Source organism: Dermacentor variabilis, chromosome 6 (genome assembly GCF_050947875.1).
Source record: "Dermacentor variabilis isolate Ectoservices chromosome 6, ASM5094787v1, whole genome shotgun sequence".
In the NCBI taxonomy this organism is placed as follows: Eukaryota; Metazoa; Arthropoda; class Arachnida; order Ixodida; family Ixodidae; genus Dermacentor; species Dermacentor variabilis.
The window spans coordinates 2564145-2636233 of record NC_134573.1 but is presented as its reverse complement, the minus strand read 5'-3'; the positions used below and the strand labels follow the sequence as shown (position 1 = coordinate 2636233).

The 72089-nt window shown below is 45.0% G+C and overlaps 2 protein-coding genes and 2 pseudogenes across 2 annotated transcripts; 2 read left to right on the top strand and 2 right to left on the bottom strand.

Moving 5' to 3' along the window:
• The first annotated feature begins 54646 nt into the window (after positions 1-54646).
• Positions 54647-56708, top strand: LOC142584538 (uncharacterized; annotated as a pseudogene).
• Positions 56709-57099: 391 nt separating this feature from the next.
• Positions 57100-59267, bottom strand: LOC142584537 (uncharacterized). Its single transcript, XM_075694644.1, has 3 exons — positions 59234-59267; positions 58562-58798; positions 57100-58398 (listed from the first exon to the last, which is right to left on the bottom strand). Exons 1-3 carry the CDS (start codon positions 59265-59267, stop codon positions 57752-57754), a joined length of 918 nt encoding a protein of 305 aa, XP_075550759.1. The 3' UTR covers positions 57100-57751.
• A 105-nt stretch (positions 59268-59372) lies between these two features.
• Positions 59373-60836, top strand: LOC142584536 (uncharacterized; annotated as a pseudogene).
• A 200-nt stretch (positions 60837-61036) lies between these two features.
• On the bottom strand, positions 61037-66093 carry LOC142584079 (uncharacterized). Its single transcript, XM_075694263.1, has 4 exons — positions 65835-66093; positions 64266-64470; positions 61715-61779; positions 61037-61526 (listed from the first exon to the last, which is right to left on the bottom strand). The coding sequence occupies exons 1-2, from the start codon at positions 66027-66029 to the stop codon at positions 64327-64329; spliced, it is 339 nt and encodes a 112-aa protein (XP_075550378.1). The 5' UTR covers positions 66030-66093; the 3' UTR covers positions 61037-61526; positions 61715-61779; positions 64266-64326.
• Between the last annotated feature and the right edge of the window lie 5996 nt (positions 66094-72089).

The following is a 72089-nucleotide window of genomic DNA, read 5'->3' as shown; positions in this document are numbered from 1 at the left end:
TTCCGCGCGAAAGGAACGGCTTGCAAGTACTCACATAAACTGCTACTAAATAATTTTGAACTTGAACTTTCAGAGACTGTCAAAACATTAGGTATTATCTTTCATCAACATATGCTGTGGGATTCTCACGTTGAAAAATTATGTATTCAACTAAGAAAAGCCTTAGGTATTCTAAGGAGGTGTCAGTCGTTTCTGCCGGTTCCCCAGAAACTTCATATTTTTAATGCGCTTTTTAGTTCCCACCTACGCTACTGCCAGTTGGTATGGGCATCTGGAACTCAAACATTAAAGAAAAAGATATATACACTTCAGAAGTGTGCTTTGCGGGCTGTTGCCAATTTAGGCTATAGAGATCATACATCCCATTTATTTATGAAATTTAAGGTTTTAAAATTCAGTGTTGCTTATGAACATCAATTGTTGTTGTCGTTAAGATCAGAAATTCGTAGAAATAGCCTAAACCTAAGATGTTTAGCGCAATTACAGCCGAACATTTCATTGCGTCCCATCAGAAATTCTGAACACTGGCACATTCCCCGAACACGAACGAACTACGGTCTCCAAATGTTAAAATTCACCATTCCACACGTACTTAATACATTCAAGCTTACAGAAGATCACTTGCGTGTCCTTTCAGGCAGGGAGCTATTCAACATGTTTACATAATCTGCTACAAGCCTAGAAAAATTCTGTCTAACTAAAGCCCTGCTTTCTGTTCACAGTATGTTTTAATGTTATGTTACCTTGCAATAATTTACATGTCGTTGGTTTTTGTTTTTTTCGTGCGTGAATGATTGATGTACTTGTAGGCACCCAAGGGCGCATATATTTATGTATACTTGAGAATTATTGTACACGTTTATACTTATTTTTATTTTTCTATCATACGTTAAGACTGTATGAAGTTTGCTGTGCTGTCGTTCTGCTGCTTTGTACGGATGGGAGGTGGGGCTAGTCAAGCTGCATCAGCGCAGCTTTTTTCCCACTTTCCACGCCACAACTGTTCTGTGTAAAACACACTGTACTGTTAGTGGTGAAAATAAACTTCAACTTCAACTTCAACTCCACAAGGGGCTGTGCTCTCACCCATGCTATTTAATTTAGCAATGTCCAAGGTTGCAAGAAATCTGGAGAAAATTGAGGGTATAAATTATGTGGTATATGCCGACGACATAACCATATGGAGTGCCAAGGGTAATTTAGGACAGGCAGAGACCAGATTACAGGAAAGCTTATATGTTGTGGAGAACACACTGAAAGACATGGGGTTGAAATGATCGGCAGCCAAATCAGAACTCTTCGTCATTAAACATCGCAGAAAAGGTCGCAAACCAAGAGGTTACATTCCGGAAGATGAGCCAAGAGTGTGCTTATACACTCATGAAGGATCCGCAGTCAGGCTAGTTGAAACAATCAAGGTTCTTGGGTATCACATAGACGGAAACAATGCTAACTATAGAACAATACAACATATCTCGAATAAAACAGATGAAGTCATTAGGTTACTAAGGAGAATTACCAATAGACACAGAGGCTTAGGAGAGGACAGCGCTTTGAGGCTAATACACGCCTTTGCTCTCTGTCACTTCACTTATGTGGCTGGATTATTCAAATGGAAGCAGGCAGAACTTAACAAACTTAATGTGATGATCAGGAAGCTCGTTAAAGTAGCCCTAGGGATACGCAGTAACGCTGCAACTGACAAACTCATGAGTCTAGGGGTGCACAACACAATGGAAGAAATCGCGGAGGGCCAACAGCTAGCGCAACACGAAAGATTGACAAAATCACGAGCTGGCAGGAACATATTACAGGCAATAGGTGCAGAACTGAATACATCAAGGAGCCCAATAGAGGCTGAAGTAGAATTAAGGACTGACGTTCGGAACAAGATCAGAACCAACCCTCTCCCCAGAAACATGCATCCAGAATATAATGTCGAAAGGAGAAAGGCTCTTGCAGGAAATAGAACAGCAGAACCAATTGGCAGCTGTAGTTGATGCAGCCTGGGTGAAAGGTAAAGAAGCATATACGGCCATTGTCTCAAATTATCAAGGGAAGGTGCAAGATGCTATCACTATTTTTACCAAGGACCCCATGGTGGCGGAACAAGTGGCAATTGCTCTAGCCATCAGGAATAATAAGTGGGCCTGCATTTACAGTGATTCGAAATCCGCTATAAGGTGTTTTGATAAAGGCTACGTAGCTGGTGTTGCAGCGAAACTTTTTGACAACATTGGGATTATGAGAACTGAAATTCGATGGTTTCCTGCGCATATGGGAAAAGTGGACGAGACTCGGATAAACCTCAATGAGGTTGCTCATGACTTGGCACGAGGACTTGCTAATCGTGACAGTCACAACCGAGCCGTTCACCATCAAGCCAGGGAATCTAGAGATCATTTAACAACATACAATGACATTACCAAACACTACTATTTAGGACGCAGACAATTCCCATTGCCACATTCAAAACTGAACAGGGCTCAGGCAGTCTCACTGCGCTTATTGCAAACAGGTATATATCCCACACCGTACACCATTAATAAAATATATCCAGAGAGGGAGATTAGGATGGACTGCAACGATTGTAATGGCATCATTGGAATCAGGCATATGCTGGCGGGGTGCCCCGCAACTCTCCCCAACCTCGTTGAAGAATGGACACAGTGGGAGAAAAGGATTCAAAGCCCATTATTTCAGGACCAACTAAGGGCCGTCCAGAGGGCCCATGATGTCGCTGAAAGGCTTGGCCTGACAGTGCCAACGTGGGAGCGGCCCGCCTTGACTTAAGAAGTCGAGCCTCCGGACCTCATTCGAATAAATGTTTTCACACACACACACCGGCGCGATCATAAACCTTCATTATGCAAAAAGGTGAGGCATGCAGACAGGACAGAAGAGAAGTGGACAACACGAACGCCGACTATCAACTGAAGGGAGCACTGAGGCGAAAAGAAGACAGAAGACAGAAAACTCATCTGCGCAAGCTCTGAAATGGTATCACCACGTGTCAGTCGGGTACTTGTGCCGGTCTACGCGAGAGATAGCTGTTAAGGCACTTAATCTCTTCCTTATGTAAAGTAATCGAAGGCTCACTCACGCACGCCCTTCCACCATTATAGATATGATATGCCTCTACCATAAGACGCGTATCTTCATCCTTGTGCCTGTACAATATCGCGCATTCATCTAACTCTGGCGTGCAGTTATAATGTTGGCAATGTAGGAAAAGATTAGAAGGCGATCCGCCGCTTAACGACCTTTTATGTTCCATTAGCCTCTGATTGATACAGCACCCCGTTTTCCCTACGTAGAACTGGCCACAGCTAAAGGGAACTCTATAAATCACACCCATACGACAGTCAGTAAAACTGTTGTTCTTATTGTGCTTCACAAGACAAATATTTGTTCTTTTTTGCCTTTCACCTGCTCATTTTTCCTCTGCACGGCACCGCATATCTTACCCAGCTTATTGGGAGCAGTGAAAGGAACATTAACATCATACCTACTTGCAACTTTTTTAAGCATGTGTGATACTGAATGATTGTACGGAATAGCCACTACTGTTCTTTTCTATCACTGCTTTCTGTAATCCCGTCCGTCCCCCTCGAAACCGACTTCCTTAGGCGTTCAGCCACAGTGGCCACTGCTACGCTACGATAATCTGCTTCTAATGGTAAGCTGAGACATGCTGAATGGTGCTCTAAGTTTTTGTGCACCATTCTTCAGAGATCATTTTTTCAGCGCGAGCTTCCCAGCAATTGGAAATTTGCAAGAAATGGTTCCTTTACCTAAAACATCAAATACTACCCTCATTTCTTCCTACAGACCGATTTCCCTGCTGTGCTCATGCGCAAAAGTTTTGAAACACATCATATTCAAGCACCTGTCACTTTTTCTCGAGAAACATAATCTAATCCATGACCAACAGCACGGCTTTTGTAGGGGGCTCTCAACTACCACACAACTGCTGGAAACTGTGGATGATATTGCAGCTATCCTAGATAAACAAGGTCAAATTGACATGGTATTCCTAGACTTTGAAAAAGCGTTTGATCGCTTGTCTCATCCCAACCTTCTGGCAAAACTCAAACCTATACTGCAAATCATACCTTAATTTAATAAATGAGGCCTACCTCTCGTATCAAAATCAAACTATCACTATCGACGACGCGTGCTCCAATTCATGACCGGTGAAGTCAGGAATCCCTCAAGGCTCAGTGCTTGGGCCACTGTTTCCTTTTAATATTCATAGACTTACTATTACGTTACTTATTTATTTATTTATTTATCATACCCTCAAGGTACGGTTGTACATTGCAGAGGGGAGTGGAAAAGTAAATACAGAGGGAAATCCCAAAATAAGGAAGGAAGGCAAACAACATGGCAAAAAAAACATCGTATACAAAATAATAAGAATGGAAAATAAAAACTTGTAAGCGTGGCAAAAATACATGGCGTAACAAAAATAAAAAGGAAAGAACATAGCATATAACAATACAAGCCATAACTTAACATTATGGCATAAAAGCAGTTATTATACAGAACAAGCAAACGCAACATTAATTTATAACATGAAACTTTGAAGTGTGCTTTTAAAGTTATTGGTGTCAGTTATGCTTGTAAGTAATGCGGGTAAGTTATTCCAATCTTTGCTCGTTTGGGGAAGAAATGAATATGAAAAGCCGACGGTGTTTCAGTGCGGAATGGTTATCTTTTGGCGGTGGTCAATGCGAGATTAAATGTATGGTGGCGGTTGAACGAAGAACAGAACGTAAATATGTGTTGTGGTAGTGGATTTTATGGAAAAGACATATGCGAGATAGTTTTCTACGGGTTGATAGCAGTGGGAGGTGTAAGAGAGCTTCCATGTTAGTGACACTCGCAGTTCTTTGGTAGTTGGTGAGAATGAAACGGGCTGATCGATTCTATATTCCCTCTAGAGACTGTATGAGGGTGTCATGACCAGGGTCCCATACTGATGATGCGTACTCCAGTTGTGGACGAATGTAAGTTGTGTACAATAAGAGTTTTAGTGATGGTGGTGCTAGAGAAAATTTTCGACGAAAGTATCCCAGTGTACGAGTGGCCTTAGATGTTATGTGATCAATATGAGTTTTCCAGGATAGATTGCTGGCAATGTGAACCCCCAAGTACCGATATGACGTTACACATTCTAGTGGGATGTTATTTAGCGTATAGGTGGGGCAGATCACGTTCGTACGAGAAATCCTCATAGTCTTACACTTTCTAATGTTTAATTCCATGCGCCACGTACGACACCACTCATTTATGTTATTGAGATCGTCCTGAATTAGTAGAATATTTGAAGAATTAGTTATCTTACGATACAAGACGCAGTCATCCGCAAATATACAAATGTTCGAGGAAACGTGAGTGGGCAAGTCATTAATATAAATTAGGAATAATAAAGGACCGAGCACAGACCCTTGCGGGACGCCGGAGTGAACTGGAGCTAAAGGTGAGTTAGCGTCATTAGTGGTTACAAATTGAACACGTGATGTCAGAAGCGCGCGAATCCAATCAATTACGGAGGGGTCTATGTTTAGAACATATAATTTATGAAGAAGCAATGCATGGTTCACTTTGTCAAACGGTTTGGAGAAGTCGAGAAATATACAGTCTGTTAAAAAACCAGAATCTAAATTGGCATGTAGGTCATTAGTGAAGAGGATGAGCTGAGTGTCACAGGAGAAGTTCTTACGGAAACCATGCTGCATAACTGTGAAGAAGTTGTTATTTTCAAGAAAATTAACTAGATGCGTGTATATTATATGCTCCATAACTTTGCATGGTACAGATGTAAGTGAAATAGGTCTATAGTTCTGTGGATCAAGGGTTGGTCCAGTTTTGTGAATGGGGATTACTTTGCCCATTTTCCAATCATACGGTAAGGTGCCAGAGTTGTAAGATTGTGAGCAAATGCATTCTAGTAGGATTGAACAGTATTCCGCTGTGTTTTGTAAGAATATAGTATTAATTTCATCTGCCCCACATGATGCTTTAGGTTTTAATTTCTGTAATATGGCTTTAATACCGGTTGAGTCCAAAACGATGGGATCCATGAAGTGGTAGTTAGTTGAATTTATCTCAGGCATCGGATCAGGGATCTGAGATGATGAGAATGACTGAGTGAAGGTATTGTTAAGCACAGTAGAACACAATAGGTCAGGTACTGGGTCCTCAGAAGTTGTCAGTAATGATATGCCAATTTCATGGTTATTTCCTCGTATGGTTTCCCAAAAGCGCTTTGGATTAGTCTTCAATAATTTTGGAAGTGTACAATTAATGAATGAAAATTTTGCTGACCTTAGGGCTTTAATATATGAAATTGCTGCGTGTTTATATGCTAGCCAATGTGTCTGTTTTGAGGAATGTTTCGCTGTACGGAATAAACGTTCTTTCCTGTTGGATAACCGATTCAGATATGTGCTGTACCATGGTGCTTTATTGTTAGTATAGACGGATCGAAGGGGCACGTGTTTGGTGATAAGCTCACTAATTTTATTTTTGAAGATAGACCAGTTAGTTTCTACGGAGCGTTGCAGATGAAGTGGTAGGAAAGTGTCGAGAAATATACATAGTTCTCTGTTGATGGCTTGATAGTTAGCTTTTTTATAATCTCGGAAGTTCTTCCGCTGTCGGTATGTTTTTTGTTGTGTTGTTGTAAGTGTAAAATGCAAGATGTCATGATCGCTCAGTCAGAGAATGTGTGTCACCACAGAAAAGTTATCGGGCGATGACGTTAGAATTAGGTCCAGGAGTGAAGATGTGTTTTGTGCTACACGTGTTGGAAGTCTGACGATCTGCGATAAGCCGAAGTCAGAACAAATGGAAATGAACCGATTGGCCTCGGCCGACGAAGGATTAGAAAAGGGATTGACATGTGACCAGACAATGTTAGAAAAATTAAAATCGCCTAATAGTATAATTTCAGTTCCGGGGAAACGCATGGTAATCTTATTTAAACAATCATATAAGTCATCGCAAACGGATGAGTCGCTTGATGGGGATCGGTAGCACACACCTAGTATTATTTTCTTAAAACTAATAGTTATACAGCCCCAAATTAGCTCTAATGGTCACACAAAAGCAATTAATACATTCTTTAACGGCGAGCAGAACACCACCACCAATTCTACCTGTTCGGTCACTTCGGTAAACAACGTATTGGTTGTCGCACTCAAACAGTTCGGGGTTTGTTATTTTGCTATTTAACCATGTTTCTGTGAGTACAATGATGTCAGCATTACAGTCGCTAATAACAGCACATAATTCATCTTTCTTAGGAAAAAAACTACGAATGTTAGTAAAAAGAACTGAACACCCGCAATCCTTTAAGGCACGTCCCCTCGGATGGCCCTAACTTGGCTGTAACTTACGGCCAGAACGAAGAGTTGTGCCAAGTGTATGCGTTCTGCGCATTTCATAAATACTTTCATTGGCTTCGTCATATGCGTAGCATTTTCCATCCAACATTAGTTTTTTATATCGTAGTGTGCAAAACGTGCTTTTCGATTTGCCATATTCTATTAATTTTTTCCTTATGTTATGAGTTGCTGGGCAGAAATCTTCGCTCATTGCCAGTATGCAAGGAAAGTAACGTAGAGCGATACGAAGGTGCGAGAGAAAGTATACACGTGCGTGTGCAGAGCTGCGATAGTATTTCATTCGCGCGCATGAATGTTGACTGCCGAAGTTTGTGGAGATTATTGATTTCAGTGCATTATGAGCCCGTTGACATAGCAAGTGCAGTATGACCTGGCATACAAGTAAACAGCGGGGCAGAAGCACAATAACTCGCTGACAAATATCTGCATTGCGTTACGTGCGATAAAAAATCAAAAATTTCATCAGCGAATTCTACTTCTACACTTTCCTGTGTTTGTGCGCGCGTTGTTAACTGCGCTTTACAATATGACCAATAAGTCACTTCCAACTCTGCATATCCTAATCGTATTTTGTGCATTGCATATGCGAATAAATATATTCCTAAGTGCCTGCATTACTCTGCTTTTAAAAATAAATACTGCATAGCCACTGCTACTGGTCATCCAATAATAAAGTATAATACAATATATCAATGTACATTACATACACAAGCGAGCTTGTTCCTTCCAAGTTTCCCTTACACTCGAAGATGTTTCAGTAATCGGCGATGCCATTTTACTGATGAAAAACACACAACTGCAAATTAACATAAGAAAAACGCCAGAAGCCATACACGGATCGCCAGCAAAACACAGTGCAGTAATAGCTAGGCCAATCCGCGTGCGTTTTGTATAAGGGCCCTCTAATTCTTTCGGGGCTTTAGCGGTGCACGGAGGCGAAAATGCATAAACATAACAAAGCGCGTCATGATTCAAGTTTACGTGGCGACGTCTCACGGTTCACGAGAACAGTCAACCGCGTTCACACACGCGCACTCACTACGCTCGATATTGGTGTGCCGCGAGATTAGATCGCGCTGGCAGCCCGAACACGATCGAGGAGACTCGCTGACATAAGTTCAAGTGCAAGTTTATTCTTCTTCTAATAGAGACTAGAAACGTCTTCGCGGGCTAAAAGCTGCCGTCAGCAGCTTGACTGGACCCAGGAGGCGTTATACATGGCAGCGCGATAACAGTTACCTTTATGGTACAAAAAGAAACTTAAGCAGAAATTTACTAAACATAAATAAACATAAAATTGAAAAGTCAGATACATGCTTATGACAGGATATGTAAGAAACAACAAGACATTTTTGTACAACTAAAACAGAAAGGCAAAAAAGAAAACATGGTCATTTATATGCATCGTTACACATGAATATATATGTTATAGGTTAACGAAATACATCTTCAACTCTTTACGAGAGAATTTATTAGCGTGAATTACAATTTTCGGCAAATTGTGTTTAATAGATTGCAACTTATACTCGGTGCGAAAGCGCGGTACAAGCCAAGGTTCAGGGTTTCTTATGTGCACAGGTATGTCATGGTGCTGCAAGGTCACTAGTGATGTAAGAAAATCTCTCCATTCTTTCCTTGCAAAATAAAATATTTGTAAAAGACGATATTCGTAGTATCGATCTACCCATATGATTTGGTATGTTTGTGACAATGTTTTTGTTGTTGATCGGGCTTCGATATTAGCAAATGTGTCGGAAAAGCGCCTTTTGTAATGTAACTATTTTATTTATGTTAGTTCGTGTTGTGGTTGCCCATTCTAAACTGCAATAATTAAATTGCTAGGTGAACAACGCATGATAAATTTGTAGCTTGGCTTTTGTCGGCATGTAAGCTCTACAGCGAGATAGTACACCGGCGACTGCTGAAAACTTGTTTCGAAGGTTGTTAAAATGAGCATCCCAATCAAATGACATGAAAATATTACTCCAATATTTTGTGTTCATTAACTAGTTCTATGTGTTTGCCTAAATAAGTGATTGAATGTTCCAACTGAAAAGGTTTGTTTCTGGCTCTGAAAAGAATAGCTTTCGTTTTAGTGGGGTCAATTCTGATCACATTTGAATGTGACCAGTCAGATAGTTTCATTAGCAATGCATTACACCTGATCATTAGTTCGTTTGCGTCTTTGCCACAGAAGAGTATAGTGCTATCATCCACATAGATAAAGAAATCAACTGTAGGATCTATATTTACTAAGTCATTAATATATAAGGTAAATAATAGTGGGCCCAAAACACTCCCTTGTGGCACGCCATATTTAAGTGTTAAGAAAGAAGAGAGGATGTTTTTAATACATACACACTGAGCTCTATTTCTGACATATGATTCCATTAAAGTGAGTGGATGTCCGCGTACTCCATATATTGATAGTTTATATTTAAGAATGTCATGACTGATGCAATCAAATGCCTTGCTAAAATCAATGAAGAGCCCGAGGGCGAATTCTCCGTTGTCTATGCTTTGCACAATACTTTCTTTCAAGGATAAAAGGGCGGCTTCAGTAGATCTACCTTTTCTAAAACCAAACTGAGTTTGTTACTACATCATGTCTGTCTAGAAATTTTGTTAGGCGCGTAGCAATAATTTTTTCTAGCACTTTGGAAAAAATGGGTAGGACAGGTATTGGTCTATAATTAGAAACATTATTTATTCGCCATGTTTGTATAGCACAGATACTCTAGCTCGTTTCATGCCGTCTGGGAAAGTCGCCGATTCTATAGCTAAATTGAATATATGGACCAACGTGCGGATAAATGGCAAGTGATGTAAGACATATTTTATTGGCTTAATTTGTAAATTGTCAATATCCAATGCATTGGTGTTATTAAGATTTTTTATTGTTGTAAACACATCATGTTCGTCAGTTGGCTCCATAAATATAGTTTCTGAAACACATTTATCTAGTGAACACATGACTTGGGAGTCATGGGTGTGTGTAACGCTTGCATTCACAGAATGAGTATTGAAATGGTCTGCCAGTGCTTTACCGATCAATTCGCAATTTGCGTAGCTTATCGACTTGGGTACACTACTCTTAGTTTGACGACCTAAAACGTTATTCATTATTTTCCAAACCGCATCCGGACGTTTCTTGTTGATTTCAAAAAACAGATGTTGATAGTAATCTATTTTTGCCTGCCTTAGTATATTATTCAGTTTATTTCTTTCGGTTTTGAATTCCTTAAGTTTAATTTCTGATCTGGAGTGCAAGAACGCATGATAAAGGCGGTTCTTTTTTATCATATTCGTGTGCTCACTCATAATCCACGGTTTTCGTATCGTTTTTGATTTCCTAACTTGCTTGAAGGGGAAATGCGCAGTGTAGATGCTCACAAATAGTTCAAGAAACTTGTTATACGCTTCGTTGACATTTTTTTCTCTTAACACGGAATCCCAGTTTTCCGTACCTACAGCTAGACTGAATAAATCCAGTGCTTCGTTAGAAATGTGTTGGTAGGTAAGTAATTCAATGTTTTCGTTTTCTTTGATACTGTTATCTAATGCGTACACTACAAAGACTGGACAGTGATCACTAATATCATTAGAAAGTGTACCCGCGCTGCAGACTGAGGTTTCTATATTTGTAATAAGAAGGTCGAGGGCAGATGAGGTAGATTGAGTAACCCTCGTTGGTGTAGTGATCAGATTGGTAAAGCCAAACGATAGTAGTAGATTGTTTAAATCCTCCACATCCTTATATTTATCTAAAATATTTATGTTGAAGTCGCCTCCACAGACAAAATGATCATCATTAAATGAACAGAACTGTAGAAGCTTACCAAAACAATCAATGAAATTCTCAATACTTCCGCTCGGAGGGCGGTATATTACTGATAAGACCCCTTTCTTGTCATTGACAGTTCACATCTCGCAGTCAAGACTTATGAATATAAACTCTGGCATCAGTTCATAATGGTAATTATTTTTAGTATAAAGGGCAACGCCACCCCCTCGCCTATTCTGACGGTTTAAGTAAAAAGAAGTATATTCATCCAGGCCGACGACATCGTAGTTATTTTGAAACCAAGTTTCAGAAATCATGATGACGTCTAACTGGAAAGAAAATTGGTTGAGAAGACAAGAGATACTGTCACTTTTGCGAATAGCGGAACGGGAATTAAAATGCAAAACAGAGATAAGCTTGGTATCTTGTAGATGAACGTTTCGTGGTATCGCAAATTCAAAATATTCCATTTTGAACAGAAAGTACAAGATTTAACACAACACTTAGCATATCTTCGAAAGGTCTTCGTGATGCTGTATTCTTACAATGGGTGTGTTGTCAGACTGCCTCGCTAATATCCTACCATTATACGACCAGACGGACTTCCATCCATGGTCACGTTTTCTACCGATAGCGATTCCAAGTAGTTGCTTTAGGTAGAGCATAGGTGCTCATTCACGTAAATTTTGTGAGTGTTATCATTTCCAATATCCTTGTTAGAAAGACGTGCCCTCTTTGCCTAGTTAAGCACAGCATCGCGCTTGGTCCTGGATTTAAACTGCACAATGATATTCGATTTTTCTGGGTCTCGGGTGGGTACACGGTGACATATTTCAATGTCAGTCTCGACAATTTCTTCTTTGATAACTTTCCCGATCATCTGAACGGTGCCCAGCACATTTTCATTATCTTTTTTTTACGACGCCTTGTATTTCGAGATTTTTGTTTCTCGAGTACTGCTCCGAGTGCACAAAGCGTTTTTCAAGTTCTCGGGCCCTGCGTTCGAGGGCGTTGCATCTTTCTTGAAGCACTATATTTTCATTTTCTAGTTTTCGTCTTGCAGTTTCTTCAGCATTCAGTCTTGTCTTCAGTTCTTCAACTGAGGCGTGACCAAACTCAATGCTCTGAATTCCATTTTTGTGCTCTATTTTCATTTCTCGAATCTGATTGCGCATGTCTCTTTCCAATGCCTCACGATACTGTTTTAGTTGATCCCTAAATTTCCGTTTCAGTTGAGTGAGTTCAGCTTTCATTTGCTCATTTAGTTTAGCAATTTTCTTAGCCATACCTTATCAACACAAAATATGCACTCCACAAAGCAAAGAACAAAGCAAAGAAAAGCAAGGAAAACAAAGCAAAGAAACCCGGCCGCGGCGACGGTAAACTGTATGCAATAGTATTAGTAATTCCGCAATGCCTCCATGAGTGCTGAGGTTTATGATAACCATTTACGATAACTCAAAGGGAAGCTCATTACTTTTCGAAGCGAGATCGGGATGCCTTAGAACACGCACCTATAAAGCGAGATATAAGAAGGAAGGAGAAGCATGTGCTTGCTGCGGTAAAGCTAGGGAAACTACGGAGCATGTTTTATTAGAATGTGAAGACGTCTACCCAGCGGTCGATTTAGGCACCACTGGCCTCCTTGAAGCCCTTGGGTTCAGAGGGAGCAGTGGTAAAGCAAACATGTCCGCAATAGACATTAGTAAGAGGTGACTGGAGGATTGGTGGAAGAAAAGTAGGGAAACGACAAAAGACGGAGACGTACAAAAGCACAGTTCCCAATACGGGATCAGAAAATTGGGGCGTGGTAGTTTATAGTGTTTTTTTTTTCAATGTTTAACCTAGGTAGGATATTAGGCAGAATAGTAGCAAGAGCTTCGTGGCGCAACCTACCGCCCCGTTCAAAAGGGGACGCTCATAATATCCATCCATCCTTCCATCCCTGCAGGGCGGCAGAAGAAAAGAAAAATGGGCAGAGATTGAGGAGCAGTTAAATAGAGAACAAATAGGGATGTATGCGGTTACAGAAACGCACCTTAGAGGCACCTTGGAAGAGCCGCTAGTGATTGAGAATTACGTATGGGAGGGGTGCAACAGAACTAACCGGAAAGAAAGGGAGGTGGAGTCGGAAAGCTCATCCATCCGGGAGCCATATGAAAAAGAGTGAATTCAAAATGTCAAGAGCATTTTTGGTTATCAGGTACGATGAGTGGGAAAGAAACTTGGCTGGACGTTACGTATTTGTGGATCTGAAATAATTGCACAGAGAAGAATAATGTTACTGGAATGCATAAGTACTGTTATTAAGGGATTCAGGAATGATGATGAAATTATGCTATTAGGTGACATGAATGCCCACATACAGGATTTAGATGGCTATACTGACAACAACAGGAAGTCAATGTTAGACCTTTGTGAGCAACATAACCTCGTTATCGAGAATACAGGGCCTCAGTGTGAAGGGCAGATCACGTGGGAAGTGGGAAACCGACAATCAACCATTGATTATTGTCTGATGACAGAATGAATTTATGATCAGTTGAGAGAAATGGTCATCGATGGGGAAGGGATTAGCAGCATAGGGAGTGACCATAAACGCATCATCTTGAAAATGGGATATGTAGTTGGGAAAGAGCGCAAGGAGAGCAAAATGGCCAGTCCAAATTTGAACGCTGAACAAATAGCAAATATAGTCACTAGAGTTGAAGAAGAACTTGGAAAGTGGCCAAGTAAGGAGTGGGAATATGGTGAGCTTCTAAATGTAATAACGACAGAAATACGGAAAGAGAAACAACATGTTCGGTGGAAAGGAAAAAGAGAAACCGAAAAATTAGTAGAACAGGTAGATACGAGAAGCGATCGCCGAACGACAGAAGGCATCCCGAGAGCACAGGCAGGTAAAGGAGGCGCAGTTGCCACAGGATGAAGTAACCAGTAAATGAGAAATATACCGGGAGAAAAAGTCTATGGTTCACATACTGGTGCAAGCAAAAATAAAAGGTGAAAGTGAACGTTGGTTGTCAGTAATACGTGAGAAAAAGAAGGCCGCACCTAGAATATTTTGGAACCACATAAAGTTATTAGGTAGGAATTCAACAATAATACAACGACATATGCTAGACGAAGATGGAAACAAACTGGAAGGGAAAGCGGCAATAAATTACATCCTAAATATAATAGCCAAATCTTTCCAAGGCAATGACGAGGTTGTATTTGAAGAAAAAGATAGCATGACGGAGAACCAGGTGGAAAAAGAGCTGGTGCTGACAAATTTCAACTGGAACAAAACCGAGTAAACAATTCGTAAGCGCAAAGCTACTGGGCTAGACAAGGTTCCCGTTAGGCTGATTAATGAACTAGGACCAAAAAGGAAGCTCTGGTGAAAGCAGTGGAAAAACACTTGAAAAGATAGACGAATACCCTACAGGCAGTTGGCGACAAAGTATAATGAATTTAATTTATAAAGATAAGGGGAAAAAAGATAATTGAATTTACTTCTATAGGCCGTTCACCATTACATCGGCAATATACAGGCTAGCAATGCAGGCAATCAAATTAAAGCTACAAGCATGGGTAGAGAATAATGTCATTTTGGAAGAACTTCAGCATGGCTTCAGAATAGGTAGGCGTTTGGATGATAACTTATTTGTTCTTACTCAATGTATATCAAGAGTAGAAAGCAGACCGATATATGTGGCCTTTTTTAGACATTACAGGAGCCTATGACAACGTAAACCGCAACATTTTGTGGGATATTCCGGAAGGGGAAGGCTTAGGTGACCATTGTCTACAGCTTTTGAGAGCGATTTACCTAGAAAATACCGTTTGCGTTGGATGTGAAGGGATGAGGAGAGCGGAGAAAGTTCATATCAACAAGGGACTGAGACAGGGGTGCCCTTTATCCTCACTGCTGTTTAGGACGTACATGTTGGCGATAGAGAGGGCGCTAGAAGGAAGTACTATCGGGTTTAATCTCTCATACCAACACGCGGGTAGAGTAGTAGAGCTGCAGCTTCCAGGTTTATTTTATGCGGATGACATTGTGTTGCTAGCTAACAAGCAAAGTGATTTGCAACGTCTGGCTAATATCTGTGGACAGGAAGGCAACAATTTAGGTTTGAATTTGAGTGTTAGAAAATCAGTTGTTATGGTGTTCAACGAAAACAGTGAACAGAGAGTGGCGATACAGGGCCAGGAGATACCTCGGGTAACAGAATATAAATACCTTGGTATATGGACAAACGAAGGCAATAGATATATGGAAACACAAGAAAAAACAATAACACGGTAGGAGAAGAGAAATGCAGCCATAATGAAGCACAGAGCGCTATGGGGATACTATGGGCACGAGGTGCTCCGAGGTATGTGAAAAGGTGTAATACTTCCAGGACTTCATGGTTATATTGCGCTCAGTTTTACAAACACGATATTAAGGAAGGACAGGACGTGGACGGACGAAGCGCAATTTGCGCTTCGTCCGTCCACGTCCTGTCCTTCCTTAATATCGTGTTTGTAAAACTGAGCGCAATATAACCATGAACGTTCACCAACTAGCCCCCTTCATTGCTTTACTAAATGTTATTTCCAGGACTTACTTTTGGAAATGCGGTTGTTTGCTCTAAATCAGGGATACAATCAGGACTCGATGGGAATTAAAGGTTAGTGGGTCGCCTCGCATTCGGCGCTCACGGCAAGACTACAAATGAAGCTCTGCTGGGTGATTTGGGCTGGACTAGTTTTGAAGTGAGGGAAGCTTGCAGTAAAATTGAGTATGAAGAACGGCTGGAACACGGAAGAAAGTAAATGGGCTGGGAGAGTATTCAGGTATCTGTACAGGAAAAACATTGATTCACAGTGTAGGAAAAGGACTAGGAAGCTTACCAGCAAGTACGCGGCCTGTAGTGTGGGCAAGACAGCAACAAAGACGGTCAAGCGGAAAGTCAGAGAGGCTGAAATAATCTCATGGTGGCGGCAATGGAAAAGAAACCTGCCATGAGTAACTACTTAAGAGGAAAAAACGAATTCAGGAAAGAAACCATTTATGATAACTCAAAGGGAAGCTCATTACTGTTCGCAGCGAGATCGGGATGCCTTATAACACGCACCTATAAAGCGATATATAAGAAGGAAGAAGAAGCATGTGCTTGCTGCGGTAAAGCTAGGGAAACTATGGAGCATGTTTTATTATAATGTGAAGACGTCTACCCAGCGGTCGATTTAGACACCACTGGCCTCCTTGAAGCCCTTGGGTTCAGCGGGAGCAGTGGAAAAGTAAACATGTCTGCAATAGGGATTAATAAGAGGCGATTGGAGGATTGGTGGAAAAAAAAGTAGGGAAACAACAAAAGACGGAGACGTACAAAAGCATAGTTCGCAATAGGGGATCAGAAAATTTGGATGTTATAGTTCATAGTGTTTTTTTATTATTGTTTAACCTAGGTAGGACTTTAGGCAGTATAATAGCAAGAGCTTGGTGTCGCAACCCACCGCCACCTTGTTCCAAAAGGGTGCTCATAACATCCATTCATTCATCCATGTGAAGAGTATCGTGACGTATGCCATTTGAACTACAGAAAGCTGAGCTAGTTGGTAAGGTTCAGATGATAGTCGGCATTCGTGTAGTCCACTTCTCTTCTTTGTGTCCTGTCTGCACGCCTCACCTTATTTGCATAATCTGCCATTCATAAGGCTAAATGAGCTGAAGAGTCATTGGGCTAACTAGTCCAGCACCACGTGCCAGCAAGTGCTCACGCATCATCTAGCAAAGAACCTCCGTGTCGCGCATATTTCCGCTCCGTCATTAAGCTCTGTGTGCCACAATAACGGGCTGTGCGTAGTTGAGCATGAAATGTTGTCAGGCCCAGTAGTACATGCTCGGTCCATTATTTGTTCGTGGTGCATCACGCATTCGTACTTAGTACTGGTGACGTGGCCTTAATGGGAGAGGTCACCCTCAACCGACGGCGCGCACTTCACGCGTTCGGCACGGCAGCTGTGCAATGGTCACTCAGCAAACTGAAACTTCCTCGCTTGTTATCAGCTGCTTTGCTGTGGCATTTATCTGTGCGTGCTCATAACTCAATGGTCTTGTGGCTCCGCCATTTTACTAGCTGCAGGACTAGCATGTAAGTGAAATTGCTTCATTGGCTATTAGCATTCTACGTACTATGTCGTGAGTTTCTTTGTACCTTTATGTGGCTCGCTTTACCGCTCCAGACGCGCAGTATATTTTTTTCCCGTGTGCGCTGGTTTACTCAGTGTGGTCGTGGATGGTAGTAATTTGTTCGTGAGTGGTCGCGTGCATCGGTTTTCTTCATCGAGAAGAATAGCAATGGTGCGCGCCGGTACTCTGGAACCATTTTTGATGCATAGGAATAGTGCCCAGTCGTTAACTATTGAAAATTATTGTTGACTGCTACAAAATCAGCTACAAAGCTGTTGGTCATTCCACCATTGTACGTAGAAAGGAGCTTAATAACGTAACGGTTTGAAGCGGTGATATGACTGGCCCATCAAGCATGTCCACGTGCATAGTCTCAATTGTGTGTGCTGTTTCCCGCAAGCTAAATCTACGGCTAAGTAGGCTGAGCTTACCATTGAGGTGAATATGCAAGTACAAGGTAAATAGATCATCGCAGCCTCGATAATGAAGTACAAAAAAGATGAAATAAAACTACATCTGCCGCACATACAGGACACACTTAACAATTTAATTATTAAATGGCGCAAACAACATAAGTGCACACAACAGGACGTCCCATCCGTGCGCTCCTTGAAGTCCAACTTCATTATCAAGGCCGCACAGATGTATTTATATTCTCCTGGCATCCTCGCCTCAATGATAAGCTCCAGATACTTGCGGTAGATTTACCTTGCCAGCAAGAGCACATTCAATTAAATTGAGACTAAACGTGGACATGCGCAAGGGGCCAGTCATATCAATGCTTAAAACCTTCACGTTATCAAGCTCCTTTCTGTGTGCACTGGTAGGAATGAGCAACAGCTTTGTAGCTGATTTTGTAGCAGTCAACAATTATTTCAAACAGTTATCGGCTAGACATTATTCGTGCGCGTCAAAGATGGCTCCAGGGCACCGGCGAGCACCATTGCTATTATTCTCGAGGAGAAAATCGACGTACACGATCACTCACGAACAAATTACAACCATCCACGGCCACACTGAATCAACCAGCGCAACCGGAAGAAAGTACTGCGCGTACGGAGCGGTAAAGCGAGCCATATTAAGGCACAAAAAACTCACGGCATAGTCATATAGAATGCTAATAGAAAATTAAGCAATTTCACTTTCGTCCTAAAGTCGTTCAGCTAGTAAAATGGCCGAGGTACAAGTCCGCTGCATTATGAATACACAAATAGAGATCATCATCATCATCATCAGCCTGGTTACGCCCACTGCAGGGCAAAGGCCTCTCCCATACTTCTCCAACTACCCCGGTCATGTACTAAGTGTGGCCATGTCGTCCCCGCAAACTTCTTAATCTCATCCGCCTACCTAACTTTCTGCCGCCCCCTGCTACGCTTCCCTTCCCTTGGAATTCAGTCCGTAACCCTTAATGACCATCGGTTATATTCCCTCCTCATGCATGTCCTGCCCATGCCCCACCCCCATTTCTTTTTCTTGATTTCCACTAAGATGTCATTAACTCGCGTTTGTTCCCTCACCCAATTTGACCTTTTCTTATCCCTTAACGTTACACCCATCATTCTTCTTTCCATAGCTCGTTGCGTCGTCCTCAATTTAAGTAGAACCATTTTCGCAAGCCTCCAGGTTTCTGCACCGTACGTGAATACTGGTATGGCACAGCTTTTATACACTTTTCTCTTGAGGGAAAATGGCAACCTGCTGTTCGTGATCTGAAAATGCCTGCCAAACGCACCCCTGCCCATTCTTATTCTTCTGATTATTTCAGTCTCATGATCCGGATCCGCGGTCACTACCTGCCCTAAGTAGATGTATTCCCTTTCCACTTCCAGTGCCTCGCTACCTATCGTAAACTGCTGTTCTCTTCCGAGACTATTAAACATTACTTTAGTTTTCTGCAGATTAATTTTTAGACCCACCCTTCTGCTTTGCCTCTCCAGGTCAGTGAGCATGCATTGCAATTGGTCCCCTGAGTTCCTAAGCAAGGCAATATCATCAGCGAATCGCAAGTTACTAAGGTATTCTCCGTTAACTCTTGTCGCCAATTCTTCCCAATCCAGGTCTCTGAATACCTCCTGTAAACACGCTGTGAATAGCATTGGAGAGATCGTATCTCCCTGCCTGACGCCTTTCTTTATTGGGATTTTGTTGCTTTCTTTATGGAGGACTACGGTGGCTGTGGAGCCGCTATAGATATCTATAGTCTATTGTTGAGTAGCCTTTACGGAATCCTGCCTGGTCCTTCGGTTGACAGAAGTCTAAGGTGTTCCTGATTCTATTTGCGATTACCTTAGTAAATACTTTGTAGGCAACGGACAGTAAGCTGATCGGTCTATAATTTTTCAAGTCTTTGGCGTCCCCTTTCTTATGGTTTCGGATTATGTTGGCGTTCCTCCCAGATTCCGGTACGCTCGAGGTCATGAGGCATTGCGTATATAGGGTGACCAGTTTTTCTAGAACAATCTGCTCACCATCCTTCAACAAATCTGCTGTTACCTGATCCTCCCCAGCTGCCTTCCCCCTTTGCATAGCTCCCAAGGCTTTCTTTGCTTCTTCCGGCGTTACTTGTGGGATTTCTTATTCCTCTAGACTATTCTCTCTTCCATTATCGTCGTGGGTGCCACTGGTACTGTATAAATCTCTATAGAACTCCTCAGGCACTAGATACAACACATACAAATGCTACACTGCAAAGCAGCTGATAACAAGCCAGGAAGTTTCAGTTTCCTGTGTGCACCAGGATACAGCTGCCGTGCCGAACGTGCGATGTGTGCGTGCTCGGTTATAGAACATCTCTCTCATTAAGGCTACGTCGCCAGTACGTGACGCACCACCAACGAATAATGGGCCAAGCACGCACAACCCGCTATTATGGCGCACATAGCGTAATGGACAAGAACGGCACCGTGAGCGGCGCTGCTGCGCCGGCGTTGAGAGCGCCGCCTTGATTGCCTCCTGCACTGCGCGTGTTTGGGCACGTTTCGTGCCACGCGCGGTGTGTGCCTACGTGTGTGCGCGTGGACATTTCATTCGAAGGGCGATGTACAGTCTGTTTCTCATTTAGGGGAAAACTCGTAGCGCCTTGCATTGCGATGCGGCGAGCGCTTGAGTCAGGCGGCGGCAGCAGCTCGCGCAGGTGCTCGAGGGGCGGGATCGTGAACGGTGTCGTCTGCTACGGCGACGCGCTCTGGTCATCCGGTCATCCGGTCATACGAAGAGACGCCGTCGCAAACAAGAGACGTTTCGCGCGCAGCGCGAACTGAACGCAGGCGCGACCGTTGGCGGCGGAAACCTACACCCGTTGGAGATTAAATCGTTCCGCCATGGGAGAAACGAGCGCTGTCGTCTAGGGTGTTGGAGATTAAATCGTTCCGCCAGGGGAGAAACGAGCGCTGTCGTCTAGGATGAAACTTGGCGTGCGGTCGTCACTAGGAAGATGAGACCGGAACAGGAGAAGGAGTGAGTTTGTACTGAGGAGGGAATTTGTACAAGGAACTCAATCCGTTGTGAACGCCTGCTTTGGCGCTAGTAACAGACAGACGCGGCGCGCGTCTATAAAAGGAAGTGATATAAAAGAAAGCCGCCGGTTAAGCTTGCATACGCCCGCCCGCTGAGGAGCTCCCGGGGGACGCACCACTCACGGCCAGCCACGGACCATCCAGGCACCATGCGCCAGTCATCGGGACGGCCACCGTTGGACACCTGCGGTCGCGTCGGACTGACGAAGTGCCCGGTGTACAATTAGCATCCGTTCATGCGAAAATGCTCTGTCGGAAGCATGAAAGTGGTGCGTCTAAGCGAAAGGCGAAGTTAGAAAGAGAAGAGCGTGAAAAGAAGCTACCAAATATGACAAAGTACCTACTGAATGCAGCTTCCGCAGAGCAGTATGATCGCTCTACCCAGAGTCCGTGTCAAACTCCCAATAGTACCGGCTGTGCTTCTGTGGAGGACTTGCCAACTCCATCACCACGGTTTCCTGGAAAGAAGCAAGGTTTGACTCATCTTGGTCGTCTGGATCCTGTGACAACGGTGCCAACCTCGGTCATCCATATTTCTGAGCAACCAATGCAAACCGAGCCCTGTCCAGTTCCCGAGTCAGCAACGTGTATGCTACTCGGCCGGGCCCCTGCCACAGAGCTCCAGGTGTCCGGTCCGCCACGCCCGATTTCTACTACTGCTGATCAACAGGTGCCGAACCTCCCCGATGAGCCTCCTTCTTCTAACGAGCGCCAGGAAACAACACTCCAAGAACCGACTCACTTGTTTCCTGTTAGTTTGGCTTCAAATAATCATGTGCCTGCCCACAAAGTGTGCCTCGAGATGACAAATGAGACGGCTTCTCGCTGCAGTAAGAGAGAAGTGCAGACACCCCCGCAGCAAGAGGTACGTTGCGAGATTATCCGAAGTGACCCTGCTAAGTGACCAGACGTTATTACTGACAGCTTTCGGAGTGTATGCCTTGAGAAAGGGCCATTGTATTTTAAAAGTCGGGCAGAAAATTTTCCGTCTTCCGAAAGGCAATACAAAACTCAGAAACGCTATATGTCACCTCATCTTTTCGTGCGAAAGGCTGTAAACGGGGAAGCGTACGAGCGACACCAATTAATGTACTCGGAGTCCAAAGGTTCTGTTTACTGTTTCATGTGCAAACTATTTTCGATTTCAAGCAACCCCAGTACTTTCACCACGCACGGCTTTTCTGATTGGAAAAGAGCAGGAGAAAAGGTTTGCGCACATGAAAATAGCGTTCAGCACCGGAACTATGTGGCAGCATGGCTCGCCCGCTCTAACTCGAGCAGCACAATTGACAAGGAGCTGGTTGAGCATCTTGTCACTGAGACCACTTACTGGACAGAGGTGTTGAAGCGCATAGTCGTTGTACTTAAGCTTCTAGCTGAGCGCAACCCAGCGTTCTGGGGCCGCGAGGAGATTTCTGGTTCACCGAGAAATGGCAATTATAAGCGAGTGCTTGAGGCCATTGCCAAGTTAGATCCCTTTCTAGAGGAGCACATCAAACGCTACGGGAACAAAGCAAAATGTCACTCATCCTATCTGTCAAAAACCATTTGGGATGAATTTATCGAGCATATGGCAAAGGCTGTCAAGGAACGTCTCGTTGACGAAGTGAAACGCGCAAAATACTTCTCTTTAATGGTTGATTCGGCTTCAGACCTTATTCACGTTGATCAGCTGTCAGTTGTTTTCCGATGCTATTTAAATGGGAAAGTGTAAGAACGCTTTCTTGGATTTGTTCCAATTGAATTGCATATCGGCTTGTATCGTTTCGATACCGTGATGTCCCTCTTGACGACCAATGGCATCTCAATTGATGATTGTAGGGGCCAAGCTTATGATAATGCGAGTAATATTTCAGGAAAATATAAAGGACTGCAAGCTCAAATCAAACACCTGAACGAATTCGCAGTCTACATCCCGCGTGCTGGTCATTCACTGAACTTGTTGCCTTGAGGCAGTGAAATTTTTCACTGTAATTCAGAGACTGTATGTGTTCTTTGCTGCCTCACCTAAGCGACGGAGGTATGTTTGGACAGCATGGGCGGAACTGGCCAGCAGCTTGTTTTGAAAAGTCTCTCGAGACCAGGTGGTCAAGACACGCTGAGTCATGTAAGGCCATTCTGAAAAATTTCAATGCAGTCTTGTGTTCCCTTGAAGATATATCAAAGAACGAGGGTGAAAACGGTGACGCTAGGAACAAAGCCCACTCTCTCCAAGAAAATGACAAAACTAGAGACTGCATTCATGGCGATTTTCTGGAGTCAAATCTTGGAGCGCTTTGACAAAACGAGCGTAGCACTTCAGAAACCAGGCCTAGATATTTCAACTGCTGTAGACCTGCTGCTCTAGAAGGCTTTGTTAATTCTTTGCGACCTCTCTTTGATACCTTCGAAGAGAGAGCACGCACGCTAAGTACCAATCAATGTTATCAGGATGAGGGCAAACGCATCGTTTTGAGTAAGCACCCGGACGGAAAAGGCGATAGTGCGCTACAAGGTAAAAAAAAAAGTTTATCGTAGAGACCTACATTGTTGTACTTGACAGTCTATAGGCTCTGCTTTGCGAGTGCGAAAGGATGCCTACACTGAACTCTGCGAAAGGTTCCGATTCTTAAAATTGCTGACAAAAGTTGGGAGCGAGGCCTCTCTGGCACAGCGGGCTGAGAAGTTGGTGAAAAGCTACAAAAATGATTTGAAGCCAGCATTTTTCGCTGAAATCGTTCAGTTTCTGCGCAACTCTGTGTGCCAGGACACGAGTCCCCTGGGAATAATGAAGTTGCTGCACGAAAGAAAGCTTATTGATGTGTTTCGGAACCTTTCTATTGCTTTGCGAATATACTTAAACATACCCGTGGCAAACTGTGAGACCGAACGATCGTTTTCCAAGTTGACATAAAAATTGTAACAGCGCAAACACCTGCAACCACAAAGTAACAAGGACGAGACACAAGCGCTTGTGTCTCGTCCTTGTTACTTTGTTGTTGCATGTGTTTGCGTTGTTACAATTTTTATGTCAAGTATGCACCAACTCGCCCAGAAAGAAGTTTTAATGAAGTTCCAAGTTGTCGCTGATAAAAAATCGCCTTCGTTCGAGCCTCCTTGACTACAACGTGAACTCGATTGCTATCACGTCCATTGAAAGTGACCTCCTCCGCCATCTATCCTTCGAACAGACTACATCTGATTTCGCCAAAGCGAAGGCACGAAAGATGCCATTTTAAAAGAGGACTGTTTGCGCTATACATGAATAGTTCGTTGTGCCGCCTCCCAACCTCCAAGTTGCGAATGAAACGGTTAGCAGTGTAATTCAAGATATGCAAATCTTCGTTGTTCGTCTCTTGTTTGTTCGTCTTGTAATATTTAGCGTGCTTATAAAGAACTGTATTTTCGTTGTTTTTAAGAGTGCCACGTTTATTTGGTGTCGTCTTTGCTTGTCTTACCTTTAACGAAAATATTTTCAAATAATGTTTTGTAATTACAATTGATAATTTTCATCTGTATTCTAGTGCATTTATATGGTGTTTGTGTTGCCTTAAGTATTCTATACATCTATTGTATATTTATAGAGTACCGTGTATAACGATTACTGCAGTCTGAGGCTTGAATTTTAATAAATAATGTTTTGGATACAACCAAGCGTCTCCTCACGGGATTAAACTTAGTGATGCAAACAAAGCCTAGCTCCAGAAAGATTGACATCTCAGCTGTGTTGTCTTTTCTACGTTCTTGTTCGTCTTGAGTGCCCTAAACTTTTCCTTAAAGCCTAGCTTTTGCTGAAAACAGAATTCAGATTAATCATAAAGTGAACATATGTGTTGGTGCTTACAACAGCACGCGTTTCAAGCAAGTTTTGTTGTTTTTCTTATAATAACAACAATAGCAATGATCCCGTTGATCGCACTTCGTTCTTTTTAATTTGGTGGAATTAAAATGAAACATAGCATATTTCCAGTAGCGTAGCAGGCGGCAGGGGGGGAGGCAGTATAGGGAAAGGGGGCCCGCATGCGCATTAGCCCAGGGCCCCCATTTTTTTTTAATTAATCCGGCCCTATGCCCACGGGCACAGAAGCTCGCCGGCCTTGGGCACCAGTTCACGATCGCGTAGAGTGGCGACGCACAGGAACGGGTTGGCAGGAGGCCCCGGTCGGGTGAAGTCGTGGTGGCTCGGGTCCGGAACCCGATGGCCTGTGCTCAACTCCCGGTCCGGTGGCCAACCTTCTCCTGGCGTCGCTTTCTGGAACTCTCCTGGCGTCTCCCCCTTCTGCCAGCGCGCCTCGCTTTTTCTCCCGCTCTGGCCGATTCGTCGTTTGCTCACTGGCTGTTTGACGCTGCGTGGTCTCTTCTTATTGGATTGCTTTTTCTATTTTTTTGTTTTTCTTGCGCCGCACGTTCACGTGCGGGACGCTCTTCGGCGTTGTCGTTTTCCGTCCAGCACGGAATTCGCCGCGCGCACTACTTGTCGTCTGCTTCTTGCCCTCTCCAACCACCGCACCGTGTCGCGCACAACACACATCACAAGCTCACGCAACATTAGGAACAAGCTACATTGTCTGCAGGTGCATCAGCCTGTGGAACTGCCTAAGCCAGCCCCCTGAATGATGAAGTGACCAATGTGTGATAACACAGCCACAAAGCAAATCTCTAGAAAGTGCTGTAGAGACATCTTGATATGTAGTAGTGATACTGATTTGATTTATTAAAAATTCTTTGAAACCTTTGGCCACTTCAGCGCTTCATTTGTGTGATTAATCATTCTTTATGTTAAGCGCGGCTTTAACATGTGTTGTCGATTTTGTGGCCTTGCCAATATTTCAGTGGTGCTATGGTGAGTTGTAAGAAATGGGCCATAGGCATTGGTTCTGTCGGTGCAGCCAAACTTTGCAACGTTGCAAGTATTAGGAACATTCCTATTGAATTGTTCAGTTAGCCTGCCAGAAGCCACTCAATTCCTTTATAATTAATGCTATAGTAGAGGGTGTATTGTGTTCCTAAATTCACGTGTATGCTAAACATTCATGTAAGAAGAACTTCTGTGATAGTGTTATTATATTAGTGATATTATTCCATCCGCAAATCTTGAACAATGTCGACAAGGTAAAGAAAATTATCTTGGGTCTTACCAGACCATCGCATATGTGGAGTGTATGCGATTTCTGACTGGCGATCCTCAACAAGAGTTCAGGATCGCCAGTCAGCCTCTAGAATCTGAAGGAGTACGTTTACTTAGGTCAATTAATCACGGAACCCTGATCATGAGAAGGAAATTCATAGAAGTATAAAAATGGGTTGGATCTTTTTGCAAAAAATTGGAGGACGCTTAAGCTTCGCCTTCAAGAATGGACCGCGATAGCGTTATTGCACCCCGTTCGCACCACCCACTCATTCGCTCGGCATGCTGTTGAGTCACACAATGACGAAACGTGCACCTGAGCAAGCGGAACGAATCAAAGAACTCGGTGTCTCGGAGGGAGAAACGGTCTACGCGCGCCAAACGTCGTAATCGGCACAGACAGCCGGGCCGCGACGCGCCATGAAGGCGGACGCGATCACGGGGCTGACGCCTCGATGGGATCGTCCTCTATCTCGCTTGGGAGCACCACGCAGACGCATGGCTCCTCGCCAGCAGCACAGCACATATCGCAGGGAACGCTCTCCCACCAGACGCGCTACGGCGCGGCGATCACGTCAGAGGCGTCCCGCCAAGGTAAATATACCTGGTAGCGAAGCTTCCATAGGAGCCCATACGTTCAAAACATGGCAGTCCATCGGCGGTTCATGGGGCTTAGCGCCATCTGTATGTGGTGGGAACACTTCCGGCGGAAGAAAAAATAATCTGACGCCATGTCCGTTAAAAGCAGAAGTGACGTCATGTTGTTTTCGAAGGCGGGAAATTGGTTTTGTTTGGAGCTATATATTCAAGTGCCCCACCATTCGACTTAAAGGGGAGCTGAAAGCTTTTCCAGAAAAAAATGAGTGAAGAGCAGTACGCCGTGGTTTTCAACCCTCTGAATTCGAATATCGCATCGAAATTGAGCGAAAGAAAGCGCAAACATACTTTATTTCGACGAAAAGTGCAGCAGCATACACGCCCAGCTCGCGCGCCTCGTTTTCGCCTGTGATTGGTCGGGCGCCTCGTGACGTCAACAATGGTGTGTGTCCGGACCGACTGCTGCCGCTACACACGAAGCACGGTGCAAGGTAGTTTCGTGGTGTTTTGCTGAGACGGTCGTGGAAATTTTCGAGAGCTTGCGTTTCTCTGAGGAGTTCGGCGTTAAGTCCAAACTCTACGAGAGCGATTTTGCGCGCGACGGTGACGGGCGACGGCTTCGAGCGACAAAACGGGCCGTCGCTTGAACAAATCGCTCGGTGTTGTCGCTCGATCGCTCGTTTCTAGAAATCTAGAACTCGTCGCTCGTCGCCCGGAAACGCTATGAGCGACTAGCCAATTGTGCGAAGCCGAAACTGGATGTACATAACTCAAATACTACGGTTTGTCGCACGGAACGAGCAAACTATTGAATTTTACACGTGCAATAAGAACCTAGTGCAAGACCTTCAGAAATATTTTGTGCTCCTTCTTCAGTAAAATACATCAACTTAAATTGATAAAGCATGCGTCACGCTAGTTTCGGCGCATATATTGCTGCCCTCATACCGGGAAGCCGTCGCTCAAAGCCGTCGCTCGCGTGGAGTTCGGCTTGCAGACGACGACTGAACGCGACAGCCATCGCCTCGCTTGTAGCGCTGTCGCTGTCGCGTGCAAGATCACTTGTAAGGGGGTTTATACTTGTACATACTACACATACGTACATACTTGTACATACTACATGTACGAGCCGATTGCGAAGAGCCGGCTTCTCCAAGAAGCCAAAAATGCTGGTTGCAAGCACTGCTTTCCACGCGAACGAAGGCGAAATGTTAGCATCTCCTTGTGTTGGAAATGTCCTTTGGCGAGTATGTTTTTTGCTAAGCTGCATTCAGCATTCCAGTGAGTACGTTTCCGGGCAAACAACTGTAGTGTTATGTTCCTGCATGCCTCCTCGTAGAACGTAAGCGGTGATGCGATCTTCAGCATTTGTGCGCTGCCCCAAAGCTGTCGGCAATCTACACAGATGGTTTAAACGCGGGAAAAGTTTGCCGGCTGTTGTAGCACGTGTAGTATATAACCTTCATCAGCGCGCCAACCGCACGCTTCTCGTAACCGGCGAATTCCGTCGGCTACGTGAGATGGTCGGTTTCTTATGTGTGCGAGAGAAGGGGGAGCGCAGCGTCTTGGCGTGAGCAGGCTTTCCAACACATGCTAACTTTACGCCTGCACTGCGTTATGGTAGCTGCATGCAGGCTGTTTCACAACACTCGTGCGAAAAGAAAATTCGCGGCGCTTGGCGATGAAACCTGCGTCAAGGGTGGGCGATAAACATGCACCTTCAGTTCAGCGTGCTAACTATATTTTTTTTAGGAGAACCCAAAGCACGCATTATTACCTACTACGCACGTACTAACATGTCCAAATTCAGCTTTTTTCCCCGCTCAATCGAAGACTGTAACTCATTACCTGGATCCATTCGCTCATGCTCACCCAAAATTTTTGCAACCACCATCCCAGATGCATAATAGTGCTCACCCATGCCTGGCATCATTTGTATAACTTCTTGTGTACTTTTCTTTCATCACTGCTCTTTTGTATAAGTGTTCGCTTGTGTTTATTTGTGTATTTTCCTTTCATCAGTGCTCTTTAAAAGTGTTCACTTGTGTTTACCGCTGTATATTCCATTGCATTTTCTGTACCTTTTCTTAACCCACTCCTGCTATAGCGCAAATTGCGCTGCAGTATGTATAAATAAATAAATAAATAAATTGATAAACTCCGGTAGTAATCGTCACGAATGTGGTTAGAGCACAACACTGTTGTTCTTGAGCGCTTGAAGTTGTTTCGCTTCACAGCAGCCTCCCACTTAGCTGAAAGCTTCTTGTCTTGCAGGAACTAATGGAACATCGGAACATCGTCGGGGCCGCTGGTGTTCGTGCAAGCGTAGGCTGCACAGAACGCCGGCATGATCGGCCTACAAGTTCAATTGATGCTGCGCACGTCAACTACCACTCCTATATACACACAAATAAAGGAATGTAGGGTCGAGCGAAGCAGATTAGGATGGCACGCAGCCAGAAATAAGCTCGGTCATGCACGGTCGCGGAGACTGCGAAGGAGCGGAACACCAGTGTTGACGTCACTAAGCCGCGGTTTCCGGTCTCCGCTCGCATCGTCAGCGTCAGCAGCAGTGCGCGGCGCTCGACGGGGGCGGAGCTACAGCGCAATTTTAACCGACGATTGCGTCGCTCCTAAGTGAAAAATCCCCCCCCCTCCCAAAAAAATCATGGTTTATAAGGTTCCCGCATCCGTATATGAACGTCTTATTGAATTCGACAGACTCTTCAGGTTCCCTTTAATGGTCGTTTCGAGCTTTCAGCGTGGAAAGCGATGCAGGAAAAGGCCAGCCGTATGGTTGTCGAAATCGCATCCCTGCCCAGAACATACTTTCTTTGGAGGCCGACAAAAGGTTTAGGTGTAGAGTGCTGATCCTATTGTCGGATGCCAAGCCCGTCGGCCAGCTCAGTCGCGCGATAACAACTACACAATTACCTGGCCCTCGTAACTCACTACTTTTGACTGAACAAATTAAGAAGCGATGAAGCTACCCGCGTCACCAAATTCAGACATACTTCGACAAGCATATTTCAACAGGTGAACTAAGGAGTGTGCAATAGAAGTCGGTGGTAACTCCGTTAGACAGGATATAAGTAAGCTATCACAGGAGACGAAAGATCTGATCAAGAAACGACAATGTATGAAAGCCTCTAACCCTACAGCTAGAAAAGAACTGGCAGAACTTTCGAAGTTAATCAACAAGAATAAGTCAGTTGACGTAAGGAAGTATAATATGGATAGAATTGAACATGCTCTCAGGAACGGAGGAAGCCTAAAAGCAGTGAAGAAGAAACTAGGAATTGGCAAGAATCAGATGTATGCGTTAAGAGACAAAGCCGGCAATATCATTAGTAATATGGATGAGATAGTTCAAGTGGCTGAGGAGTTCTATAGAGATTTATACAGTACCAGTGGCACCCACGACGATAATGGAAGAGAGAATAGCCTAGAGGAATTCGAAATCCCACAGGTGACGCCGGAAGAAGTAAAGAAAGCCTCGGGAGCTATGCAAAGGGGGAAGGCAGCTGGGGAGGATCAGGTAACAGCAGATTTGTTGAAGGATGGTGGGCAGATTGTTCTAGAGAAACTGGCCACCCTGTATATGCAATGCCTCATGACTTCGAGCGTACCGGAATCTTGGAAAAACGCTAACATAGTCCTAATCCATAAGAAAGGGGACGCCAAAGACTTGAAAAATTATAGACCGATCAGCTTACTGTCCGTTGCCGACAAAGTATTTACTAAGGTAATTGCAAATAGAATCAGGAACACCTTAGACTTCCGTCAACCAAAGGACCAGGCAGGATTCCGTAAAGGCTACTCAACAATAGACCATATTCACACTATCAGTGAGGTGATAGAAAAATGTGCGGAATATAACCAACCTTTATATATAGCTTTCATTGATTACGAGAAAGCGTGTGATTCAGTCGAAACCTCAGCAGTCATGGAGGCATTGCGGAATCAGGGTGTAGACGAGCCGTATGTAAAAATACTGAAAGATATCTATAGCGGCTCCACAGCCACCGTAGTCCTCCATAAAGAAAGCAACAAAATCCCAATAAAGAAAGGCGTCAGGCAGGGAGATACGATCTCTCCAATGCTATTCACAGCGTGCTTACAGGAGGTATTCAGAGACCTGGATTGGGAAGAATTGGGGATAAGAGTTAATGGAGAATACCTTAGTAACTTGCGATTCACTGATGATATTGCCTTGCTTAGTAACTCAAGGGACCAATTGCAATGCATGCTCACTGACCTGGAGAGGCAAAGCCGAAGGGTGGGTCCAAAAATCAATCTGCAGAAAACTAAAGTAATATTTAACAGTCTCGGAAGAGAACAGCAGCTTACGATAGGAAGTGAGGCACTGGAAGTGGTAAGGGAATACATCTACTTAGGAAAAGTAGTGACTGCGGATCCGGATCATGAGACAAATAATCAGAAGAATAAGAATGGGCTGGGGTGCATTTGGCAGGCATTCTCAGATCATGAACAGCAGGTTGCCATTATCCCTCAAGAGAAAAGTGTATAAAAGCTGTGCCATACCAGTACTCACGTACGGGGCAGAAACCTGGAGGCTTACGAAAAGGGTTCTGCTTAAATTGAGGACGACGCAACGAGCTATGGAAAGAAGAAGGATAGGTGTAACGTTAAGGGATAAGAAAAGGGCAGATTGGGTGAGGGAACAAACGCGAGTTAATGATATCTTAGTTGAAATCAAGAAAAAGAAATGGGCGTGGGCAGGACACGTAATGAGGAGGGAAGATAACCGATGGACATTAAGAGTTACGGAATGGCTTCCAAGGGACGGGAAGCGTAGCAGAGAGCGGCAGAAAGTTAGGTGGGCGGATGAGATCACAGGGACAACATGGCCAGAATTAGTACATGACGGGGTAGTTGGAGAAGTATGGGAGAGGCCTTTGCCCTGCAGTGGGCGTAACGAGGCTGATGATGATGATGAACTTTACGAGTGCGCCTTTCTGCCCTTTTCAAGACGTGCGTTGCATTGCGAATGATAGTGGCGTCAACGCCCCATGCAGCGATGGGCGCTGAAAAGAAATGCATTTATTAATAATAATAAAATTAAATAAACTTGTATTTTCTTAACTCTTGACGAATATATAAACTTTACTAGGAATTTTATTTTCGTTGAATGAATCTAACTGTGTCTCGCTTGAATTAAAAAACGCGTTTTTCTTTCCCAATGTTTGTTCCCTCCAAACATAGTTGCGTTTCAATCGCTGCTCCCATAACCCCCCATGCTGATGTCGGTGACAATCTGTACTGAACCGCTTTTCGCCCGAAGCTTCGCGACCTATTTGAATCGACCTTGGTCCCGCATCGAACGCTGTACCTAGGAATCGCGCTGTGAGCGGAAAGAGGAGCCGCGTCGCGCGGGCGAGTGGCGCGCCACCTGTCGGGGCAGCGCCGCACATTTCGAGGAGGGGGTATTCTGTGTTTTCCGCAAGATGGCTCTGTGTGTGCGCTGAGCGCAGAAGAAATGTAGCCGAAACGTACTTCGCTACTCGTGTAACTGCGACTTCTGTAATTTACATGCTCATAATTACCGATATACACCGCAGTATAACGTTCTACGGCACGTTTCTAAGGCAACACCGCATTCACTAGAGAAGCATTTGTCCTACTTTGAACTAAACCTGTTCGGCGGTAACGTGTATGGAGGGGCTTTACTTTGAACCATCGAACTCGTGGCCGAGTGACGACTTCTGGCCACCGAGCGTGACGGACGTGTGCTTCATGGGCTCCCAAGGAGCGGCTTTAGCAGCCCACACGGGTCGCAGTATCGGGAGCACTGAAATGCCTGCCCAGGTTTATGAAATGGTTGTCCCGCATCTGCCATCAGGTTCGAGTGTTTTGAACACAGTATTTTTGCATGGTGATGTCACCGCCAGGCCATATCGCGTCGAGCATTTTCGCGACGCCCTAGCGCGTCTGTCATTGCTGCCGGATGTGGTTGTCCTTGGGGCATATCAGATGAACCACCTGTGGGCGTTACTTTCAACAGCGAAGGAGCGAAGGCAAAGATTCTGCAGGCCGAAGCTTTCAATGTGAAAGACCACCGCTGCGTGGTTATTGACCCGACCAACCGAGGCGTCATGCTGAAGCTGTTTTGGCTGCTCCACGGTGTGCAAGACGACGACGTGCGAGTGGCATTAGCAGCGTTCTGAAAAGTGACCGAGATAACCCGCGTTAAATGGAACGTCAAAGGCTGCGTCGACAAGGCTTCAAAAACACGGTCGGTTACACTGAAGCTGAAGGTGGGTGTTACCATCGAGAACTTGCCCCATCAGTTGCGTGTTGGTGAGGACGTTGCTCTCGTCCATGTTCCTGGTAGGGCTCCGCTCTGCCTTCGGTGCCGTGGAAAAGGACATATACGCCGTGAGTGTCTGGTGCCACGCTGCGGGCTATGCCGGCGTTTCGGCCACGATGAGAGCCAGTGCGTGCGTAGCTACGCTAATGTTACGGGCCAGGCACGAAGTGATGAAGCGGCCGAACACATCATGGATGAAGCAGACGCGGTCGAAGCAACCCGCGGAAGTTGGGGAGATGATGCTACCAAGGAGTCAACATCCAAGGAAGCCGCACGCACCCCTTGCAGATACCAGCCAAGCCGGTAAGGACCAAACACAGCTGGCCGCCGCATCAAAGCCAGCGTTTCTTCCGGACAAAGCGGATAGCGTGACTGCTGTAAGCCTGGTTACGACTGGGCAGCAGGGCGACAACCAGGAAGACGCCGATACCGAGATGCCCGCAGCGTCAAGTGTAGCAGTGAAGCGGGCTCACGAGGACTCGGATAATCAGAAACCGAGATTGGTCGGTGAACGCGGCGAGGAGCCTCTGCCGAAGGCACCTTCAACGCGCCACGGACCGTTCAAGCCCAAACCGAAATTGCCACCGGAACGCAGTACTGCGTCTGCACTCCCTCCGCCTTAGCGGAGGCTTCTTTTGCCACAACGGTTGAAACCCTGTCTTTGATCGGGTCAGTACTAAGCTCAAACGCCTTAATGGATATGGATTCACCCTGTTTGATGTGTGAGCAGACTGATCGGCGCCTCCCTTCTCCTTAGATGGCTACCAGCCTCATGTCCAGCCTACGTGTTGCTACGCTTAATGTAAGGGGCCTGTCGGCTCGTAGAAGGCAACTGCAACTGAACCGCCTTCTGCTAGAAAACGAAATAGATTTGCTCGTGGTTCAAGAAACTAAAATTGAAGACGAAGAACAGACAGACAGAATGGTAGCGGTCTATCGTAGCAGATACAGCGTTTGCGTATGTCATGCTGTTGGAAGAGCGGGTGGATGCGTTATTTTTTTAAGAAATGGTATTGGGGGGCTGTTCATACTGTGTTCTCGTGTGAAAGTGGGCGTCTTGTAATGTGTGATTTTGAATCGGATGGAGTGGCTTGGAGAGCTGTGTGTGTATACGCTCCGAATGCAATTGCTGAAAGGGAGAATTTCTTCCGACAGGTGAAGCCTGTCCTGCTTACTGAAAGGCGGGTGATCTTGCTTGGTGATTTCAATTGCGTCTGTAGACCAGAGGATAGGACAACAAACCGTTCCTTTCGAGATCGGAGCACCGAGTTACTTTCCGAAATTGTAGGTGAGCATGACCTTGAAGATGTAGGCTTGATATCGACGCATGAAGGCCAGGCAATGTACACTCACTTTCAGGGATGCATCCATGCTAGATTGGACCGTATATATGTTCCTGTCGAATGTTCGCTGTTATGTTCTGACTACCAGACGATCCATGTCTCTTTTAGTGATCACTGCCTAGTCATGGTTACAATCGGTACGAAGAGAATAGCTGCGAAATTTAATTGGGACTTGTGGAAGTTTAACGATAAATTACTGGAAGATGAAGAGTATGTGACTAAAGTCAAGGATTATATAGCGAACATGCTGCAAAGTAACTCCGGAAGTTTTATGCAAGTACGGAAGCAGTTCAAATGTGATATTAAAATAGCCACTATTGATAGATCATGTGCGCTTCGGCGAAAAGAAAAACAACGAGTTAAAGAGCTGCAGAGTGCCCTAGATTTTATGCTAAGTACGGAGTGCTACGCGCCGGGATTGTTCACAAAAGAAATTAAAGAGACTAAAACTAAGCTAGAGGCAATAGACGAAGAAATGTACCGCTGCGCAATGATAAGGGCGCGTAACGAAAAACTGTGGTCTAGAGGGACGCCTACCAAATGCGCGCTCAGTGATGAAAAAAGGCACGCTCTGTCGAAAGAGAACGGAAATATGCTATCAAAACGAAATCACAAATCGAAGAGAAATAATCAAGCAGGCATTCGTCGAACATTACACAGATATATTCAGCCTTAATACTCCGAACACTGACTACTTCAGAACAGAATTCCTATCGCTGATGCCGAGATTAGAGGATGACCTTGTGCGCGCTCTATAGAAGCCAGTATTACGGCTGAGGAAATTGAATCAGCGATTCTGGAGCTTAGTTCAAACAAGTCGCCTGGGCCAGACGGTCTTGGTGCATCTCTATACAAAGCCTTTAGAACAGAAATGGCAGTCGTACTTGAAAGGCTGATTAGCGAATTCTATGAAATGAAAGCAAGTCCTCCATCCTTCCGAGCGTCCCACGTAGTACTAATTCCTAAAACGAATGATCCGATTAAGTTTCAGTCTGTTGAATCATACCGTCCCATCAGTCTAACAAGCGTGGACAATAATATATTCATGAAGATTTTAGCTCGACGCCTTCAAAGTGTTATTAAGTCACTTGTAGGGCCACATCAGACATGCGGCATAAAAGGCAGGTCAATCTTTACCAATGTTCACACAGCTAGAACTGTCCTTGAATGCTTTGACGGAATGTATGGCCGTGTGGCCATGTTGCAATTAGATCTGCACAAGGCGTTCGATAAAGTCGTACACGAAGTTCTGTTCTCGATCCTAGACCATATCAGTGTTGGAACTGTTATTACAGAAGGTGTTAAAATGATGTACAATGGTTGTATAGCGAAGCTGATAATTAATAGGCAGTTAAGTGATGGTATTCCTGTGCAGTCGTCTGTGAGACAAGGTTGCCCTTTATCCCCCCTGTTTTTCGCTCTCTACCTCGAGCCCTTTTGTTTGCGGCTGCTGAAGAGCCCAAACATCCGGGGTTACACTTTTCATAAAACTGAAGTTCGAGTTTTAGCATATGCTGATGATGTAGCAATGTTTTGTACGGACCATGACAGTGTTAAAGCAGTTGTACAAGAGGCTGTAAAATTTTGTACTGCAAGGTGAAGTGCTATTAACTGGAACAAGTGTCTTGGTTTTTGGCATGGGAATTGGCAATACAAGCCTGAGACTTTTTGTAACATGCAATGGGCGGTAACTCCAGGCACCTACCTAGGTGTCCCCCTCGAACATTATCGAGTTAGCAAAGAATATTGGGACAATGAAGTAGTGCGAATGAAAACCCAGACCGGCAAATGGGGAGGGCATAAATTTTCAATGTTTGCAAGAGCCACCGTGTGTAATTTGTTTTTAGTCGCGAAAATCTTTTATGTTATGCAAGCGCTATGTCTGACGAGGATGTCTGTGCAAAAGCTGCATAGAGTATATGCGATGTTTATTTGGGCCTCAACATGGGAACGTACAAGTCGTAGTAATCTGTTCCATAGAGTGTTGAATGAGGGGCTGGGGTTGTCACATTTGTTCATCAAACAGATTGTAAGCAGGTTTCTTTTTTTGCGTGATAAAAAGGATGCTTTTCTGAGAACAATGATTCAAGCTAGACTGCGCGATTCATTGCCTGATTATGTGATGTCGTCCATGTATACGGGGCCAATGCCTTTAAGTGCTTTTGCGTGAAGTGGTCGCGTCTTTCCGAATATTAAAAGCGAGATCTTCTAGTGAATATCTGGCCGGTGTTACTAGTAAGAAGTTGTACAAAGATCTTGTTGATGTATTCTTGCCTGTACCGTTGTATCGTACAGTATTTGTTTTAGGTTCAGAACTAGATGTTCTTAAGAGAGTTAAACGAATGCCGGTAAGAGCTTTTGTTAAATTTTTCTTTTTTCAACTACATACAGGCACTCTCCCAGTTAAACGGTGGCTGCAAAGCAAAGGCATTTTTGTACCTTGGTCTGTGAATCGCTTTATATGCAAAAAAAAACCGGAGACGATTCAGCATATCTTTTTCGACTGTCATGACGCAGTGCTTTTGTGGGATATTCTAAAACGTAGCCTTAAAAAGCAATTGCCGTTAAGTGCTTTCGGGATACGCTTCCTGCCATGCGCGGAACCCGAGGGAGTGCCTGTCGATCTGTTAATGCTTCTGTGCATGCACAGTGTGTGGCGAACGCGTATGGATATTAGACATGAGCGCATTGTTGAGGCCCCAGCACATGAATACTTCATTGAAAGTGTGTTATATATACGCGAATTTTTCTGTGCACAGACTGATCCTCCTGATTGGCTAAGTGCTTTGGACAAAGTGACTAGCCTACATCGTTCTTATCACACCACACTGGTCCGGCATTGACTAGTTGTTTTTTATGGCCATGCAACACTCACATTGTATTTTCTTTTGCCAAGCCGGTAATAAACAGCTGGTGTGACGTCACACCGACCGTAGCGCCCCTGGTGAGAGGAGCGGGAGTTAGGCCGCCGTTGGTGGCTACCGCCTCGCCTCGCGACGGCGTGAGATGGGGCCCCGTTTTTAGACAGCTGGTGTGACGTCACTCTAGGTCACGTGGTGTGACGTCACGCAGCGAGGTCACGCTAAAGGTCAATGGTGCCTACCACCGCCTCGCCACGGAACGGGCTGAAGTGCGACCTAAAGTAGTATTGCTTCGCAATAAAAAAAAAGCTCGTGGCCGAGTGGTAGCGTCTCCGTCTCACACTCCGGAGACCCTGGTTCGATTCCCACCCAGCCCATCTTGCAAGTTGTTTTTTCTTTATGAGGTTTCGAGTTTGCTTGCCACACCATGGATACAGCATTTTCAGTGGCGCAGCCCTAGCCGAAAATTCCGCAACCCACCCTACGTGACCGAGGGAATCCGATGGAGCTGTACGACGACGAATTCCTCGGTCGCTACAGATTCACGAAGAACGCCGTGCGACTTCTCGCTATGTTGCCTATCCGGGTAAGCGGGGACAACACAGGACCGCCTGTGTGCCTCCCATGCTGCAGTTGCTGATGGCTGTGATGTTTTACGGCGCTGGCACGTTTTAAACAGTCACCGGAGGTCCGGTCCGCATTCCTCAGTCAACAGTGTGCCACGCAGTTGGAAAGGTAACCCTGCTCATCGCGAAGCACCCGCGCCCGATGCTGGTGCGCTTCCCGCAGTCGCGGAAAGATTGATTGCGAGCGTATTTTCTCATCTCCTGTGACTACACATGCCATCACCAGTTATTAGCGCTCACGACCATATTTACGCTCAGCATGCCGAACTGTCACGCACTCATCCACCGAATACGAAACATGCGCATGAACATAATAAAAAGTAGCCCAAATAAAGCCTGTTTCACATGATGCGATTTTCGTCGCACCGGAAGTGCGATTTCCGTCGTTTGCGATGAAAATCGCAGTCGCAGTGCCGTCCCCCCGATTTTCGGCTGCGACCAACCGGTTGGTCGCACAGTCGCACCGTCGCACCGATCGCTGCGATTTTCCGTCGAAATTGCGCGGAGAGCTGTCAACGGAGCGCAAGCCACCGGTGGCGCAAGCCACCGCCCCGTTCCAAAGGGGACGCTCATAACATCCATCCATCCATCCATCCATCCGGAGCTATTTCGCCGGTTTGTTTTGGAAAATGGCGTCTCGCACGACAAGTGCAATCGCGGAGACGTGGATCATCGAATTCGGTACGTACGCGAAGGGAGAATAAAAAACTTGTACAGATTGCATTCTCCTATTGCTATGCGTTTGTTGACACGCTACACAGCAAATGAAGTGCATTTTCACGTTTACTTCGTGCGCCTTTGCGAGTTGTCAGTGCTAGGAGGTGTTCGATCCCCAGCAGACGACGAGGTCGTCACAATTTTTTTTTTTGTTGAGTAGCATGCAAAAATCGCGCTTACGGAGCAGCTTGAATTATTTCAACCTCGGCAAGGGCAAATGACAAGACAGCAAAGTACCCGAAATTTCAACGTTGCGCTGAACGCGGTACCGTTCAGTTGCATTTTCTTGTCGGTTTTCAAGCATGAATTTCCCGATGCATCTTGAAAGCTTATCTTGCCTCTTATTAAATTTGACAGAGCAAAAGTGTAGGCTATCGTAATGAATTTGCTACAATAGCATGAAATCCGTGGCTTGAATAAAATATTACATGCACGTTAAGTTGCACCTCTTCTCTGGAGAATTTTTTTTTCTTGCACAGAGACCAATAAACATTGGCTATGTTGCGGACTTTGTATCCTTACTGCATCTGTATTAACACTTGCTTTGAAAGGTAATTAACTCAAGAGCTAGTAGATTAAGTAAATTGCTTGCTATAGCGGCAAAGTGGCAACGTACCCTCCTGCACAATTATGTAGAACTCGTGCAACAATGCGAAAAGCAGGCAAACGGCCTGTTCTTGTGGGGATAAAACAGTATAAAACGACACGCTGAAGAAAAGTAAATCAAAACTGTGCAGTGAAGTCAGCCAGTACAAGCAGTTCTTGCACGTTCACAGCGGATCAAGTGTGCAGAAACATTCATGCCTTACATGTTTCTAGTAAGTTTCTAATAAGTTTGTGATCACATATATTAGTGTGTAAACCCATATAACAATATCCGCTGCGATTATTATCTTTATAAGTAATGAAATACCATGCTACTTGCAAGAACATGTATCACCTGAGGATTTTAGAACAAATTTCTGCATTTCAACTATACACAATATGTGGTTTATTCAATAAAAGACCACAAACTGGGCTTTTTTGCAATGACAAACTTATTCCAAACTTTACTTACATACAGGCAAGAAAAAAAATATAGACAGAAATATTGTTCTTCAATTTGTTCACCTGCCACTGTGGCTATAGCATTCTGCTGCTAACACAAGGCGAGGGGTTGATTTGCCAGCTATGGAAGTCGCATTTCGATGGGAGTCATAGGTGAGAAAAAAAGCTCTTGCACTTAGATTTAGTTCATCACCTTTTATTGAACTCTTACACTTCAAAATACTATTGCATAGGGGGGCATGCTTATGCAAAATCTAACACCAATAGAAGGCAAAGGGCAGAATTGTAAAACAACCATCTTTCGTGATAATTCGAGTGTATAAATATTCATTGCGTCAATATGTATTGTTCTACAGCACTCCACAAATAAGCATGATCAGGTATAACAAGTACTCTGTCAGGAAGCTGGTTCTACAGATGTATAAAAGGCATGCATGCTCATACTACGTCGCACACATAGCACAAAGAAAACCTTTTTCAAGAGTTGTCCCTTCTGGCAGATACGAGTGGTCCATAAGCAGCAGAAACTTTATTGCAGGACATTGTGTAATACCGCTTATGAAAGAATGAAGAGAGTGAAGAGGCTTTTAACAGCAGTACCTCATGCTGCTCTAATAAGAGGAACGATGAGCAAAAACATTTCTGGTAGAGCACTTAAACAGTAACTTTCTGAAAGACAGAAAATTCCAGGTGAGAGTTGGAGGTACATTTGGCCCACACACACCAACAACACGGGCATACTACAAGAAACACTACAGCCTATGGTGTATTACAGTCTATGGGAAAGCTATGTTATACAGAAATCAAGAATGAAGCAACAAGCCCTCGACAACACTGCAGACTTTCTTGGCCAGTCTAGCCTCTCGCTTTCTGATAAGTCAGCTCATATCTACGTCAGAAAAAAAAAGACTAGAATCAAGAACTACCCCAGATTGCACATTGTGATCCACATAGCTGGACAAATATTCCCGCAAGTCAACATCCACAAATCCTCAGCTAGTGTAAGCCCATGACGGCAGAGCCAGCACGTGGGTGAAACAATTATGCAATGCCTGGACGCAACTTCCACACCTGGTGAAAAGAATAATCTCGAAATAATGGGGGTGCACAAGTGGATACTATAGAAAATCGCAGATGCTGTGCTTGTGTCCAAGGTATGGTACGGTGTGAATTACCAGCAGCACACAAAAAAAGACAACTCATCGAATACAGGCATCGGGTAGTAATAACAGGTCTTTCCAACTGTACCATGCTTGAAGACCTCTATGAGAAAGAGCTAACGAACAAGTACCTAGACAGAGTAGAGTTGCAGCCTGCAGCACAAATTCTTTGTCTCAAGAGCTCAGAACCTCGTCCCAAGATACTATGCCAGCTAGCATATGAGATGCAAAGACGACTACCCCTCCCTTCAGAAACACAACCTCGGGAGTACCTGAACTTGAAACACAACAGGCCCATACCGTGCAATATGGGGCAAACAATTAGGCCAGGAGACTATATGCAACTGCCAAACACACAGAGGAGGTTGCTAATCATGAAGATGCAAGCAAACATAAGGCACATATAGTACACTGATCTGGCAATAGCAGTGTAACAGTAGTACGACACTACATAAAACTAAACCCCATATAAGTGAGTACAATTCCAGGTCATCCTACACCTAGAAAAGCTGAACTGAAAGCAATCAAAGCAGCACTTGTAGTGCAGATTACACCCTGCAAAACACCCTGCATGGCTTCACCAGAAACTGTCTGGGCCTGCACATCACGCAAGATTGTCAGGAAAATCAGGAGATTGACACGCGGCTTGTAAGCACATGGCCGGAAATTAAATTACAGGATACATAGCCATGCAGATATTTCAGGACACAAGCAGGCTTATAAGCCCGACATAACTGAAAACTAGATGAGTTTGTGTGTATTCATTATTAACTAAAGTGCAACAGATACACAACAGACAAGAACGAAGCGCTCTGCGTGTTCACTTCGTTCCTGTCCATTGCATTTCTGTTGCACTATAGCTAATGAATTCATAAGGCTGCACAGGAGAAGAATGATAACTCTGCCCAAGGGCCCAATCTCACATCCAAATCCACGCGTGCGCACACACACACACACACACACACACAAATGTTGCAAGAGTGCATAGCATGAAGCAGTATCAACAGGATGACACTAGATATGGATGAGGGCGAACTTTCAGCTGAGGTTCATTTGTAAAAATGTGGAGAGTTATATAAATTACCAGAAAAAAAAGGTCAATGAGCAAAACGAGAACAAGGTGAAAGCAGGAGCCAACGTTTCGACAAGTGGACTTGTCTTCTTCAAGGTCCACGTGTGGAAACGTTGGCTCCTACTTTCACCTTGTTCTTGTGTTGCTCATCGTCTTGAATTTCCATCTTCCGCCTTCGCTGTGTTTTCCCCAGAAAAAGAAAAACATCTTTGAAGGATAGATAAAAATTGGTGCTTGATGCAGCCAAACATAAATAAAAATACAGAATAAAATACAAAAAGAAAATACAGAAACATTCCAAGTGCAGGAAAAGAATCATTACAATTGCCAATCCTGCAAGCCAGCACCTTTCAACAAACACTGTTGTTATTCCAGAAGACAGACTGACAGCTTGCTTATGCAAGCACATTCTTCCAGTTCCATGCCATTGGAAAAAAATGAGTTTCCTGGAATGCAGCCACATGCACACTTGGTGATCACAATGTTTTTTTTTCCTTGGACTTGTATATCTATATGTATTTTCTGCCTTTCCCGCTTTTATGTTTGGTTTCATCAAGCACTAGTCTTTATCAGGTTTTATTGCTGTACACACCTGCGGCAAGGCCTTCTATTCCTCCATGGTGTATGCGCCATACTCAAGTGAACCTTACAGTCCCAGGACTTCAGAAAAAATCGGACTTGCCATCATCAGCGCTCAAGCAACTAACTTTACTTCTCTTGTACGAGAAATACAGCGACTGCACACACGTCTACACTGATGGATCAACTACATCAACCAGTTCCGGCGGCGCTGTAGTTATACCAGCAATGAGAATAACCAAGCGGTTCAAGACTTCCCATGTCACTACGTCTACAGCTGCAGAGCTCGCGGCTCTCCGCGACGCGCTTCAAGTGATAAATACTGAAAGTCCTAGAAAATGGGCAGTGTTCTGCGATTCAAGGCCGGCCTTGCAATGTGTGCATTCATTTCTCCGACATGGAACTCACGATCAGCTCACGTGCGAAATCGCGGAACTTGTCCATCACTTAAGAGAAAAAGGCCACGATATCTCTTTTCAGTGGATACCAGGTCATTGCGGTATCATTGGTAATGATGACGCCGATAAGGCAGCTCGGACGTCGAACCAAGAAGACCGCTGCGTCCCCATTCCGCTCTCAAGGACCGACGCCGCGAGACAACTTGGCATTCTGGCACGCACGATCTCCTTAGCAGAGTGGAATACCGTACATACAAGGCGCACAAGACTGCACCGACTAAACCCGTTACTTCAACTCAGACCTCCAGCCGGTGTGCACCGGCGTGAAGCGTCTCTTCTGTGTCGGTTATGGCTTGGAGTGGCCTTCACGAATGCCTACTCAGCACTAATTGGAATGGCTGATAGTCCTGCATGTGATGTTTGCGCATGCGAGGAGAACATTGACCACATATTGTGCCATTGTCCTCAATTTCAAGCACAAAGACAATCTTTGTCCAACTCATTGAGGAAATTAGATGATCGTCCTCTGAGTGAACAGACAATATTAGAGCACCGTCCCGACCGATCATCGGCTCAGAAGGCAGTGAAGGCACTTTTGTGTTTTCTCAGAACTTCTGGTTTGCTCGAGCGACTTTAACTGAAGTGCTGTCCGTACACGTATCTACACATTCTCTCTCCCTTCTTTCTCTTCCCCTTCTCCCTTCCCCCAGTGTAGGGTAGCCAACCAGACTATTGACTGGTTAACATCCCTGCCTTCCTGTATTCTTCTCTCTCTCTCTCTCTTGCTGTACTACTTTCTGGTAACCTTTATAGATCACTGCATTTTCACAATAAACCTTTTAACTAGGAGTTAGCGTACCGTGTTCTTACTGCTTCACACTATACATTCTTGCTACATTGGCCAAATAAAGGATTTTATAAGGTATCATGAGGGCCATTAAAGTGACTTGTTGCAGCCTAAAAAAAACGAATAGCCTGGTTGCAAATGGCACCAGAGAACAGATGGGGCAAACAAGAACACCGAGATGATCTTAACAATCAAAAGTTTAATGTACACACTGAGTAAATGATCGCTGACAAGCAATAAACTGAACATACACAAAAAGGAGAAGCAAAAATTCATGTGCGTTTCCTGACAGGAAATGCATCCATTTCTAACGGAGGCCGTGCTGACAAGATTAACACAGCATTTTTAGATCTACAGCTTCCGTAATTTCTCTAGGCAGCCGATCTGCACAGAATGCTAGCTTCTTCCTCTACAATGCACTCTCAGATGTGGAGAGTGCATTGTAGAGGAAGAAGCTAGTATTCTGTGGAGATCGGCTGCCTAGAGAAATTATGGATGCTGTAGATGCAAATACACTGGGAGAATCTTGTGTCAGCATGGCCGCTGTTACACTTTCAGAGATGGATGCGTTTCCTGTTGGGATCTGTATGGACACACATCAGATCTTGCTTCTACTTTTTGTGTAAATTCAATTTATTGCTTGTCGAACAGCATTTACTCTGCATGTTCAATAAGCTTTCATTTGTTAATACACCTCATGATTGTCTCGGTCTCTAGCAGAAAGGTGTTCATTCTTTTTACAGTGAAGCTGTATATGCCTAGGCGAAACACTCATGGTCCGATCCCAAAAACCCTAGTGTAGGGGTATGAGCCATTGTTTAAGGGGGTGTGAGCCATTGCATTCGTCTTGCATGATGGACGGAGACATTTCTTGTTGGGTAGACACAGAAATGCTTATGCATTTCAAACATACGTTTATCTGCGTATTATTGCAGGGAAGGGACACAGAGGGGGATGCGGTTAAGACAAGATCACGATGTGATTATTATCTCATAGCCAAGGTGTGGTGGGCCAGTGGCTAGACCGATAGTGACGTCGTTTCTCTCTAGCAGCAGAGCGCGCATGCAGCAGTCTCTCTCAGACTTCCCAATAGGTTTGAAAATGTGTCCCTGTATTTAATTAAATGAAATGTGCAGCCCCGGTGTGTCACTTCGTAACTACAGTGCATAACTGAGTCATAAACATTATGATTAACGCATTACAAAACATAAGTGCGTAACATAATTCAGAAAGACTTTGATGGACCCGCTGCATTAACACAATGAACAACTCATTTCACTTTCCATGATGGTGATCTTGCAAAGTGCAATGTGTGGCATTCCAAATAAACAATGTGATAAACCCAAGCCAAACATGTGCATAACCTCATTAAGACACAGACATAACCAATAATATAGAAAGACTTGAATAAACCATTGGAATTAACCCAGTGATAAACACCGGGGCTGCACATTTCAGCTTCGCTGGTTTACCGTCTGTACAGGGTGCATGGACAGTAACTTTTTCTGTTATTGTTTGTTAAGTATTGTATAATGTTGTGCCAGTAAAACACGGGCTAGTTGATGCAATGTATTGGTACTGCTTTTTTTTGCTGGTTTTTTTCTTAATGTTGTGCCCTTCTTCCTTTTGTAACAACTTTTTTATTCCCCTTTGCATAATACTCCAACCTTGTAGCCTGCGAGGTATATAAATTAAATACATAAGCACGTCATTCATTCATTTTGTTCGTGGAACAAAAACGCATTGATAAGCTTAGACATATAGTCATTGCTTAACACTTTCGAAACGAACAATTATAGCTTGCTATCGACATTGAAGCAGCTTTTCGACAGCAAGAAAAGGAATCAGCTTTTCCAGCTCTGAACATTGAATTGCAGGAAATGCAAGCAGGCATAAAATTCTGCCAATATAATCTGTTTAGGAATACCAAATTGGAATAAACATTGAGGCTTGCATTTGTACTTTCTCTGGCTGAGCAATCTAGCTTGAAATGACTCTCATAAGCATGTCGTAACAATGTTGACCTAATACAGGTTAAATGCATGACTAGCTTAAGAAATCTGGATTGCTATAAATTACAGTGAAGAAACTATAATATCTAGTAACATTAATAATATCATAATAATATTTATTTCCGCAAAACAGGCTAACCGTGAGAGGCGTGCGAGGCTGAGCGGAAAGCTGAAAAATTCTGCGGCAAGTGCGCCCGCCGTGGGCCTACGATCCTGCATTATGAATAGCGCGTACTGATATAGTCTTCTTGTTAGAAGTTCCGAGTATACTACCAGCGCGAGACACGGGACAACAAAGTGGACGAGAAGCGTGTCTTTTAGAATGCTATGTTACAACGTACAGGCTTCTACAAAAGTGACGGTAACTGCTCGAAACATTTGATGCGTCGGCTTTTGCGCCTTTAGAAGTATTTAGAGGGGGCTCCCATATATATATTCGCAGCGCAAGCACGGCGATGGACGAACCAGGCTAGCGCTAAGGTTGAATTTGACGACACAATTTTCATTCCACGTCGTAATCACACAGATCATTTGAGGCTTCGTTCAGGGGCACACGCGGGCGTTCGGGTTGGTGCTTCTTGTTGCGTTTGGTGTAAGAATATGGCTAGGAGCAGGCACCACATATGCGCAATGACGGGCAATATACACGCATCATTTCTCCAGAAGCTGACGCCGAGCACGGGTAGCGCGAGGATCTTGTTGGGCTGACACGACAACTTCGTGGCAGCCGCATTCCGAATACTGCATATACGGTGAGGGTAGCTGTATGAGCTTGTCGATAGGTCATCTTGTAGATTGTTGTAGCGCATGCAGAACAAAACGGTCATAGAAGGTAGATAAGACAAGACACAGCGCTGAACCACCTGCGAACAGCTGTTTACGTGCGCGATGTCGCACTGAACTACAAAAACCGCCGTCGCGCACCCCAAGACAAATCTTAACAAACGTTTTTAAATTAGTAAACGTACATATTATTTGTCTTTAATCAAGAGAAGTCAATAATAGTATAGTGTAAACGTTTTATTCACTACAATAAAAGAATTATGCAGCGGGTGCCACGAAACCTGGCAGTTAGCAACCCTGGGCGTCGCACCAGTCGCATTGTTGAAATCGCAATCATGTGAAATGAGCCCTCTAAAAATCGCATTGCGACGCGTGCGACAGCACCGATTTTCGTCGTTGCAGTCGCAGCATGTGAAACAGCCTTAAGTCAGTCATGCACAACATGTGCGCTCACCAGTTTTGTGCCACTTTCCCTTCTCTTTCGCAGCTTCCTCTTTCCACTTTTGCTTCAGGTTGGTTCAGCATTTTTTCAGTTGCAGTTGATCGCGCCGCGTAATCCCGTGGTTGGCATTATAATGTTTTGATATTTCTTTCCATGTCTGATTCTTCTTGGTCAACGACGCGACATCAGTTTTCTTGCATTCCACAATATGCTTGTAGTCGTTCACGAGTGTCGTCAGCTGGCTCTTTTCGTCTTCTGTAAAACGGGGTGCCGTCTTGCGTTGCGGCGCATTCTCTTGGGAGGACAGCATACGTCAGTGAGACATTTCAGCGTCAAAGCCTGTTGACAGAACAGCAATTTCGTACCAAATGAGGCGCGCGGCCGTCGCCCGAGCCCCACAACTTGTTTTCTTAACAGACGACACTTTCCTAGCGGACGACACGCACTGCCAATTTGCGATGTCTACGACTGTGCCACACTCTCCCTCTCGTTCTCGACAAACCCTCCATGAGAAGTAGACAAATCGTTTGCACGTGTCATTTTATTTATTTTTGTTTTTTATCGGGTGTTGTCACCCATATGGGTCCGGGCCGGGGACTCTACGGCGCTCGGTACTCTTCGTTCGCGGCACATGTTGCAGTTTTTTTCTTGTTTGTGACTCCGGCGTTCGAATAGGTTGGTCTTTTCTTGAAAGGGTCACGTAACCCGAGCAAAACAAGGGTCGTCGCCTTCCTCCTGGAACAGCTATAGGCGAAAAGGGACGCGTGAGCTCCCTCAGAAACCGACCGTATGCCTCGTCTCGGCGTCTTGTATCCGGTTGCCGGCCCAGACGGCGCATGAACGCCTTGCGGCAATCGAGAACAAAAGCCATTTAAAGAACACCATACGGACCAACCATTTCGTTCGCTTCTCTACGGTCAGTTATACAAACACGCAACAAGACCTCTGAGTTAAAGATAAGCTAAAACCAAAATAAATGTGACGATAAAATTGATTTGCACTCAAATACACTGTCGCCTAAAAGCGTAGCGGCGACTTGAAAAAGTGGTGAAACCTGCAACTCAAAAAGCGCACCAAAACACCGAAACTTGAAGACCACCTAAACCCGCCAGGAACGCGCGCTTTCCGCAAGCAACACTGTCCATCGCAGCGGCGGACGTAGCCAGATGGAATAAGCTTACGCAAACAATACTTCAGCACTTATGCCCTGGTGGAAATTTGGAAAGATACATATTTTTTTTGCTGTACAACGTGCCTTACGTTAATAAATGTATTGTTAACCTCGGACACAGACGAGCAACCTGCTTTTGCATTGAAGCACAGACTTGACGAAGCAAGTCAGCTTGAGCGTCTATGAAACGCGAAAGGAGACTTGAGCGTTTTGAAGTCCGCCTCTTGCTTCGGGCCGACTTCGTCAAGTCCAAGCTCGATCCAAGTTAGATCTCTGTATTCGGGGGTAAGAGTCATCAGCCAATCTTCACTCCAAGACTGCACGTTATTAAGACTTTGTTGTAAGGTGTTTTCGTCAGTAGCATTAGAAACTTGATGGTAAATCACGCAGTCATCGGAGAAAATTCACATGTTACAAGATACATGTTGGGGTAAATCATTAATATAAATTAAAAAAGAGAAGAGGACCGAGTACTGATCCCTGAGGGACTCCAGATTTTTAGAACGACAGAAAGCTGAGCTAATTGGTAAGGATTCATTATGCAAAATAGAAGTGAGGCGTGCAGACAGCACACAAGAGTAGAGAAGTGGACAACACGAACGCCGACTATCAACTGAAGGGGGCACTGAGGCGAAAAAAGAAAGAAGGCACAAAACTCATCTGCGCATGCTCAGGAATGGTAACACCACGTGTCAATCAGGTAAACGTGCCGGCCTACGTGAGAGATAACTGTTAAGGTACTTAATCTCTTCCTTATGTAAAGTAATCGAAGGCTGACTCACGCACGCACTTCCACCATTATAGATATGCCATGCCTCTACCATAAGACGCGTATCTTCATTCTTATGCCTGTACAATATCGCGCGCATTGATCTAACTCTGGCGTGCAGTTATAATCTCGGCAATGAAGCGAAAGATTAGAAGGCGATCCACCGGTTAACGACCTTTTATGTTCCATCAGCCTCTGATTGATACACCGTCCCGTTTGCCCTACGTAGAACTGGCCACAGCTAAGGGGAATTTTATAAACCACACCCATACGACCGTCAGTAAAACTGTTGTTCTTATTGTGCTTCACTGGACAAATATCTGTTCGTTTTTTGCCTTTTACCCGCTCCTTTTTATTCTGTATGGCAGCACATATCTTACCTAGCTTATTGGGAGCAGTGAAAGCAACATTAACATCATATCTACTAGCAACTTTTTTAAGCCTGTGCGACACTGAATGAACATACGGAATAGCCACTGCTCTTTTTTTTTGCTATTACTGCTTTCTGTAATCATGTCCGTCCCTCTCGAAACCGACTTCTTTAGGCGCTCAGCCACAGTGGCCACCGCTTCTCTCAGCTAACGCATGCGCAGCGACCACGGAGCCCTCGGGGGCGATGTTCAGGTGGTACACCTGGCCTGCGGCGAGACCATAGAGCTTCTCACTACATTACCTAGAGGGAAATCTGGCGCTGCTGCGCTGTGGTATGCTTAACGAAGAAGAAGACGCATGTACTGTGTGTGGTAAATATGTAGAAACAATGGAACACCTCATACTAAAATGTGATGGTATCAATCCCGATGTCGATGCGGCCACAGTCACCCTTCCTGAGGCCCTAGGGTTCAGAGATGATAGTCATGTAAATAAATATGCGGTGGAAATTAGCAAAAGGCGATTGGAGGATTGGTGGCTCAAAAGCAAAGAGGTGACATAAGGTTAAAAGGGTAGGAAGACGTATTTAAAGAAAATCGAGAAATTCAATAACACACAACACAGATAAAGATAAAAGGCAAAATAAAAATCTGAGCATGGTGGCAACTGCCATCGCCCCGTTTCAAAGGGGACGCTCCTACCTTCCATCCATCCATCCATGTCGTCGTCGAGTTGAGCGCTTTTACAGCGGATCACTGCGAGTTTCCTACACGTGTTGACAGAGTATTTTCAGTCTGCTTGCTAAGATTTTCGTCGAAGTTTGTGCGAATGACGCACAATGAGCCGCCGTCAAAGCCATTGTTTTGTGCCCGGATGCACGACTGGTTACAAGTCATGCAAGAAGAAGTTTTCATTGTTCGGAGTCCCGAAGGAAGACGCCGTGTTTCAGAAGTGGCAAAGGAACATACCGAGAGCAGACAAGCCGCTTGAATGCAACGCAGCCGTATGTGAGCTGCATTTCGATCAGCAGTACATCTCACGACACTTTGAACACTCAATTGACGGCCAAACAGTGCTCTTGGACCGAAGCAGGCCACTTCTTCTGCCGGGCGTCGTACCGACGATATCTCCAAATGTACCAAAGTACCTCTCCAAGGCAGTTCCGAAGAAAAGAAAGCCTAAAGAGAGGTCAAGCTTGCATTCCCCAGTGCCATCAAAAAGGCGTCGAAAGGATGGGCCGCTGCATGCAACCACCTTCGCAAAACGACGTTGATCCCCTTGATCTACTTGTGCCTTCCGACAATGAAGACGCACATGACTATAAGAATGTCGGTCTTCCGTCCAGCCGGTGGGGAAAGCACATTCTCAGCGAAGAACCGTTAAAGCTATCTTATAGTGTGTGTTTAGCTGTGCCCAAAAAACATGAGTGTTCTGCATGCACAAAAGCTGGTGCTTTTCACAGCCGTCGACACCGTGGTGAAGTGCGAAGTGTTTGTGCGAGGGGTTCCGATCGCCCTGGAAACCTCAGGGGATCCAGCTTCTTTGCTGAAGGATGTTGACGCCATCTGTGTTTGCGCTGGGGCCGGACTTTTGGAAGAGTTCCCGTTTGCGTCTTCGAATGGGAATTTAACAGTGTGGAATGACACCATCTACAACAAGTGTTGCAAGGGAGTTTCAGGGAGCGAAGAGAAATGCTGTATGAAGTGCAAGTATTTCAGAAAGCTTTTGATTAACCAAAGGTGCAGGAAAAAGAAACAAAAAGTAAGACCGAGCTCTGCCATGAAAATGAAGGCAAAAGCTGAAACAGTGCGTCGCCTCAGGACAAAGGTCAGAACTTTAGACCAAGTGATTTCAAAGCTGCAGCAGGAAAATGGGGAGATCGAAGAATCTGCCGTCCTGAAGAGAATTGAGATGCTCCCACCCAAACAGAAGGCTGCTATCATGCAATGCTTTGAAGCTGGGAGACGAAAGTCCCCAAAAGGCATGCGTTATAGTCTAGAGTGGCTACTCGAGTGCATCATCATGCACATGAAAAATCCTCGACTTTATGAACACGTCCGCAGAGAAAAAATACTTGCTCTGCCCAGCCGAAGCTGCCTCAAGAAATACAAAAGGCAGTATGAGAGCAGCTTCCGGTTCAATGCACATGTGCTTTCAGGCATCCTGAACAAGACGAAAAAATTGAGTGACTTTGAATGCCACGGAGGGCTCATTATCGACGAAATGAAACTTTCCGAAAACTTGGGTGTTGCGGGAGGTGGAAAGATTGATGGGTTTGTAGAACTCGGTCCCTTTACACCCGAATCTGACAAAACACTCCCTTGCGACCACGGATTAGTGGTAATGTTTCAGCCGCTGTCAGGTTCGTGGCACCAGATTCTCGGTGTGTTTGCCTCTAAGGGCAATGTTGAGGCGCCACTACTCTCCAAGATCGTCTTAGAAGCGGTGATGCTAACTGAGAATGCTGGGCTGACAGTGGATTATGTGACATGCGACGGAGCATCATGGAATCGGGCAATGTGGCATCAGTTTGGAATATCGGGTAAAGGAACAGCTACCAAGCCATCAACATCCCACCCCACTGATGATGACCGACGACTATTTTTCCTGTCAGACTTTCCACACTTAGTGAAGTGTTTGAGAAACGGCTTTGTTAAAGCTGGTTACAAGACACCAGCAGGGCATGCGGACGTGAAGCCACTAAAGATAGCATATGAACTGGGCAAATGTGCCACAACACTCAAAGTTATGCCAAAGATAAGCAAAGTCCACCTGAACCCTAATAATTTTGAAAAAATGAAAGTTAATTATGCCTTTCATCTTTTCAGCTCTGAAGTTCTACGTGGTCTCTTCTTCTATAAGAGCCAAATTGACAAAGCCTTGACACACCGGAAGCAGACAAAACATTTCATTGGATTTATGCAGAAGTTAATTGCCATCATGACATCAAGACTTCCATCCAGTGCCCTCAGACCGAATTCACCAGAACAGGTGCTGAGTGATTCCCTACTTTACATCAACGAATGGGAAGCCAAAACAGGCCACTCAAAAGCAGGTTTTTTGTCTTCAAGCACAGCAGAGGGTTTAAGAGTGACCCTGCAAGAAACGTTGGAGCTTTTAAGATACCTAACAGAGCAAGTAGTTACAAATATTTGCTAACTTCCCGCCTGAGCCAGGATCCCATAGAGAAGTTTGGCATAATTCGCCAGTTTTCGGGATGTAATGATCATCCAACCTCAGCACAGTTCCTTACTGCTGTTAACTGTCTGAGCTTCATTAATTTAGTAAAAGCTCTAGACACAGGCAACCGCTCAGGTGGCGTAATCGTGTCATTTGTCGGACCAGCTGAGGCAGCCGACCAAGTGGACAACTTGATTGGTGCAGGAAGAATTGACGAAGCCTCCAGCGTGCTTGAAACGTCCTTGTGCACTGATCATCCTTATCCGGAGAAGCATAGTGATGCAAGGCTGGTATTTTATTTGGCTGGCTATGTGGCCCGACGGAAAATACTAACAACGAAATATCGGGACTGCTTTGAGCAGCTGCTGACATCGGTTGAGAATTCAGATGAAGCTCTCTCATCTTTCACCCAGTTTTGTGATAAAGGAGGGCTTCTGTATCCCTCAAGACAACTTTTTTCATTAGTGGAAGCTTTGGAGGATAGTTTCACAATGTGGTTCAGTTGGAAGAAAGTCCAAAGAGATAGCGTCACCGATATTTTGTATTGTATGCAACACGTGCCTTCCATTGGTTGTGATGCCCACAAAGAAGCACTGTCAAGCAATATAGTGAAGTTTTTTATCTTGACACGACTTCACTTTTACATCAAGTCTTTGAACAAAGAAAGAATATCAACGCGAGAAAAGAAGAAACATCTGAAGATGCGCCGCACTACATAACCAACATAACAATGCGGATGCTCACTTTGCCTAATCTTTACTTGCTGAATAAAACTGATAAAAATTAAGAAGCTTGTGTGGATCTCAGTTATTTTTATTTTCAAACACAGTGCTATGGTGCCTGTTTAGTAGTCAACACCAGCATGCCAGCAATTTTTTAATCTCCAGTAATGCAGGTCATCTCACAAGGTGAACCGATTAACTAACTCAGACCTCACGGGTTAATGAGGAGCAAGATCGGCAGGAGGGCATGAAGGCAGTTACAATAAGGTCATTTTCGCAGTATTATTTAGGAGCTAATGCCGCGGTCGTGATAAATTAGTTTCGGATATACGCTCCTGACAGTGGAGTTTCCCGGCGACGGCCGCGCCACCTGTAGCGCCGAAAGCGCAACTCTGGTACTGATCCAACGTCAGTCGACGGCGTCGAATCCAGCTGGCGTAAGTGTTGTTGTTGTGACCGCATGTGATTCGAAACTTCTGAACCGCGTGCGCCACCGTCCTGCAGGTTCTGATGCCGCAGTTTTACGATGGCAAATGTGCAAGAGATCGAAAACTGCCCAGGAAAGAAAGCATGGGGACGGTGATACTGCTGCGTCAAAGACTGTAACGGCCGCGCAGGGCTGCCTGCTCTCCGACTCTACAGATTTCCTGGCCGGTCGTGGGAAGAGCAGCGCCGGAAGAAATGGATTGCTGCTGTGCGCAGAGTGAAGTAAGTGTGCAGCAGTTTTGAAGGAGAAATAACGTTGCGAATATTACCTTTGTGTTGGCAGTCGCGGCAACGCAAAGTAAAAGAGAGAGTATTTCTACGGCTTGTTAATATTGTTCTGTACGCTGCAAGCAGTGAAGAGTTTTAGCGTAAACAAACTGCATGGTCGTCTGATAATCGTGAATTTTAATTTCTAGCGAAGCCAACGGCTCTCCGTGGACACCGACGTCGTCGTCGAGAATCTGCTCAAGACATTTCGTGAACGGAAAGAAAAACAACATCGAGAAACATCCTGGATACAACCCAACGTTGTTCCCAGTGGCCTACCGTGTAAGGCCATTCAATGCAACGGAGAACCTTGCTAGGTATCAAAGGCAAGTCATGCCAGTGGCATAAAACATTCATCTTTGACACCATAACGAGGCCGCGGGTTTTATTCCCGGCCGCGGCGGCCACATTTCGTCGGGGGCGAAATGCAAAACACCCGGCCTCTTCGATTTTGGAGGACGTTGGAAAAACCTAGGTGGTTAAAAATAATGCACTGTTCCTCATCATAATAATATGGCGTTTTTTGCACACTAAGCCGTACAATCCACTTTATAATTTTGTTTTCTTTGGCACCATTAAGTGTGCTACACATTCAAACTAGTTTGCATTCCCATTTCTTTTGCCATTCCGCCAGAAAATAAAACCGGAATAAAATGAAAAAAAATAATACTGACTGCTGTCAATCTCCGCGAAAAAAGATTTGTTTCTTCCGCTTGTAACTAACCTTTTACTTGCTTTTCAGGTGGCGCAAAAGGACCACAAATCTCAATACATGGCTTGCACGTGACGTCACATCCGCTCGCGCCGCAGCGTCAACGCCATGCTGGATCACCGCGCGCTCGGCATTTGTTCTTTTCGCTTGTGGTTCCTGTGGTGACCGGTCGTGTGCACTGTTCAGCTGCTGTCTCACTGTGTCGGATGTCAACACTCCCCGCGAGAAATGCCGCCCGTTTACAGTAAACCTGCGTTTAACGAGGCATATTACGCCGGACTGATCGGTTCGGCGCGTGAGCGATACCAAGAAAAAGTAAAACTGTGCGACGATGTGGACCCCTACACTTTGCGGCCGGATGCTGATACGACGATGGACGTCAGCGCTTTCCCCGAGGTCTCACACGGAGATATTGGCAACTACCTGGTTTTCTCTTCAAATTTCACGACTCTGGAGGAAATGAAGGCTTATAAATCGCTTGAATCGCACAACTATTTCACAAGCGGTTGGGTGAAAATTCTGTCGGCGAAGCGGCTGCAAGGCGAAAAAGTGCTCCTACTAGGAGAGGTAAGTTGACGCCTGTTTAGTCCTGCATTTTGTGTACAACACTCGGAGGCATTCCCTGGCTAATCAATGGTGAACTGACACTGTCCCTTTACAGTCGCGCAGAAGCAGAGTTTCGCGTGCTGATGTGTAAATATCATCAAAGAAGGCAGCTGTTAGCGCGAGTGTTTTATGGCTAGGAATTGCAATATGTGTTTGCCACGCTTTTTTTTATATGTCAGCATTCGTGTATGCTTCGATATCAATATTTTTTCCTTTATTGGCTTTGCAGGGAAGAACGCAGTGTGTGTGTGCTTGCCATGCATTTTTTGGACGCCTACATTGTTTGCATGATGTATGTTTTCATCTACAGTGTTGAATGTTTTCTTTATTGGCTTTGCTGATAAGAATGCAGTGTTTGTGTGCTTGCCATGCAGTTTTGGATATCTCTGCATTGTGTGCATGATGTTTGTTTTGATGTCAACAGTTTAATCTTCTTTTGATTGGCCTTGCAGGTGAACCACTCGCAACGACTGGGCGAACGTCCACTGAAAGTATGGATTCTTTGCAAAGACGGTGGTGCCGTGCTGACTGCGCACTGCACCTGTATGGCTGGTGTGGGAGAAGCCTGCTCACATGTCGGTGCCTGTTTGTTTGCTGTCGACACAGGTGTAACTCTGTTAGCTGCACTCAAAAAGACAACATTTGGCTCCCTACCTATGTGGAAAAGGCTCAATTCAAAAGATTGAAAGAAATCAATTTTGCATCTGCCAAAGGGAAAAAACGACAGCTTGATGATAGGATTGAGGGCACTCCTACAAACAAGAAATCGACAGTACCCAGAATTGATGTGCCACCAGTTTCACTAGCAGAGATGGAAGACCTGCACAGTATATGCAAGAGAACTTGTGTTGTTCCAGCATTTTTTTCCATGCTGTCTCACCATTCTGCTGCCTTCAAGGAACCAGTGCCCAAACAGCAAGTACACCTCCGAGATTTGTACACAGATGATGTTTTGCCAGATGGACTCGACACTCTCATTGACAAGGCCAACAAATTTATGAGCACACTTCACGTCACTGATGAAGCAGTGAAGTTCATTGAATCAAAAACAAAAAAACAGAGCAATTCACCAGACTGGCACCTTTACCGAGCGGGTAGAGTGACAGCCTCTGTTATGAAAACAGTCTGCCGAACAGCCATAGATAATCCTAGCCTATCATTACTGAAATCAATATGTTACCCAGAAAAATCTATACTAAAGACTCCTGCCATGGCATGGGGTTTAGAACATGAACGAGATGCGCTGAAGACATATGAAGATCATCAGAAGAAGAAGCACAAAGATTTCAAGTGCTTCAGGTCTGGACTTCACTTAAGTGAATCATATCCATTTCCCGGAGCAACATCAGACGCTCTGATTTCATGCTCGTGCTGTGGGAGAGGTGTAGCCGAAGTGAAATGCCCCTATTTGCTGCGTGATGCCTCTTCATTCACCGAGGCTAGGTCGTGTTTGATGGACATTAATGGAGTTCTGCAGCTTCCTAAGCAGCATGAGTATTTTACCAAGTGCAAGCCCAGATGACAATATGTAAGGTTAGCTATAGTGATTTCATTGTTTGGGCTCCAGACCTTTTTCATGTGCACAGAATTAGAAGAGACAAAGAGTTCTGCGACCTGATGTTTGCAAATGCAAAGGAATTTTTCATCAGAGCAATTCTTCCCGAGCTCTTCAGCAAGTTCTTCACGCGAAAGCAGGGAGCCCGACAAAAGGAACTGCCACCAGCAGAAGTTTACTGCTTCTGTCAAGGACCAGAGACGGGGAAAATGATTGCATGCGACAACCCGTCATGCACATTTAAATGGTTTCATTTCTCGTGTGGGGATCACACGGGCACCAAAGGCAAAGAAGTGGCATTGTCCACTATGCAAGCAAGATAAAGAAAACTAGTTCACTTGAAATTCATGCTGTATTGTTTTGGACAAGTTCCTTGAATGAACAGTAATCAATTCAATGATGGTTTAGGTACCAACCAATTCAATGAGTAAATAAACAAATGTACAACCTACAAATCAAGCATATTTTATTTACTGGGGCATTTTGCTCTCTGCTCCACACAGAGCAAAGCACATGCAAGATTGTAGCACTGCAGAGTAATGTAGTGATTTTTTTCATTCATCAGAAATGTTCTACCTTAGGCATACAGGTTGATAGAAGTGAGATTGTTCCAGTGAAAAAACTCCATGAAAATAAAAGACATAGTAATGAATAGCATGGTACGAGCAAAGATTTATGAAAGCCTCGCACACTAATAAGGCTGTGAGGTATGCAAGGCCACTTCACCACTGGCTTCCTTCAGCTCGGCAACAATTGATGCGCAAAGATTGGATAAAGCGCAGCATACTGTGACAATTTTGTCCAGTGGCGGAGCGTGATCACCTTCTCGGCGGGTAACGTACTCAATGGGGAGAGTGCATTTCAATATGGTAAACTTATTTCTTATGAGGCCAATAACTCGCTCCACATGAATGCGAACGTTGTCAAGTTTTCTGGTACTCTGGACTTCTGCTGACAGTTGTTTTTTGCCTTTAGTGTAGGCTGGAACATGCAAACGTGCACAATAGAACCCAACACTCTCGGAGATATTAAATCCTCGGTCAGCAAGCGCAACATCATCAGGGCGCAAGTTATCTAAAATTCCACAATGTTCCGTGATATGCTTATCACTGCAGCGCCCCCCCCCAACCCTCTGAAATGAAGGTGACGACGCCCTGAGGAGCGATGCCGATCAGAAATTTCGCAGTGTTGCTCTGCTTGTATTGCGACCATGTCTCGCTTCTTGCCTCGTATGACGATGGCCGTTCTATTTTTATTTCAAAACAGTCAATGACTGTGGCCACATTACCTCCAAAAGAATCGAAGAAAGACTGGGGCATTGTCTGCTGCAGTGTGACCCGGTCTGGCCATGAAATGTATGGCTTCAGCCGACAGTCTGCAACGTACAGCCACTTACGAAAAATGCGTGACACTGTTGCCTCTGAAACTCTAAATCTAAAGCCAAGATCAGCATTCTGCAAATTCAACTTCAGCTTCATTAGAAAGAGGACAAACTCCTGAAACTTTGACAGGCTATTGTTCACACCATGTTGGACATAGCACTCCACAAGTTTAAATAAGCCATTTAAAATGTCGAAGTTTGCCATTCCGGTGTAATACAGGACCTTGGACTTGTTCTTCCTGAATGCTGCTTCAGTCCACTCCAGCTGGTCAATGTGGGCACGCAGGGCATAGAGATGATCATTTAGTTCATTGCACTGTTGCTCCAATGCTGCAATGTCTGCCATGGTCATCTCCGCCTGTACAGCAACTCCTGAAATGAACAATGCAAACTTAGGGATCAAAGCAGACCGGTACACCAGCATGTAAACATTTCATAGTGGAGATGTAAACAAACCATACAAAGATCCAGAGTAAACGAGATCTGCTTTTCCTACTTTTCAAAGAAACAAAAACAAAGTAATGGAGATACTGACCTGACTCATTTTCTGCAGCCTGGCCTTCACATTCAGCTCGCGGCAGTGATGGGCTGTCGTCTGCGTGTGCGTCGCCGTCGTCGTCGCCGCCGCACAGGTTTTCGGGTGGCGTTTCGGCGAGTCCAGAAGTTCCAGCCGTAGCTGCGGTTTCCGCGTCGACCTCGGTAGTCGCCAGCTTGAACCGTCGCCTCGCAGCACGCTCGTAGCGCGCACTGCCTTCATGCTTTGCTCTGTAGCCTAGTCAAAGTGTTGGTGCCCAGTCCGGGCTTGCTTCTTCCCAGAGCTTCGCTGGTCTCCCTACAAATGCAAGCATTGCTTAAATGATATTGCGCGACATAAAAAACGACACGGACGTGAAAGAAGACGACACACCAAGCGCAAACTTTCAACTAAGTTTGCGCAAGCAAATGTGAGTCTAGCACACTGGCTACGCCTTACATGTAATAAAAGTGCAGGCTTACTTGTTACGAAGTGAGCGCCGCACACTCGGATGTTTGGTAGATCGCCTTTGAGATCGGCACGCTTGATACGCGCAAGCCACAGGCTGCGTCGCTTCGAGCTAAGCGTTTTCGTTCGTTCACCTTGCCGTTCTACAACTTTCGGAAGGCGAAAAAAGGTTGTGTTTGAAGACACCTTTCTCGAGCTGCTTTTGCTGCGATTAGCACACCCTACAACTGCGCAAATAGCCATGGCAAAGCTTTTCCATTCGCATACGACTCACAGCGTTGACAGCGCAGTCGGCGTTCGGCGTGGCGCTCCAGTATGCCGGAAAACAAACTTGGCGTCTGCGGAAGTGACGTCAGTGCAAGCCATGTATAGGACAAATGAGCATCCAGAAGTTGACATAAGCAGTGATGAAGCAGCGCACGACTCAAGTGAAACTGTGGACAAATTTGATCCAATGTTGAGTGAGCTACGGCCAACTGCCGAGACAATGAGGGCCTGTGATCATGTAAATCATCCGAGTTTAGGTGATGACATAGACGGCAATTTCAAGAAATATTTTGACTTTGTTCACATGGAAGAGCCATTCACACTATTTTGCAATGCATCCATTTTCAGAGGTCAAGGCTGTTAGGATTTCTATGTTAGAAACTATCCTCTATTCTAAGTAGCTAAGTAATTGTATGCAACATTTGTCTAACTCCTCTTGTTTTATCCTAGGCCTGCCAAACTGAAGCTTATGAAGGTACAATAACACCGTTTTCCGTATTTGTATGCTCAATACATGAAACTGACGCTTGCACTCAGATTAATCACACAATCACGTGTGATGCTGAGGTACAATGCCAACCTATCACAGCCTCCTGTCACAGTGGCCCAGACATCAGATCCAGTTACTTTGGCGGCTATGACAGTGTTAAATCCTCTAGTGCTGCTATGAGAGACCTGTGCGGTGTGAGTGTTGATGTATTTGCCCTCTTGCTGGGCATTATCCCTAATCCTGCAGACCGAACACGTGATGTCTCTTTGTTTGACAGGCTTGTTATGTTCTTAATGAAAATGAAGCTGGGCATTTCTTTCGCATCTCTTGCGGTACTATTTTCTGTAAGTGGACGGACAGCCTCACGCCACTTTCACAGCATCCTCCGTACACTGAGTACTGCAACTCAAAAATGGATCTATCGACCGCCGTCGCACGTGATAATGTCAACAATGCCAAACTGCTTCAAGATCCACTAGCCTGGCTGCACCATGATCATAGACTGTACCGAGGTTAGAACTGAGAAGCCAAGCACTGTACAGCAGCAGCGAGTGCTGTACTCAAATTATAAAGGTGGCTACACACTCAAATTCTTGGTTGGAATAGCCCCTTGTGGAGCAGTCTGTTTTCGATCAAAAGCATACGGAGGGCGCAGTTCTGATGTATTCATTACTGTTGACTCGGGCTTCTTAGATCTCGTGCAGCCAGGTGACATAATCATGGCCGACAAGGGCTTCCCAGGCATCAAGTCAGGGGTTGAGGAAGCTCATGCTGTTCTTGTGATGCCCCCTTTCTTGCAAGGGCATGGCCAGTTCACTGACAGTGAAATATTGGAAACGTACAACATCGCACAAGTCAGAATTCATGTTGAAAGAATAATTCAGCACATAGACATACAACATCCTCAACTCACGTGTTACCACAGAGATGATTGCAAAAATGTCAGATGTATTTCATGTGTGCTGTGTTTAACAAACCTGCAATCCCCTATCATAGATGAAGAGCGTGTGGACTCTATGGTGTAGAATTTGTGAATGATTATGTGCAATAGTGCATTGAAGCTAGCACAGTTTGGAACTGTCACTCTATGTCATGGTTCAACTGTTATGGTTCAACTGTTATCTATTTTGTTTGTGAATAAAGTGTCTATCAAATTGTCTTTGTTCATTACTACAGACCTATGTGTTGACTGCTGTCCACATGTCAAAACCATGTAGCATAAGCCTACACACAACATATATCAGAAACAGCACCCAAGCCACTTTCACTAGTACAGTTCACATGTTTTTATTAATCTTTTTACAAGTTCACACAATACCTTAAATTTAACACGTTAAAAATTTATACACATTGCAAAAAACTACACTTGCCGCCATCTAGCAAATGCTGGCAGTAGCCAAGCAAAATAAAATTCCTCTAGTGCTCGCACTGATGCACACAGGAAACCGTTGTCTCTTTCAATATCTATTATTATGCTTTGCTTACTTGAATAAACAAAAAATAGCAGCTCGGGACGTTGCACACATACATTAGCAGCTGCACTTGTGTGTAATACTTATGACTCTTCAGGAGGGTCACTCTACCATTTACATACTTTACGTATGGCACAAATGAGTGTTCTAATCGGTCATCTATGATGATGTCGTCTTTTCTTGAAAATGGACACTTTATCTCAAGAATACAGGGCTTCTGGTTGGATAGGAAGAGGCCATCTGGGCTGCCAGCAAGCCACGGCTGGAGAGAGTGCAGCACCAATCCAGTCTGAAAAAGACGACATGTCTATAAGCGCGCACTGTTTCAGACATTTAATAGTTTCTTGATTAAAGATAAAATGGGTATATACTAAGAATGAAGGTAAAATATAAAGGTAGCACTGTGGTAATTGTACCTTCTATTTTAATTATACTAATCTGCTTCGTCATAATTCAAAGAAGGATATCGTGTGGTACCTCTATAACCTGTACAGAAACTTTATCTTGAAACTCCTTCCGGGCAAGTGCTTCCATCTTTATGCCTGAAAGAGAAATAACTTTTAAGTGAAACCATAAACAAATTTTCGAAGGCGTACCATATGTTGTGGCTTCCGATGAAAAGCTTGTCGTTCTCAGCAGTGTGTTTACCAAGTCAGCACGGGCCTTTCTTGTTCTCAGTATTGTGTGCGCCATAGAACACGTTATAGACCGTTTTTTCGTAGGCGCCGCCATATTGTGAACGCAGTGGCGCCGCCTATGAGCTGCGCCATACTGGCTTGGGTGAAAGCGGCCTTTTGCATGGCAGGTATACGCTCGGCGGTAGGTTCTGGCGTTTGTTCTCGCGGTCGTGCGGTCTATTTAGTATGACGTGCGTTTTCTACGTTGTAAACGGTTATGTGAGACGTGCTGAAGTGGTTAAGGCGTCATGGCAAGAATTTCAGCTGGCGTTGAGGTGGACGGAACACGCAGCGCAATGTGTGCGCTCATATTTGAGCCTACAATCAGCCTCGGAGATCAACTGTGTATTTCTGAATGTTCCAATCACTAATGTGACCTTATTTCAGAATTACCCTCTATTTCTAAGCTGCGGTTTAGGAGCCATGAAACATACGCTACGATCGTAACAGCGTGGGTACCGTTCTGCTACGATAGGAGCTGTACTGTTATACTTTGACAAGCGTTCAAACTGTTCGCTGCAGGTTACATTGTCTGACTGCTTGGTTGGATGGATGAGGTTTCCACCCATGAATAAAATAGATTTGGCGAGTAATAGCTGCATACCTTACAGTCCGAATTAAGCTTGTCCAGCAAAGAGACTGTTTACGAACTGCGCGAGCGTCCTAAGCAGTGGTAGGTGCTGGATTACATATATACTTGTTCTATATAGCGCATGGTTCAAGCATAGGGTATCAGCGGTTATATATTTATAAACGTTGTGCGGCGTTAGCGCGTTTTCTCTTGCTTTTTAGTGAAAGAAGATGTTAACCGAATTTCTTTTTTCGGTTGTGTTCGTTCAGTTCACGACGCACTCACACGTATTACGGAAATTTTGCGCTCCAAAATAGCCATCACGTTCTTTTTATGTGAACCCTCTCATATATTATGGCTGTATACAGGCCAAAAAGGCAATGCCGAAGCACACAGCTTATATATGTATCGTGCTGGCTCACCAACTGCAGTAATCGCTGTGTTGAGCAGCGCCATGGGCCTCATGCAGCAAGGCTATAGCGTAGACATATGGTAATTTCAAGCATACTAGACTTGAAATGCGTGAGAACGATGCCAGTGTATCACAAATATTTGATAGCGCCTGCCGCTCTGATGTTTCGTGGTTGCCTTAGGTTGGCCGTGCACAAGCATGTGCTCTTATGTTTTATGTTTTACTCCCTACGCCAATCGATCAGACAGTGAGCTGATTTACCAATAATTGCTGGTAACACAGAGACGCCGGTTTTCATTGTTGAATTAAAATCGATATAAGCAAAATAGTAAACAACACATACACGCACCGCGACTGATAATGCGCGCACACCGCGGCTGGTTTTGCGCGTCACATTTTTGCGCCCCCAAGACATATTTCTGCCTACAGTAGTTACCGATGCACCGAAAGGCTTCCCTGACGACCTTATATGAACGAACATGGCGTAAATTTCACAAAGTAGGATCTAAAGCATATCGAAATCGTTCCGCAGCACGCGACAGCATTACTTTCAAGCAGCGCCGCGCCGGATCGCCCAAGCCAGAGAGGAGGAAAGGCTCTCCGGGCGCCCTATTCTCCTCGCCCGATGAAACGGTCTATACGCACTCGTCGTTCTCGTTTCCACCTGTCGGTCATAAGTATCAAGAGTAATGTAGACACAAACTGACAAATTGGCACACCACCTGAATCACTTACCTTAGGTTCATAGACTGGCCCTTTGTAAGTGCACATAGGTGATGTGTGTCCTGGCACTTCACGTTTTTCTTGTAGTATTCGGCTGACTCCTTTGAAAGTAATTTGCTATAATCCTTCCTTTTTACTAGGACCTTTGGGTACTTTTCTACAATTTCCAAGTAGTGGTACGCAGCTCTGTGTGGGTTAAGCACCCCTTGAAGCTCAGCCATGTTCTCTTCTACATTGGCAACACTTCTCTCAGCAGTTACATTGTCTATGTTTTCACAAACTTCTCTAAGAATGGTATTCATGTGACACCTCAATTCAGGAAGGCAATTCATCACATATTCTGGCTCCAGCATTCTGGGTTCTTTTCCCGCAACTATGGATGGGATGGGATGGGATGGGATGGGATGGGTATGGATGGGATGGGTATTTTCCCGCAACCGTATGGATGGGTATTTTCTGAAACAAAGCACACAAAATAACATCATAGAGTACATTAGCATTGATTATATCCCACGCGATACCCCTTCACTGTCTGTCAAGAAACAATTTATGCACATTTGGAAAGTGCTGAATGCCTGCTTACAAAAACACAACATCGTAAAAGGTGCAATACACATATGCATGTGCTGTCACAAATTTTCTTACCGCCAAACAGCTCTTCAATAGATGCCTTTTCATTAATAAATGACGTCTTTGGTGGCCGCCCTCACTGCTGTGGTTGTGATGTTGTGGACACGTCCTCACATTCGTTGATGTATATCGCAACTGCTGCACAGTGTTTGCAGTTTCCCGAGGCCCCGTACCGACAAGTGCAGCTTCCACCACTCAAGGCACGGTCGGCCTTGTTCAGCTGCAAGAAGTAAATTTTGTAACTTCGCCATGAAGCTTTAACACCGCTTTTTTTAATGTGCATTGAATAGGGCACAAAACTATTGTTCCTAATATTCTTACGAAGCAATTCATTGTGATTTGCCTGCTGTGGATGAATTCCCATATGCACGTTTTTAAATCTATTATTAAATTTGGAGCACAATGCATGTCACTGATGCATGCCTCGTTGAGTTACTTAATCTTATTGTCATATATGTGCCAAAGCTTCCTTGTGGAGTATGAACAAGGTCATGCTGCAGTAAGCTGGATTAATATTTAACATCCATGTTTTTTCATATGCTCTGAAATATTAGTTTTACATTTCAGTGCCGCTAAAATTGTAAGCAATCTGTGCTTCTAATTTTCATGGGAATTAGACACACTCATAGTAGATGCAGATAATTGTATGTGCGCATATGGCTGAGCATACATTAAGTAGTGCAAGGGATCAACGCTGCGATTGAAACTAAATGGCATGAAAACACTCGGCATGATTACCTTGGCTACATATCTCGACCTGGTGGCCAACCAATCGTTAGTGTGCGAACTTCTGCGCATCCGCGAGAAAAGTAATTTCCGACCAAAAGACTTTCCACCACGGATTGGTAAAGCAAAGTACTGCTCCAACTTAACACTTCCTCCAAACGCCTCTAATCTGCGAACGCTCGGCACTAGTCAAAGCTCTTGAGTGGCAAGAATATATTTCCTGTCCGTGATGGGATTGGGGGGGATGACATGATGATTTCAAAGGAATTTTTAGAATGGCTTTGTGCTCGCGCTTCCTTCCTGGAAGATCGCACTAGAAATTGTAGTCAGTAGACTGAAGTTTTTAGTCAAGAGTCTTGCCGGGAAGCCGACTTACATATTTTGTAAATTCTCCGTATCTTTTAGAGCTATTTATTTTGATGTACGAAGCGTACTGCGTGGTGGCTGCAGGTGTTCTGGCTTGTGTGAGTCGCTGAGCACTTCACACTGTGCCGCTCTGCCTCGGTTCAGATTGCCGGATACGGTTACCCGAGTCTTGGCGGCCGGAGCGGCCCAAGGTCGTGCCGGTGCCTCGGCAGTTGTAAACAAAGTACTGCGGTTGCTTGGCAGAACATAGCAGTCAAGTACAATTTTGTGCAAGTTGTTTAGTAATTCGAAAATATATGGAGCGTATCATCCGTGGCCAGTAAGGCTTTGCAAGCGTGTCAAAATAGCACCACGGAAGAACACGTTTAGTCTACGGTAAATCAAATGGTCGGCCAAGAACACCTACGCTTAACGCTTAATAAGCTCAGCCATGCCTGGACACTGAATTGAGCTGCTTAATCAAAGCATAATATGATAGTTGAGTGTACTCACGTCCAGAGATACGCTGTAGTTGTGTTTGCCTTGCTGCGAGTGACACTTCGCCAGCACAGTCACACCGGCGATTTCTTTCACGCTGTTCACGTGCCCGGCAGCGTAGAGCTTTTCGCCTTTGCGACGAATGGCAGGGCGTATCCAACCGTCTAATCTTGAAATTGGTTTGAAGCCACACAGCAAAACTTGCGCCATTTGAATGTTTTAAAACAAGTATATGATCATGCGACCAAGTTGGCACTCCGCGGGGGCAGCCTGAGTAGCGTGGTCCGTCAGTGCCAGATTTGACGGAGGGTGCCGCAAGAGGCGCTGACGATCGCTGCTCCGACGCGCCGCCTGGGCAGTGTCAGGTGTCAAACATGGCGCCGTTCAATAGATCAGCGTCGCTTGTCGAATGGATAAACGCAGATCTCGGCACTAATACGCTCTGTGTTTAGTCTAGTAAACATGTGAAACTGCGATCGCGTGGCCTCCGCTGTAGAATCAACGCCACCAGACGCATGTACGGAATAGGCAGCTGTAGATGCATTTTGGACCGGCTTTTGCAACAGCGCAAAGCGAAGTGCGGAGGCCATGCGATCGTAGCTGCCTCAGATATGGCTTCATTATGACTGCAGCTAACCTAAAGAAAGGAGTGTAGAACACCAAGCTGCCTCAGTGCCGCGGCTGGAACGCCAGAGTGCCTACAGCAGACCGCCGCCTCCGAACGACGTGGATGGATGGATGGAAGATAGGAGCGTCCCCTTTGAAACGGGGCGATGGCAGTTTCCACCATGCTCAGATTTTTATTTTGCCTTTTATTTTTATCTGTGTTGTGTGTTATTGAATTTCTCGATTTTCTTTAAATACGTCTTCCTGCCCTTTTAACCTTATGTCACCTCTCTGCTTTTGAGCCACCAATCCTCCAATCGCCTTTTGCTAATTTCCACCGCATATTTATTTACATGACTATCATCTCTGAACCCTAGGGCCTCAGGAAGGGTGACTGTGGCCGCATCGACATCGGGATTGATACCATCACATTCTAGTATGAGGTGTTCCATCGTTTCTACATATTTACCACACACAGTACATGTGTCTTCTTCTTCGTTAAATTTCTTTTTATAGCTCCGCGTTCTAAGACATCCTGATCTAGCTTCAAAGAGTAGGGCACTGCCTCTTGAGTTATCATAAAACGCTTCCTTCCTGATCTGCTGTTTCCAGTATCGATATAGTTTTACACTATGCTTCTTTTCCATTGAACTTATCCAATTTTTACCTTCCGCATTTTTAACCTGTCGTTTAATGCTCTGTCCTTTTTCGTCCTCGTGTCTGGCATACCTACTGGTTAGCTTTCTAGTTCTTTTCCGCCATTGTGAGTCAACGCTATTTCTGTATAGGTATTTAAACACCTTAGCTGCCCACCTGTTATCATCCTATTTCCTCAGACGTTTTTCGTATAGGATTTTACTCTGAGCTTCCCGTGCTTCGAATGATGCCCATATCTCCCTGTACTGCTTCGTTTGTGGTTTTCCCGTGGGCACCTAGTACTAACCTTCCCACAGCTCTCTGATTTACTTCTAGTCTCGACTGAACCTCTGCCCTTAAACACAGGACCGCATTCCCGAAAGTAAGCCCCGGCACCATTACTCCCTTCCGAATGCCTCTCAGTACCTCATACCTGTTGTAACCTCACAATGCCTTATGTTTCATTATCCCGGCATCTCTTCGCCCTTTTGCTATTAGAGACTGTTCGTGCTTTTCCGTGTACATCTGCCCTTTGTTTATCCATACCCCGAGATACTTGTATTCGGCCACTCGGGGTATTTCGTGGCCTTGTATTGTAAGCTCCTGATCAGTTGTATCGTTGAAAAACATCCCACCGGACTTAGCTGCACTAAAACTGAAACCTAAACTGTCTCCTTCGTCCCCACAGTAATTAACCAGAGTTTGCAAATCTTCCTGGCTATCTGCTAACAGTACAATATCGTCCGCATACATTAAACCCGGTAGTCGTTGCTCAACAACCTTTTCGCCTAATCTGTACGACAGATTATACCCTAGATTGCTTCGTTGTAACCTTCTTTCCATGCTTATCATATAAAGCATGAACAGCAGCGGTGATAGAGGACAACCTTGCCTTAATCCTTTGTGAACCTCGACAGTTGTCGTACTCTTGATTCCTTCCCATGTTATTTCAACATTATTTTCTCGATATAGTTCCTGTAGAAAATCAATTACCTCATTCCCGATACCTTCAGCTTTTAATATGTTCCACAGGAGTTCCCTGTTCACATTGTCGTATGCACCACTTATGTCCAGGAAGGCTAAATACAGAGGTCTATTTCCCGCCTTAGCTATTTCTATGCACTGGGTAACCACGAACAGGCTATCATCTAAGCGCCTACCACTTCTGAACCCGTTCTGAAGTTCTCCAAGTATTCCATTACTTTCTACCCATGACTGCATTTTTAATTTCACCACCTGCATCGCCAGCCTATACATAACTGATGTTATCGTAATTGGTCGGAAAGATTTTATGTTCTTCTTATCACCTTTCCCTTTATAGATCAAATTCATTTTACTCTGTTTCCAGCTGTGCGGAATTTGCTTATTTGTTATGACTGCCTCCAATGCTTTTATCAGCGTTTCCTTGCTTCTTGGGCCAAGTTCATTAATTAACTTGATTGGAATTTCGTCTATCCCCGCGGACGTGCATTTTGGAACATTTGCTTCCGCCTTTTTCCAGTTAAGATTGGTCGATTCTAAGCTGTTTTCTATTATGCTATTCTGTGTTGCTCCCTCACTTGGGGTGATTACCCTATCGTCTTTCCTAAATGACTCTGCTATAACTGAACCGATGTAGTTCACAGCGTCATCTCCCTCTAAACAATTTCCTTCGGCATCGTGAATCTGTTCCTCTTTTCTGTGATTAGCTCTACCCAGCCAGCTTATATGGTTCCAGAATTTTCTTGACCCCCCTTTAGTTGCATCGCGAACTTCAGCCATCCAGCGGTCAGAGGACTGCTTTATTTTAGCCTGGACGAGGACCTGCACTTCTTGTTTCTTTTGTCGATAATATTCCCATTCTCGGCCTATTTCCTCTTCAGATAACTGCGCCCTCTTTGCTTCTCTGTGTTCCCGAGATGCCCACCGTCGTTGTTCGATGGCCTCTCTAATTTCCTTATTCCACCAACTTCGTGGCTTCCCCTTTCCTCCCCAGCAGTTTACTTCTTTTACCTCTTTTATTTTTGTACTAATGAGTAGTTCTAACTGATTATAATCCCACCTTTCCATGGGATGTTTCTTTATTGCTTCCTCTATGCCAGCCGCTATTTGCGCTATTTGCGCGTCATTTAATTTTGCGTACTCTTTTTGGCTTCCCTGCTTTTCTCTTTTGAGTAGGGCTCCCAACTGTAGACTAATACGCTTATGATCACTTCCGAGGCTGTACTTCCCCTCTTCGTCTATTTCCATTATTGCTAGCTTGCTATACAATCCCTGCGACATTAAGCAGTAGTCAATGGTCGTTTGTCTGTTACGGGACTCCCACGTGATTTGTCCCTCACACTTAGTTTCTCTATTTACTATAACTAGGTTGTGTCGTTCACAGAAGTCTAGCATCAACTTCCCATTACAATCTGTGTATCCATCCAGATCCTCGATGTGGCCATTCATGTCACCAAGCAGACAAATATCGGCACCTTCTCCAAACTGCTTTATATCGTCATCGAGACACTTCACTAGATCTTTGTTCTCTTGCCTGTATTTGTCCCCTGTCCCTAAATAAACTACTCCTAACGATGCCTTTTTACCGGCAATTGTACCTGATACCCAGACATGTTCTTTGCAAGTTAACTTTATTCTTTGCCAATTTGTTCCTTGGTGTATGAGCATACCTACTCCTCCTCCCTTCCTCTCCGTCGTTGTTCTATTGCTCCCTTCCCAGACGTAGCCTTCAATAAGCGGTGGGTCTTCTAGATCCCTGAGGTGTGTTTCGCATAGCGCGTATACACCTACTTCTTCGTCCTTTAACTGCTGTTCTATTTCTAACCACCTCGCTCTCTTTCTACCGCCTTGCATGTTTATGTACCTGATCCTGGTGTTAAATTTATTTGTAGTTTTCTTCCTGGACCTCCTAGTGGCCATTTTATTGGCGTCAGCCTCTATTGTTGCACTTTCTACACTGTTTCTACCTACCCCTACGCCCTGAGGCGCAGTGGATCCCCTAAAAAAGCTACTGCCCGACCTGCCAGGCGCCAGCCGATCTCGGCTCCTAGCCTTCCATTAAAGTGGATGCCATCTCGTGTAAAGCCTCCGCCAAAGCCTGCTCTATGCACTTCTCTGTTTATGTCTGCCACTTCAAATCCTTTCTCCTGGCTTAGCTTTCTTATTTCACAATTTACAGCCACAACGTCCTTGGCAATTGCTTCGTTCCTTCCTTGCACCTCCGGCACTGTGCATACCACGATCTGGACTTGCTGTGCTATCGCCCTTAAATCGTCAACTCCCTCCGCTAATCTTTCCACTACTTTTGCAGCTTCACCATTCAACACATCATTTAGCCCCGCCGCTACCACTACCAAATTGCGCTCTGCAACGTTCTCAGAAAGCTCGCTTTTTGTTTCTCTCAGTACTGCGTCCATTGTCCTGCCTGGGAACGTCCCGACTGCTACCCGCTTATCACCCTTTGCACGCTCCATTATAGCTCTTTTGCACCTCCTCATATTTGAATCACCACCGATAAGTACTAGGGCATTCTTTCCCTCCCTCCTAACTTCCAGGTTGTGCTTATCATTGACTATGAGCTCATTCCTTGGGGTTAGCTTGTTCCCCTCCTCTCCTCGCGCTCGCTGGCGCCCCTGTGGCTGCAGCGTCGCCTCCCGCGGGGCGTTGTTACGACTTTGAGGTGGTCCCGTAGCGCTCGTCACCCGTTTCGTGACAGAGCGTTGGTAGCGAAGACTCCGAGTCAGGCGTCGGTGAGAATAACAAAAGGGACTTTATACACTATGTACATGTCATTATACAGGACATGAAGGGATCGGCACTGGGGCCGAGAGCTCACAGCAAACGCGACTGTTCCCGCACGGCGACATCCGGCGAAAACGCGTGACACATCTCACTCCAGTCGAGAGCGGCACTCTGCTCCCGGTGGGTCGGCGGATCCGGTTTTCCAGGCGGCGCGCCGCGGCTTATAAGCCCCCAGAAACCATTGTCACTCAAACGGCCCAATACAAAGTGAGCACTCGACGGTCGTCCGAGAGGTCCAACCAGCGACCGCGCTGGCCACCCCGTTCAAAGTTGGCGGGCGCGGTAACCTCCAGGCAAGGGGAGGTACGGCGCCGGGCTGTCTGGCACTTGGCGACACGTTTGAACATGTTGCCCGCCGATGCTTCTCCGGAGGACACCACTGCCTGACGGCTCAGCATCTTGACTTGTCAAGGGAGAATTAGGGCGCTGTGCCTTTCGGCGCAGCCCCGGGTTTGTCCAAAGGGCGCTCGCAGGATAAATTCTGCATCTTGCAGATTCGGAATCTGGGCTTGTGGTAATGGCACAACAGCATCCTCGCCCTCAGATAAGGCGCCGGGAAGACGAGCTGCCTCCACGTGGCTCGGATGCCAGGCGCGCACGTTCGTCAGGCTCGTCCAAGTTCACGTCCAGTGTCTGGACGCCAGGTAACTTCACGTGCCCAGGTCCCACTCGCCAGGACAGGAGCTCGGCTCACCGCGTTGTCGCCAAGGCACCTCAACCAGCTCCGCTCGGGTCGTTCCTAAGCCCTTGCTTCTCGCCACTGGTCCCGGTTGGTCGTTCTGCAGCTTGCAAAACCGACCGGCAAAAGGCAACACCCAACACGAACAAGTGCCCTCTGTCTCCCGTCAAACACCAGACAAGGCTATAATCAAAATCAACCTAACTGAATTGCTATCCCCCTTTTTGCTCCCGCTGCAACAAGAGGCAGGTGTACGATCTAGTATACAAGGCTCAAACAGCCCTTTTTCAAATGAACAACACACCAAAAGATCAGGAACCATTAATAATCAGCAATAACAATGACAAATAGAATGGTCCCCTTGAAATCACTTGGACCGAAAACATACTACTGAGGAAGCGAATGAGGTCATTGATTTTTTCCCCCGATCTCCCTGTGAACAGGACAGGTCGTCGCGAAGCAAGAGAAGGTAAGTAACGAGTAGGAACGAGTAGGCCACTGAAAGAAGCGAGGCCTAGAATGCACGACTTAGAGCGTCAGCGTTCGCGTTCAACCTTCCCTTCTTA

Excerpts from the sequence above, each read along its gene's own strand:
- LOC142584079 (XM_075694263.1), bottom strand. The coding sequence starts at position 66,029 with ATGGCGCAAGTTTTGCTGTGTGGCTTCAAACCAATTTCAAGATTAGAC. Across the intron at positions 64,471-65,834 it reads ACTACAGCGTATCTCTGGAC|CTGAACAAGGCCGACCGTGC; the intron begins GTGAGTACACTC and ends TACTTCTTGCAG.
- LOC142584537 (XM_075694644.1), bottom strand. The coding sequence starts at position 59,267 with ATGGAAAAGCTTTGCCATGGCTATTTGCGCAGTT. Across the intron at positions 58,799-59,233 it reads CCATGGCTATTTGCGCAGTT|GCTACAGAGCAAAGCATGAA; the intron begins GTAGGGTGTGCT and ends CACTTTGACTAG. Across the intron at positions 58,399-58,561 it reads GGCTGCAGAAAATGAGTCAG|GAGTTGCTGTACAGGCGGAG; the intron begins GTCAGTATCTCC and ends TGTTCATTTCAG.